Genomic DNA, 72,089 nt, shown 5'->3' on the forward strand with positions numbered 1-72,089 from the left:
AATATGTTTTTTTTGTGGTGTGTTTTTTCCACCTCGACATTTCAAATGTGTCGTTGTTAGACAGAATTGCACTGAAGTTATGATGCTTTGTACATAAAGTTGCATGAAAAATATATTTGAAGGGCTACGTTAGTACAGTGTGCAGAGATGTATGAATGGGCGTACACTCCCACATACACTGCTGGAAATATGTAAATGTTTTGCAAATATGAGTTTAGGAATTGGGAAGGGTTGGCAAATGTTGAGGCCATTGTTTTCTGTTAAAAATAGACATGGGTTCTGTGGAATTGTGCTCTCATTGACTGTTGTCCTTTGTGCTTTATTGTTCCTTTGCCCTTGAATTGTCTCCTATTATTAATCTCAAATGGGAATCATGTTATTATTTTGGTTAGGCCTACATGATGAAGTTCAGCTCTTGGTACACGTTTCTAAACTTTTCATTTTGTTTTGTCAGCATAGAAATGTGACTATGTAAATTATTTTGGAATATAACGTAGTGTGAGTGTCCTCTTGTAAAGGCAGCTATGTAATCAGAGCGATTACTGTCGAATAATGTACATTCTCTTTTTTTCAAGATGAAAGGTTTATGTTACATGCATTGATCTCATTCTTGCCTAGTACGGTTTATCTGTTGATTGAGTACGGTTGCATGCACACAATAATGCCATTATTGTTGATAGTCAGATTGATATAATAGTTCGATTAAAACGTTTACATGCTTTGCAAGAATTACGATTTCCCTAATAATCCTGTTTACATTGACACATCTGAAATCAGGCTACCAGATGGCACTCTGATAAATGCAGAACATGTCAATCAAAATAAACGATCTAACATATCGATCGTGTTATTTTTGGGAAGCTTATATGATTCTGAGTTCGGACATATAAAATGTGTATGTGAAAACTACTTCTAAAACGCATATATTCAGTTGTTCCGAACTCACTTCACCCGTGCTAAAGAGGGAGGCTCGCTCGGGTGGTGCTAGCACATGCGGAGATCAAATGCACAGCTGGAACGCCGATTAAGGTGTTTATGTGTCCTAATAATTCGCTCTAGCCAACAGCTAGCAGATACAGTGCGGGTAGGCTACCTACATTATGAGATGAATATGGATAAGAGCGATATTATTTGAATTTGTCAAACTGCAGCCAAGCATCGATCATCATGTAACCAGAATAAGACCCTCGATATTTATTGGAAAGGAGCATCAAGCTCATTACTTCGCACATTCACCACCCTGTGAATGTAACAGTGTTGCTTCCGTCCCTCTCCTCGCCCGAAACTGGGTTTGAACCAGGGACCCAATGCACACATCGACAACAGTCACCCTCGAAGCATCAGAGCAAGGGAAACAACTACTTCAAGGTCTCAGAGCGAGTGACGTTACCGATTGAAACGCTGCTAGCGCGCACCGCTAACTAGCTAGCCATTTCACACCGGTTACATGAAGTTCATAACTAATTTAATCTGTAGCCAAATACAGGGTTTCCCAAACTCGGTGCTGGGGCCCCCACACAGGTGATTCAAATAAAGCTTTGATTATTTGAATCCACTGTATAGTGCTAGAGCAAAAACCAAAACATGCACCATGTCTACCGAACAAATTGTCGGCATTTATAAAATTGTTCCAGCATTTCATGTTTCCATCAGCCCGGTCGTGACTTTTTTCATGCATCAGGTAATTCATCAGCATGAAACGGTTAGATGGAAATGTGGTTACTGGTGGGAAAATGTGTATATTTTCTTTATGGGGATTTTAGAATATTCGCATGAAAATCTGTCGCCAATTGGATGGAAACCTAGCTATTGATAGACACTATATATACAAAAGTATGTGGACACCCCTTCAAATCCACACCCGTTGGTGACAGCTGTATAAAATCGAGCACAGCCATGCAATCTACATCGACAAACATTGGCAGTAGAATGGCCTTACTGAGCTCAGTGGCTTTCAACGTGGCACTGTCATAGGATGCCACCTTTCCAACAAGTCAGTTTGTCAAATTTCTGCCCTAGAGATTCCCCAGTCAACTGTAAGTGATGTTATTGTAAAGTGGAAACGTCTAGGAGCAACAATTGCTCAGCCGATAAGTGGTAAACCACACAAACTCACAGAACGGGAGTGCCGAGTGCTGTAGCACATAAAAATCGTCTGTCTTCGGTTGCAACACTCACTACTGATTTCCAAACTGCCTCTGGAAGCAACGTCAGCACAAGAACTGTTCGTCGGGAGCTTCATGAAATGGGTTTCGAGCAGGTGTCCACATACTTTTGGTAATCTAGTGCACTCTAGATGTAAAGGGTTGTAGTAATCAGTATCTCCCACAAGAGGTAATCATTTATCATCTTCCCTTCATATTGGAATGGTTGAAATATCGTTCGAAAGTGGCTGGAGAAATCTGCAGGTGAAGAACCTCCTAAATGAATCCTGTATGGAACGCCATTTGGGTCTGCGTGTCAAAAAAGATACATGTCAAATAAGCTTTTAATTTCACACGTCAAATAACAAAATTATATTATAGAATGTTGTGTGTGCTGAATTTGCACTTTGTGTTTACAATACCGCGTTGGTAATAAGGCATTATTTGTTCGACCGAATGGGAAAACGTCTGTGTGATCATTTGAAATAAGAGCAGGATCAAAAATGTTTGCAAATATCTTTGATACAGATGTTATTAGAAACTTTAGCTTGGTACCATCCTAGGCCAACTGCGTATGGAACGCCGTTTGGGTCTTTGCGTGTCAAAAACGATACTGTCAAATAACAGTATTTGACGCATCAAAGAAGCTTTTTATTTGACAGGTCAAATAACACAACTCTATTATAGAATGTTGTGTGTGCTGAATTTGCACGTGCAAGCCAAGCTCCACCACTACGATCAGTAGCACTGTCAAAGCTGTACAACAAATAAAAGTCTGCAAACAAGCACACACCGGGTACGAACGATGTGTTTACAATACCGCGTTGGCGTTATTTGTTCGATCGAATGGGAAAACGTCTGTGTGAGCATTTTAAATAAGATCAGGTTCAAAAATGTTTGTAAATATCTTTGACACAGATGTTATTAGCAACTTCTGCGGTAGTTAGCTAGCTTTAGCTTGGTAACGTTACCTAGCTAGCACCAATGCAACCAGCCAGAAAACAATGACCAGTAGAAACTGCAGTCATTTTCAATATTCTTAGCAATGATTTAGGAATCCATGTGAGTAAGTATTAGCTTGTTGTTGAACTTCAGTTCATGAAAATAACTAGCTAGCTACGTAACCCTGTTGCCCAAAGCTAACGTTATAAGCAGCCAGCTCCCTTCATCTGGCTAGTGAGGCTTGACCAGCCTGGGTTATGTGTTGTGAAGCTAGCCATAATAAAGGTTATCAACAATAGTGGAATTTGCGGTTGGCCTTCAGAATAAAAGTCCCTATTTGAAAGTGGCGCAGGCTGTTAAAATTGGTGGACTCGTGCCATATTTAGACTAGATAATGTTAAACAAGGTTGGAGTGTTGTAATGTGGAGCAATGACATTGGGTATCAGTCTACTCTGTGACACCCACAGAACACAACTGTGAAGAGTTTACGCTAATATTAGCGTCGTAGCTCTTATCAGGGACTTTGACTGTGGGAAATCACCTCCCCAGTCAGCCTATTGTGCGTACTGACAATCAAATTGCACTGTACAGCCTTACCTAAGGATTGGGGATCAAGGAAATGGGGTATCAGTCTATTCAGTACCCAAGTGCTTTTTTCCCCAAAGTCCTCCTCAGAGTTATCAGACTCCAAAACATCCACGTTGTATTGTTTTTCCTCTGGATTGTGTTCAATACACATAGTAGGTTGACTGGTACAATAAATGTGGCTCAATTCTGTGGTTTCAGAGTCCCGCAATAAGAGCTACGATGCTAATGTTCTCTGGGTGTCAATGAGTAGACTGATACCCCATGTCATTGATCCACAATCCATAAGTAAGACTGTACAGTGAAATAAGTATGCCCCCAATGCAATTCTAAAGTGTAATACATCCAGTGTGATTTCAACTAGATTTTTGTCAAATTAACAAATATTGTCTTTTGTTGAATTTATATAACAACATTCCAAGCTCGTTTAGCATGATCTATTCAATTATGGCATAATTCCACTATTTGTATTCATTTGCGTCACTGTCAATGACAGACTTTTATATTGAAGGCGAACCGTAAATTCCACTATTGTGGCAAATCCTCATTGTGGCTAGCTTCACATAGGTGGGTCCGACCACCATTAATCAAATAACTGTCTTATAAATATGGGGTCTTTTAGATGATGACACCTAGCTAGATAGTTAGCTAGCTAACTATAGCTACTGAAACAGATGATGTCGTTTTGCTATGTTTTTGGGGAAGAACATTGTTTGCATCCATCCGCTAGCTAGCCTTTTTTATGACCAGCAATGTCTAGAGCTTGGGGAAGTGTGTCTGCGCTCGTGCGGCAGTAGCAGGTGCGCGAGACAAAACTTAACCAGCATCGTAGCATATGTATCGGTGAATCGTTGTGACGTATGAAATACGAGTTATAGTGTAATCAATGTGTAATAACTACGTAAAAAATTGATGAACGTGTTAAATTATTATGTGATGTGCAGTCATATTCAGGTCCTGATTGGTCAACAAGCTTATTTGAAGCGTCAAATAGTGTTATGACACACAAAGACCCAAATGGCGTTCCATAGTTCATCCCCCAAAACATAGCGAAACGACATATGTTTCAGTAGCTATAGTTAGCTAGCTAACTATCTAGCTAGGTGTCATAATCTAAAATACCCCTAATTTATAAGACAGTTATTTGATTAATGATGGTCGGACCCACCTATGTGAAACTAGACACAATAAGGATTAGCCACAATAGTTGAATTTGCGGTTCGCCTTCAAAATAAAAGTATCTAATTGAAAGTGATGCAAATACTGCCTAAATAGAATAGGTCATGCTAAACGAGGTTGGAATGTTGTAATATAATTGCATTGGGGGCATACTTGTTTCACTGTACAGCCTTACCTATGGATTGTGGATCAATGATATGGGGTATCAGTCTACTCAGAGAACATTAGCGTCGTAGCTCTTATTGCGGGACTCTGAAACCACTGTGAAATGAGCCACATTTATTGTACCAGTCGACCTGCTCTGCGTATTGAACACTTCCAGAGAAAAAACAATATAACGTGGATGTTTTGGAGTCAGATAACTCTGAGGAGGACTTTGGGGGGAAAAGCACTTGGGTGAGCAGACTGATACCCCATTTCATTGATCCCAAATCCTTAGATAAGACTGTATAGTGCAATATGAATGTCAATACGCACAATAGGCTGACTGGGGTGGTGATTTCTCACAGCCAAAGTCCTGCAATAAAAGCTACCACGCTAATTTTTGCGTAAACTCTTCACAGTTGTGTTCTGTGGGTCTAACCGAGTAGACTGATAACCAGTGGCGGCTCCTGAAAAAAATTCTCAGGGGGGGCAATTTTTCTGATGATTTAGGTGACCTACACACATTTTAAAAAAGATATGTCCAGCAACAACATGAAGACAGGGGCAGCATATAAGTCAATACCAGAAGCATTTATTGACTGATCTCAAAAGTGTTGGCTTACAAAAGCAAAATAAGTTATCACAGTAAAAATAATCAAGGGTGTTCTTTCACATTCCTCAACACTGCATAAACAATATGCATTTCCATAAAACACCTCATCTAATTGTGCCACAAAGTTGACAAGTCCAAGAAAAATACCAGGGTTGGTGGAGCCCTCAGTTTCATCTTTGCCTCGCAAAGCTAACTCAAACACTCCGCAAAACTTCACACACTGGATTAGCCGGCTGAGGATGTGGCGGTTCTTGCTAACCTCATCGTTGTGGCGGCGGACAGCTAGCCTGTATCCCTCATCCAGTTGAGTGGCAATGTTCACTCTCCCCAAAGCAGACAATCTCAAACAGCTATCCATGTGGGTCTTTGACAGCTCATGTTTCTTAATCTTTTCTGAAAGATGGTGCATGTCCGTTACACCAGTCGCTGTCCAAGCAGTGCTGTCTGCCGTGCCGCCTTCAGGGTGAAAGAGTAAGCAGGGGTAGCAGAAGACTGCATTAGCTACATCGCAGCCTGCTAGCCAGGTTTTTCGTTCGTACCAATTTTTGGAAAATCCTCGGGTGTAGGACTTTCCCCCTTTAGTAGAAACCTGTTGAATTATTACATTTGGTCTGGGAGGTCCTAATTGTTTCATTGCCAATTTATCTTGATTTGTTCGCCGACAAAAAGGAACTTCTTTCAAAGAGACAATCGAGTTGCACTGAACGCTAGCCATCTTGACAGTAGTACGTGAATTGATTGACGCTGCTACCAGCTCTTTTCTTAGTTACGTTCATGGTTATGTTACGTATGACGAAAGCGCGTAAGTGCAAGCCCTCCCGGAACCCATAGAGATTGTATTGAAAGCTCTGATATTTGAAAAAAAAAGATTTTACATGAGAGTCTATGAGAGACTTCTGGGGCGATTTTCAACCTGACTGAAATCGCCCCAAAAGGGGCGGGGCCATTTGAAGCACGACTTTAGCCTGATTGGACATTTAGTGGCAGATCAGACGTCTAGATTAGAACACTGATAACTACTGTTGCCGTGATATAATTGATTATAAAAAAAATCCCTTCCTTTTCCCGTTTGGCAGTGCGTCGCCCATATCGCCCTAATGAACACACCGCCCCTGCTGATAACCCATTTCATTGCTCCACATTCCAACACTCCAACCTTGTTTAACATTATCTAGTCTAAATATGGCATGATTCCACCAATTGTAACCATTTGCGTCACTTTCAAAGAGGGAGTTTTATTTTGAAGGCGAACCGCAAATTCCACTATTGTGGCTAGTCCTTATTGTGGCTAGCTTCATAACACATAACCCGGTCCGGTCTAGGCTCACTAGCCAGATGAAGCTAGCTGGCTGCTTATAACGCTAGCTTTGGGCAACAGGGTTAAGTAGCTAGCTAGTTATTTTCATGAACTGAAGTTCGATTTCAATAGGAGAACAACAAGTGGCTACCTAGCTAATACTTACTCACGTGGATTCCTAAATAATTCCTAAGAATATTGAACATTACTGCAGTTTCTACTAGTCATTGTTTTCAGGCTGGTTGCATTAGTGCTAGTTAGGATGGTACCAAGCTAAAGTTTCTAATAACATCTGTATCAAAGATATTTGCAAACATTTTTGATCCTGCTCTTATTTCAAATGATCACACAGACGTTTCCCCATTCGGTCGAACAAATAATGCCTTATTACCAACGCGGTATTGTAAACACAACGTGCAAATTCAGCACACACAACATTCCATAATATAATTTTGTTATTTGACGTGTCAAATTAAAAGCTTATTTGACGCGTCAAATAGTGTTTTTTGACGTGTATCTTTTTTGAGACGCAAAGACCCAAACGGCGTTCCCTAAAGAACATTGTTTGCATCCATCAGTTAGCTAGCTTTTTTTATGACCAGCACTGCCAGAGCTTGGGGAAGTGTGTCTGCGTTCAAGTGCAGCAGCCGCAAGTGCGCGAGACAAACCTTTACCAGCATCATAGCATAGGTATCGGTGAATCGCTGTGACATGAAATACGAGTGATGGTGTAATCAATGTATAATAACTAAGTAAAATATTAATGAACGTGTTAAAGTATTAAGTGATGTGCAAAGACCCAATGATACACACTATTCTAAAAAACAAGGTGTCACAAAATGTTAGACCATGAGTCCAAACGACGACGTCGAAATGTTTGCATTACGCAACGTGCCTACATGGCAACGCTCGACCCCGCCCATGTGAAATTGTTGGAAGAATTGACCAACCAAATTCTACTTTATCCATAACAACCAATAGCAAGATACCAGGGCGTGCCTCATTCCGTGTGGAAACTTTACCGGCTCGGGTGCAAAGTTTCAGCCGTCTGCAAATCAAAGTCTACGGCTAACGTTTCTGAAATATACCCTCGTCTTCTAATTTGCCCAGTTGACCGCTTTTGAGAAACCAACATCTGTCTTTGCTGCATCTGGAATTGGAGTCGGTTGTAATCGTACGATAATGACGAATTTTTAGCGAGCATATACATATTTACAATACGTGGTGGAATCCCATCATATGCTTCCAGTCTCGATTGGCTCGCTACAGATAGCATATTGTAAGCTAACTAGCTAGCTAACTCAGTTATCTAAATAAGTGACCAGCGGATAAAAATGGCTTGTGAGCCTAATCGTGTGCGGCTACTATGCATGCTTTCATTGACATTTGGCTTTTTTATCGTGGAGGTAGTCGTCAGTCGGATCACGGCATCTTTGGCAATGCTGTCGGACTCCTTTCATATGCTATCGGATGTCATAGCGCTGGTTGTGGCTTTGGTGGCGGTGCGCTTCGCTGAGAAAACGCAATCGACTAATAAAAACACCTTCGGATGGATCCGGGCGGAGGTGATGGGGGCTCTGGTAAACGCAGTGTTCCTCACAGCTCTCTGTTTCACCATTATCTTGGAGGCCGTCGAGCGATTCACCAACCCACATGAAATCGAGAAACCCCATGTAGTCATCGGTGTGGGGGCCGCCGGGCTCCTGGTCAACCTCCTCGGGCTGTGCTTGTTCCACGGACACGCAGGTGGTGGACACGGGCACTCTCACGGAGGAGGCCATTCTCATGGAAATAAGAAAAACAAGAGGGGTAAAATATGCAAGTCAGAAAGACCGAATGGATCATCAGGAGAGGAGTCCAACAACCTGGTGGGAAGCCACAACAGCCCCCCTAATGGCGTGAACACCGAGAGACATAGACATGGTAAGTTATGTCATTCATTTGTCTATTACATTAAGTAGCTATACTGTCAACACACTGTATAGATGTAGCTACTGTACTTGGCTAGCTACAATCTTTTCACTGAGAATTTGACAATTTGGCCCCCAATGATACTGTTATGTTTTTCACCTCGGGTTCATTGTACTACTATGAATCATATCAAGACAGCTCTTCATTATGATATCATAACCACACTAGCCTGTCTCAGGTTTTATGCTGTTTCATCGATGGAAATAAGATCATATATTATTGGGGAGTGGGGGCAAACAGAGCACACACTCGCATAATCTCACACAGACAGGAATTGTATTCAAAGAACTGAAATTGGAAGGCCTACTCAATATGGAGCTGTCTTTAGTCCAAAGCCATCTCTGTGGTTTTCGTTAACCCTTTCATATGTTTGCCTTTGAGGGTTAGACAATCAACACAGCCAGTGTCACATGGTCTTGGCTGGGTTTCTTCTGCATTGTAGATGGATCAATATCCATTACAATCTCAAAGGTGTAACTGAGCTGATGTGGGTCTCTTGGCTTGGGCATCATCAGTATATCTATCAAATGTTGCCATATACAGTACCAGTCAAAAGTTTGGACACACGTACTCATTCAAGGGGTTTTCTTCTACATTGTAGAATAATAGTGAAGACATCAAAACTATGAAATAACACTTATGGAATCATGTAGTAACCAAAAAAGTTGTATATATTTCACATTTGAGATTCTTCAAATAGCCACCCTTTGACTTGATGACATCTTTGCACACTCTTAGCATTCTCTCAACCAGCTTCACCTGGAATGCTTTTCCAACAGTCTTGAAGGAGTTCCCACATATGCTGAGCACTTGTTGGCTGCTTTTCCTTCACTCTGCCGTCCGACTCATCCAAAACCATCTCAATTGGGAGGCCAGGTCATCTGATGCAGCACTCTATCACTCTCCTTCTTGGTAAAATAGCCCTTACAGAGACTGGAGTTGTGTTGGGTCATTGTCCTGTTGAAAAACAAATGATAGTCCCACTAAGCCCAAACCAGATGGGATGGCGTATTGTTGCAGAATGCTGTGGTAGCCATGCTAATAAAGTGTGCCTTGAATTATAAATAAATCACGGACAGTGTCACCAGCAAAACACCCCCACCCCATAACACCTCCTCCTCCATGCTTTATGGTGGGAACTACACATGCAGAGATAATCCGTTCACCCACACCGCATTTCACAAAGACACGGCGGCTGTTACCAAAAATCTCAAATTTGGACTCCAGACCAAAAGGACACATTTCCACCTGTCTAATGTCCATTGCTCGTGTTTCTTGGCCCAAGGAAGTCTCCTCTTCTTATTGGTGTCCTTTAGTAGTGGTTTCTTTGCAGCAATTCGACCATGAAGGCCTGATTCACACAGTCCCCTCTGAACAGTTGATGTTGAGATGTGTCTGTTACTTGAACTCTGTGAAGCATTTATTTGGGCTGCAATTTCTGAGGCTGGTAACTAATTAATTTATCCTCTGCAGCAGAGGTAACTCTGGGTCTTCCATTCGTGTGGCAGTCCTCATGAGAGCCAGTTTCATCATAGCGCTTGATGGTTTTTGCGACTGCACTTGAAGAAACTTTCAAAGTTCTTGAAATGTTCAGTATTGACTGACCTTCATGTCTTAAAGTAATGATGGACTGTCGTTTCTCTTTGCTTATTTGAGCTGTTCTTGCCGTAATATGGACTTGGTCTTTTACCAAATAGGGCTATCTTCTGTATACCCCCACCTACCTTGTCACAACACAACTGATTGGCTCAAACGCATTAATTTGTGGAATTTCTTTCCTTCTTAACTTTTAAGAGTTAATTTAAATGCATTCCAGGTGACTACCTCATGAAGCTGGTTGAGAGAATGCCAAGAGTGTGCAAAGCTGTCATCAAGGCAAAGGGTGGCTATTTGAAGAATCTCAAATATAAAATATATATTGATTTGTTTAACACTTTTTTGGTTACTACATGATTCCATATGTGTTATTTCATAGTTTTGATGTCTTCACTATTATTCTACAATGTAAAAAATAAAGAAAAACCCTTGAATGAGTAGGTGTGTCCAAACTTTTGACTGGTAGTTAAGGCCTAAGCTATATGAGCCCATTTACCAGACAGACCAGTGGCTCACAAAGAGTAATGGTTGGGCAGAGGCACAATTACATCTGTAGTTTTCAGTTTTTAACAGAAACAGTGATAGGGCTATATTCTTTGTAATATTCGTAGATGTCAGCGACTGGTATCAGCAGTGACTTGATACAGAACAATGTGGCCCATGACTGCCTATTCTGCGCACACCATTTTGAAATAATGCCTTTTGCGGAGGCCATGAGAGTGCACGACAGACCCTTGTAATTGAATCTATTATCTCAAGGGACTGCCATCATTATTTTTGCCACTTCAGGAAACACAATTATTCCCATTTCTGGAGAAATATGACCAGGTTCTGCCTCTAAGCTTGTCTGTAAAATACACTGCTTCATAAACCTGTGCCCCCTTTGCATGCTCACTGTAACATTACAAATAACTTTAATCAAACTTATCTGGAGAATCTGACCTAGGGTCAGCCTGCAGATGTTTTACATGGTGGCGGACGTGTCATGACTTGTTTCAAAACCAAAATGGTGAAAGTCCCAGCCATCCAGATTTTGTCCCTCAAGTTACATTGAGTATTTGAAGAGAACAGTCCAGGCTTTCAAATCGTGACCTTATCAGAAGACATTTCATCCGTATTATCCGTAAATTGTCTTCCTTCACAAAACCCACGTGTTATAAGCAGTTGTTTTATCATATTAACAGGATATCATGGTGTAAACATGGCAATCCACCAGATTCAGAACATGACCATGATCTCCTTACTGATACTAGGGTCAGGGAGCTGAGAGCTGCCCTCTGCCTCCTGTTTGGACAGAAAATGGTTAAACCAGGAGACCGTAAGTTTCCCCTCTACACTGGGCCTGTCCGGCTCTGCCAGTTTCAGTAAATGGAGCCCATTTCTCCCTCCTCCATGCACTGATCGCAGCAACCCGGCCATACATCATCCCAAGCAGTGACACGACCGAAAGCCCCTTACTCAGCCACACCATTAGGCCCTGAGGAATTACCCCTACGTCACTGAGTGCCGGGACAGAGGCTATTAACCTAGCGCTAGTTCTGGTGCCATTGGCCATTATGTAGCCGTATGAGTCGTAGCGTAGTGCTAGGCCATCACACTGTCTGCTGACATGAATGGAATTTCCTCAAGGTGTTAAGCAGGGGCAGTCTGTTGTGGTTGGTTAATTTACTGGCTTCTACCACCATGCCGGTTGTAGTGCACGTCCAGAACGGGAACTGGGAAGGCCTGCCTCAGGTGATGTACTACGGCCTACATTCTTTACATTTACATTTACATTTTAGTCATTTAGCAGACGCTCTTATCCAGAGCGACTTACAGGAGCAATTCTTCCCTACGTGGAAGTAAATTGTTTTATTTAATGTCGAACATGTCTTAGCTTCTTATCAAGGTGTTTATCACCTCGGGCAGCCGTAACTTACGGCACATCAACCATGTCCTCCAAAAACTCTGATGCATTCATAAATCATTATGGTTTGTTTGGGTCAGTAGTTGGACGAGGTAGCTAATAAATCGCAGCTGGATGTAAGTCATTCATGATTAAGATTTCCAGTCATTCCTCATCTTTGTAAACATCAGCATTTCCTTTTCTCCATCCCTTTGATGCAAGAGTCTCTGCCATTCTTCCTATCATCCTCTCAAATATGTTGTCTCTGTTCAAATACTAGAAATGCATCCTTCGTACCTTCCTTGAAGTAATCTTGGATCTGAATTGGTTCTCATTGGGGATGGTGGTCACTTGCTTTCACTTATCCAATCACTTATAGATCAATGGTTATCTCAAGAAAACTAGGAAGGATGCATTTCTAACAGGGCTGTTCTTTTGCACAACCGCCCCCCCCCCGGACCTCTTTAACCCCTTGTCCCCCTGTCTTCTTCCTTCAGAGATCGTTCGCAACGACAGCGAGGTGCATATGAACGGCAGCGTCGTCTACGAGGACATGGACCACAGCCACGACGAGGCCTCGCTCAACATGCGTGGAGTCTTCCTGCACGTGCTGGGCGACGCCCTGGGCTCGGTCATTGTGGTGGTCAACGCCCTCATCTTCACCTTTGTGTGGCGGCCGTGCCCGCCTGGCGAGACCTGCTTCAATCCCTGCCACTCGACCGACCACCAGCATGTCAACCACACCCTGGTGGACCTGTTTGTGGACAGCAACGGTTCTAGCTTTCAGCGGACCATGGTGGGGCCCTGCTGGGTGCTCTACCTGGACCCCACGCTGTGCATCATCATGGTGGGCATCCTGCTCTACACCACCTACCCGCTGCTCAAGGAGTCTGCGCTGATCCTCCTGCAGACGGTGCCCAAGCAGATCGACATGCACCGCCTTAACGAGCGGCTGCTCTTGCTGGACGGTGTGCTGGCCATTCATGAGCTGCACATCTGGCAGCTGGCGGGCTCGCGCATCATCGCCACAGCGCACATCAAGTGCCATGACCCCACATCCTACATGGACGTGGCCAAGCGCATCAAGGACTTCTTCCACAACGAGGGCATCCACGCCACCACCATCCAGCCCGAGTTTGTCACGGTCAACTCCGAATCAAGTGCCTCTCTATGCGAGCTCTCCTGCCGGACGCAGTGCGCGCCCAAGTTGTGCTGTGGCGCCACAGACAAGCCGGGTGTTGCCGGCACTGGTCCGGCAGGCACGGAGAAGGGGCCGAGCGGCGAGGGGAAGGCGCTGGCGGCCTCAGCAATGGAGGTGATCAGCGAGACCCCAGAGGGAGCAGCTGGAGCCGGAGCTTCAGTTCTGGAGCAGGCGGCCGCTGCAGTCATCCAGGTGGTCCCCCGGATCCCAGAGCCCGAGGTCATTATCACTCGAGAGGTGGAGTCTTCTCTGTGAGACAGACCAGACCAGAGACAGTCGGAGGAGGGATAGAATCACTACTGAAGTGGACGGAAGTTTTTAAAGTGCAGGCCAAAGTCAACAGTGGGTTGTCGTGTGTACAGCGCTATCTGATTCTGGAGACACTGGTAGGAAAATGGCTCCACTACCGCGCTCTTGTTTGAAGACGCCCTTTGTTCCCAGCCCTTAACCCTCCCACTGCCTACCCCCCTCCATGGCCAACCCCTCGCCACCTCCTCACCTCTGACCCCCTCACCCACCGGGGGCGCGGCCTGGTCTGGCCTGCTGCATGTGTGTCCTTCCCCTCGTTAGCACCGTGTTGTGATGCGTCACTGTCGTCCCGTCCCACCATGGTGTGTCTGTGCCAAAGCTTCTCAATGTAGGACAGAAGGGAGACTCCCCTCCAACAAGGACCAAGAGCAAACAGGACACATTCAAGGCCAAGCGCACCTGTCTACTCCGCAGGTCTTTTTGTTGATCTATGGACCTTTTCATTTATGCTTTTATTTTTAATTTTTTTGGGATAGGCTTTGAACAACTATTTTCTTAGCCTCGGCCCCACAATGGAAAATTGTTATATTACAAACTTTTTTTTAATGTATTTAAGTTATTAGTAATGATCCATAATTTTCTCTGTAGATGCTTTTATAATATTTAGTTTGGATGATAGATTTAATTTGTGAAAATTTTCTGAATATTTGACAAACCATCTATGCTGTAGACTTGTTTTTTAAAATGTGATGTTTTTTTAAATGAATTTTTCTCAGACTTTTTCTGGCCTTGACTCTGTTTTAATGGCAGTAGTTAGTTGAATGCATAGTGAAAACACCTCTCACCTCGCCTATACTTCAAACTGCTTTGAAATAGCACTGAGTACTGTTCAAGTTAAGTACTGTAGGTTATCTTTTATCAGCAAACTTCAACAACATTTTTATTCAACAACAACAAAAAATCGGATGCCTTGCAAGCCTGGGGGTCTATCACTGAAGAAAATGAGCACTACAAAATGTCGAAAACAATATTTTTGTTATTTTTTTTGTCATTTAGCAGACGCTCTTATCCAGAGCGACTTACAGTTAATGAGTGCATAGAATTTCATACTGGCCCCCCGTGGGAAATGAACCCACAACCCTGGCGTTGCAAGCGCCATGCTCTACCAACTGAGCTACAGGGGACCCAATATTCTGTTTTAAATCTCTGCTGGAGGGCCATCGGATGGGTTGTTGAAATTCATACTAATATTCCTCATGAATGTGTTGGGGAAGGGACCTAGTCAAAATCCATGCTGAATGTTTTAACATTTTCCAGAGTCCTTCTGCCACAACTTTGCATGACCAAACGGAAGTGTGTTATTTCAATCACAGAGCTTCAAAACGAGCTAACACTGCTGCAAAACAGTAGCCTACTTCCTTGTTTTCTCAGATAGCGAGAATAATTTTTATAGATTAAAGGAAATGTCACTTAATCTTTTCCATTCTTTCTCGTGAATGGATTTGTTAGGGTTTATGTGCCGATTTACAGTAATCTTAGTGGCCTTTTAAATGGAAGGAAATCTGATAATTCCCTCATTCATTATTAATATTATTATCAACAACACAAAGATATTATTTATATGTTGATTCAAGGATGCATTTCAGATTTCCACTCAAAGTAAATGTGTATGCAATATAGAATAATTGTATTGGGAAATGTATTTTGACACGTTCCTTTGTTTTGAAAATGTCTGGTTACTTCTGTGTCTTTTGAGACTCTAGCTCTTTGTGCAAATTGAGGTATGTGTCATTTGTTCTTCAGATTTTAGATATGACATGTCTGCCGATGTGTTTTTGATATATTACAGTACCTGTCGAAATGTGTCATTGTGAACATTTTAAAATGGCTGTTTGGTACAGTTGTTAAACTGTTGTTTTGTGTGATTTTTAATTTTTTGGGATGCGGTTTCTTTGGACATTAGGTCTACCCTTAATCTCATTCCTAGAAACTTCTGCCCAAATGCGCGTCAAACTTGGCCTTGGTTAGCCAAGACTGGGAGAAACTCCCGGCGCATAGGCATCGCTTAATCCACCAACCAATCATCTCCCACAACACCTTCCCCCGTATGCTAGCACGCCACAGTCGTGTGAGTCGCTAAAATTAAATGATGACAAGTAAGGTCACTCCCATAGAATTCTATGGTCACTCCCACTAAGGCCAGCTTTGAATTGTTTATGGAAGGGAATGCATTCAACTGAAATGTCTTCCGCACTTATTGTTTATGTATCAGACGTGCACAATAGCCTGGGGACGAGGTTAGTTCTACCCTTAGAGCGACTGCCCCTAAAAAGCAATTTCTCCTTTTGAAAACGGCATATGTGGCATCGATACAGTGGGGGGAAAAGGTATTTAGTCAGCCACCAATTGTGCAAGTTCTCCCACTTAAAAAGATGAGAGAGGCCTGTACTTTTCAGCATAGGTACACGTCAACTATGACAGACAAATTGAGAAAAGAAAATCCAGAAAATCACATTGTAGGATTTTTAATGAATTTATTTGCAAATTATGGTGGAAAATAAGTATTTGGTCACCTACAAACAAGCAAGATTTCTGGCTCTCACAGACCTGTAACTTCTTCTTTAAGAGGCTCCTCTGTCCTCCACTCGTTACCTGTATTAATGGCACCTGTTTGAACTTGTTATCAGTATAAAAGACACCTGTCCACAACCTCAAACAGTCACACTCCAAACTCCACTAAGGCCAAGACCAAAGAGCTGTCAAAGGACACCAGAAACAAAATTGTAGACCTGCACCAGGCTGGGAAGACTGAATCTGCAATAGGTAAGCAGCTTGGTTTGAAGAAATCAACTGTGGGAGCAATTATTAGGAAATGGAAGACATACAAGACCACTGATAATCTCCCTCGATCTGGGGCTCCACTCAAGATCTCACCCCGTGGGGTCAAAATGATCACAAGAACGGTGAGCAAAAATCCCAGAACCACACGGGGGGACCTAGTGAATGACCTGCAGAGAGCTGGGACCAAAGTAACAAAGCCTACCATCAGTAACACACTACGCCGCCAGGGACTCAAATCCTGCAGTGCCAGACGTGTCCCCCTGCTTAAGCCAGTACATGTCCAGGCCCGTCTGAAGTTTGCTAGAGTGCATTTGGATGATCCAGAAGAGGTTTGGGAGAATGTCATATGGTCAGATGAAACCAAAATATAACTTTTTGATAAAAACTCAACTCGTCGTGTTTGGAGGACAAAGAATGCTGAGTTGCATCCAAAGAACACCATACCTACTGTGAAGCATGGGGGTGGAAACATCATGCTTTGGGGCTGTTTTTCTGCAAAGGGACCAGGACGACTGATCCGTGTAAAGGAAAGAATGAATGGGGCCATGTATCGTGAGATTTTGAGTGAAAACCTCCTTCCATCAGCAAGGGCATTGAAGATGAAACGTGGCTGGGTCTTTCAGCATGACAATGATCCCAAACACACCGCCCGGGCAACGAAGGAGTGGCTTCGTAAGAAGCATTTCAAGGTCCTGGAGTGGCCTAGCCAGTCTCCAGATCTCAACCCCATAGAAAATCTTTGGAGGGAGTTGAAAGTCCGTGTTGCCCAGCGACAGCCCCAAAACATCTGCTCTAGAGGAGATCTGCATGGAGGAATGGGCCAAAATACCAGCAACAGTGTGTGAAAACCGTGTGAAGACTTACAGAAAACGTTTGACCTGTGTCATTGCCAACAAAGGGTATATAACAAAGTATTGAGAAACTTTTGTTATTGACCAAATACTTATTTTCCACCATAATTTGCAAATAAATTCATGAAAAATCCTACAATGTGATTTTCTGGATTTTTTTTCCTCATTTTGTCTGTCATAGTTGACGTGTACCTATGATGAAAATTACAGGCCGCTCTCATCTTTTTAAGTGGGAGAACTTGCACAATTGGTGGCTGACTAAATACTTTTTTTCCCCACTGTATGAGTCAGAAACATTTATTGTAGTGTCAAAATTGACTTACAAAAGTGTTAATAGGATACATCTGGTCATAAAGTCAGTATTGTCCAAAAGAGATTTGCGAGATGATAAGAGAAAATGGTATGTTATGGAATGATGGGTACTGTAACAGTTTTCCTTGGGTTTGGTTTATTTCAATCCTGCCCACAGCTGGCAGCACCCAAGTAAATTGACGGTAAGGCCTGTTGTATTCGGCGCATGTGACAAATAAGATTTGATTTGATTAATCATCAATTCGGAGCGCAGCTGCACGCAACCCGATCATAATGCCCATGGTCAATTTGATTTGACATTCAATATCCCTATGGGGCTAGTTAGGGACAATCAGTAAATTACACAATGTACACGGGCTATCCAATAGCAAACCAACTTTGCCATGGTCTCACACCAGCCGGCTGAAGCTAATTGGCAAGTTTCTCTAGCGCTAGCCTATGCGACTTCAAGACACAAGACCTGGTTAGACTTTGAAGTTATCTTGAAGGGTGAGTGACTAACTGTACTGTTTTGGTAGAGTGAATGTAGAAATGCTTGCCACGTGCACACACACAAGACACCCACATTAACCCCTCCCCCCAAGACAACTCTTGTTTGGCTTCAGTCATGGCCGCTACATTTCTAAATGACCAAGGCGAGAAAACTAGGCCAAATCAGGAAGTTGGTCCCCCATTTAATACATTGAAACTCATTTAACATGAATGTCAACGTGAGATATTTCACAATGATTATGAATAGTTGAATAGCACCACTGGATGGCCGTAGAAACTACATGTAACCATAATGCTTAAAATGCCATCTACATTGAAAGTTAATCTACAGTACATTTGAAAAGGAATCTACTTTTGAAAGTCAATCTACAGTGGGAACAAACGTTGTCAGTGGTTGAGAGTTGACCGAGCGGTAGTTAGCAGCCAGGCAGGGCAGTAAGCCATTAGCCCCTGGCCTATCTCTGTAGCCCAGTGAATAGCCCTGAGCCAGTGAGCCTTGCCTCCAGTAAGAGGCCCCTTGGGGAGCATTCCCCACAGCCACACGGCTCTAGTAGTCGACAGACTGAACGCTGCACTCACCATTGTTTCACTTCACCTACGTTTGGGTGCCAGGCTACAGCCCATAGTAGTAAAGAAGATCATAGTAGTGATTTTCTAAGGGTGCAGAGAGGTGGGGGTTGGCATGTGGTAGGTCCCTATTGTCTGTGTTTATGAAAAGTTTTTTTCTGTTGCACCTTCACAATGGGGTATTGTATGCATTGAAATAGAATCTCTAGAAAGGACAAGGCCGCTCAGACGGCAATTTGACAGAACTCATTGTCGGAACATTGACTTGAATGGGGATGCCGGTTCTATAGATTCTATTTCTACGATTGTATGTTCACTCTGGCCATCAGTATAGGTGAAAGCTTACCTAGCATTAATGCTGCTGACTTGCTGGTTTAATCTGTTCAGACACCTTTCAGAGGATGGTTCCCTGATCTCCTTTTGAATAGCTATAGTTACCTATTGACTAGCCTACCTATTAGTTTAGCTTTTGTTGGTAACATTGACGATGTAGCCTGTGCTTACAAATGTTGTGCTGGCTAGGATGAATCCTTTTAGCTTCAGCTTGACCGTTTCTAACCCCTGTGAACTTCGGTCCACCTGCTCTATCCTTTTTTACAGAGCATTCAATTCAGTCCTGGATGATGCCTCATGTGTTCCCCCTCACCCCTCACCCCTCACCAAACCCCCTTTTCCACCAACCCTCACCACACCCACCCACCCCTCACCCAACCTAGCTGTAATCCAGTGAACAAAGCCAGCGAGACAGATGGTCTACTCTGATCCTCCACGGACACAATGACCAGTCGTCCCATCCTCCCCTCATAGACTGCTGGGTGGAGCGACCCAGTGCTGCAGTGACCCAGTGCTGCAGTGAGGCAGAGCCCAGTGTCAGTCAGTGCAGTGGTGGAAAAAGTACCCAATAGTCATACTTGAGTAAAAGTAGAGATACCTTAATAGAAAATGACTCAAGTGAAAGTCACCCAGTAAAATACTACTTGAGTAAAAGTGTTAAAGTATTTGGTTTTAAGTATACTTAAGTATCAAAAGTAAAAGTATAAATCATTTCAAATTCCTTATATTAAGCAAATCAGACGGCACAATTTTCATGTTTTAATTTACAGGTAGCCAGGGGCACGCTCCAACACTCAGACATACTTAACAGATGAAGCGTTTGTGTTTAGTGAGTCTGCCAGATCAGAGGCAGGAGGGATGTCCAGGGATGTTCTCTTGATAAGTATGTGGATTGGACCATTTTCCAGTCCTGATAAGCATTAGAAATGTAACTATTATTTTTGGGTGTCAGGGAAAATGTATGGAGTAAAAAGTACATTATTTTCTTTAGGAACGTAGTAAAATAAAAGTTCTCCAAAATATAAATAGTAAAGTACAGATACCCCCAAAAACTACTTAAGTAAAAATACTTTAAAGTACTACTTAAGTACTTTACACCACTGGCAGCGTGTCTCCACTGTTGTTCCAGAGAGCTAGCTGTCATCACTGTCCCCTAACCCCTAGTCTTGCGTAGCCATACCTCCAAATTACGTTGTTGTCACGCCTCCTTTGGAGGTCTGGAGAATTTTGTATTTGTCGAAACAGCTTGAATGGTCCGCTGGAAGCTACATTATTATTGGACGTTACATTTCAAGAACCCTCCCCCACGTTCCCGTAGAAGGGGTGCTGTGTGTTATGTTTGTCACTATTTTCCGACTGGGTAGGACCCATTTTGCAGAGTTGTTGCGTATGCTAGTCTGCAACATTGCAGAAAATTGAAGAAAACCTGTAGGAAACACTGAATTCTGTTTTGCCAGAAGTGTGATCTAGTCTATACACAAAATTGAGTCGATGAAGGAATTACAACTCCTCTGCTTGGGGTTTTAATCACGATTTCACGGCCATCCTCATACAATGTTGTTCATACGGCACTAATCTCTTGGGCACCTTCTGGAGCTCCGTCCAAGCAAGGCATTTGATTGGTTTGACGTGTTATGAGGTGTCACTGATTTACACCGGGTTTCCACCTCGTTGGAGCTACTTTCTGCCATTGACTTCACCATGCTTTCCGATTAGGGTAGCCTGGTTCTCGACAAGAATACCTAACCCTCCAGAGAGCAGATTAACTCTACAGTGGTTTGAATGGGCCTGGCAGAATCCGGCTTTAAGTTGAAGAGATGGTTAGGATAAGTGGCTAGCTAGCACACTGCTGACTGGACAGTTTTAGGTGTGCTTTCTCCATAGAAAAACAAAATAAGAAGGGAACAGACATTTCCATGTTGAAGTCATTGAAAGTTGGTTCTGAATTGTACACTGAGTGTACAAAACATTGAGGACACCTGCTCTTTCCATGACAGACTGACCAGGTGAATCCAGGTGAAAGCTATGATCTCTTATTGATGTCACCTGTTTAAATCCACTTCAGTCAGTGTAGATGAAGGGGAGGAGACAGGTTAAAGAAGGATTTTTAAGCCTTGAGACAATTGAGACATGGATTCTGTGTGTGGCATTCAGATGGTGACTGGGCAAGACAAAATATTTAAGTGCCTTTGAACGGGGTATTGTAGTAGGTGCTAGGCGCACCGGTTTGTGCCAAAGCAACGATGCTGGGGTTTTCATGATCAACAGTTTCCCGTGTTATCAAGAATGGTCCACCGCGCAAAGGACGTCCAGCCAATTTGACTGTGGGAAGCATTGGAGTCAACATGGGCCAGCAACCCTGTGGAACACTTTCGACATCTTATAGAGTCCATGCTCTGACGAATTGAGGTTGTTCCTATAAATAGATTAGCCTAAATCTAATTTATTGAATTACTTTCTGCATTTGTAATAATAATGTCCACAGTGTGAACCCTTGGTGTATGACACTGCTGCATCTGGGTGAGGGATTGTGTGAGATGATTGCAGCAAGTCGGAGTGATGATTCAGTCAGTTTGAAAGGGGGATGCTTGGGAATGAGGATGAACCATTGAATATCCTAGAGTGTCAGTGATATTGTCCAGCTAGTAAGAATAATATGTGTTGGGAATGATCTAGGCTGGGAGGATATAGAATGAAAGATGGGTAGAGATAAAGGCCTAGTGGGAAACTCGATTTCATATAGGCGGGTCAACACCAAAGGATTAGAAAGAAAAAACAACTGCCCCATTAAACTGGATTATACCACAATGCAACCTGGTCTCAGAGCATTTCGTATTATTCTGTATGTAAATCCGAGACACTCCATTTAGCATTATATGTTACCTTTCGTATGGTATGTATTAATTTGTGGATGTCCTTCACACATTTCGTATGATATGTTATGAATTACAATTTGTATTATATGTTACGAATTTGCAAAATGTACTATAGGTTACGAATTTGCTAAATGTAAAATATGTTACGAATTTGCAAACTTACTATATGTTATGAATTTGCGAAACGTATGATATGTTACAAATTCTAGATAGGTGCCTAACTTTGGCTAGCTGGCTAAAGTTAGCTAGGCTAGGGGTAAGTTTAGGAGTTAGGTTAAAGGGTTACGGTTAGGGGAAGGGTTTGGTTAGGGGAAGTGTTAGCTAACATGCTAAGTAGTTGCAAAGTAGCTAAGGTGTCTGATGAAATTCGAACTCGCAACCTTTGGGTTGCTAGATGTTCGTGTTATATCCCTACCCATCCACCCCGACCAACCACCCTACTTTAGTTTTTACCTTAAGTAACCATCTATCTTATGATACCATATCAAACGTAACATATCACACCCGGATTTACATTCACTATGTTACGTCTAGTCTATGAGACCAGTCTGTATAATGCCCCACACACTTCCCACAACCCCTTCCTCAAAGTCCGATCACATGACAACTGTGTAGGCCGCACACTTGTACTGAGAAGAGTGCTGTCCCATCCATGGGAGATTAGGGAATGTTACATGTCTGATGATGCTGCTCACCCTGGAAGGCTCACATGGTGGCCAACTGTGACACAACACAGAGTTGACACTCTTAGCTCAAATCTCTGTCACACGTTTGATGTTTTGTCTCACTTTATGAGATGAAAATGGTTGGGTAGTATATGGGCATTTTCATCTAAAAGGACCAATGTGACAAGTGAAGTTCATAGGAGCATGTCGAATTTGGTGTCAAATGAAAGCTAAGAGTCTATATTTTTGAGAAATTAAGGCATATATACATTAACTATTTTCCATCCTATGAATTTTGAATAGGCAAAGGCTTTGATTTCTGGTCAAACAGCTGGAAAAGGGGTCATAGACAACATCTACCAGAAAAGGTGTTGAAAGGTTTTAGAGATGCATCACAACACAATGTTTACTAATATCAACAGTCAACACTTACAGTGCATTCGGAAAGTATTCAGACTCATTCACTTATTCCACATTTTGTTAAGTTACAGCCTTATTCTAAAATTGATTAAAAAAATAAATAATAATAATCAACATCAATCTACACACAATACCCCATAATGACAAAGTGAAAACAGGTTTTTAGACATAATTGCAAATGTATAAAAAAAATAAACGGATACCTTATTTATATAAGTATTCAGACCCTTTGCTATGAGACTTGAAATTGAGCTCAGGTGCATCCTGTTTCCATTGATCATCCATGAGATGTTTCTACAACTTGATTGGAGTCCACCTGTGGTAAATTAAATTGATTGGACATGATTTGGAAAGGCACACACCTGTCTATATAAGGTCCCACAGTTGACAGTGCAAGTCAGAGCAAAACACCAAGCCATGAGGTTGATGGAATTGTACCAAAATATTTCTACAGCATTGAAGGTCCCCAAGAACACAGTGGCCTCCATCATTCTTAAATGGAAGAAGTTTGGAACCACCAAGACTCTTCCTAAAGCTGGTCGCCCAGCCAAACTGATAAATCGGGGGAGAAGGGCCTCATGGAGGTGACCTAGAACCCGATGTTCACTCTGACAGAGCTCTAGAGTTCGTCTGTGGAGATGGGAGAACCTTCCAGAAGGACAACCATCTCTGCAGCACTCCACCAATCAGGCCTTTATGGTAGAGTGGCCAGACGGAAGCCACTCCTCAGTAAAAGGCACATGACTGCCCGCTTGGAGTTTGCCAAAAGGCACCTAAAGGACTCTCAGACCATGAGACACAAGATTCTCTGGTCTGATGAAACCAAGATTGAACTCTTTGGCCTGAATGCCAAGCGTCACGTCTGGAGGAAACCAGGCACCGCTCATCACCTGGCCAATACCATCCCTACGGTAAAGAATGGTGGTAGCAGCATCATACTGTGGGGATGTTTTTCAGCGGCAGGGACTGGGAGACTAGTCAGGATCAAGGGAAAGATTAACGGAGCAAAGTACAAAGAGATCCTTGATGAAAACCTGCTCCAAAGCGCTCAGGACTTCAGACTGTGACAAAGGTTAATCTTCCAACAGGACAATGACCCTAAGCACACAGCCAAGACAACGCAGGAGTGACTTCGGAACAAGTCTCTGAATGTCCTTGAGTGGCCCAGCCAGAGCCCGGACTTGAACCCGATTTAACATCTCTGGAGAGACCTGAAAATAGCTGTGCAGCGACGCTCCCCATCCAACATGACAGAGCTTGAGAGGATCTGCAGAGAAGAATGGGAGAAACTCCCCAAATACAGATGTGCCAAGCTTGTAGCGTCATACCCAAGAAGACTCAAGGCTGTAATCGCTGCCGAAGGTCCTTCAACAAAGTGCTGAGTAAAGGGTCTGAATACTTATGTAAATGTAATATTTCAGTTATTTTTTTTATACATTTGCAAAAATTTCTAAAAACCTGTTTTTGCTTTGTCATTATGGGGTATTGTGTGTAGATTGATGAGGGGAAAAAAACGATTTAATCAATTTTAGAATAAGACTGTAACGTAACAAAATGTGGAAAAAGGGTCTGAATACTTTCCGAATGCACTGTATATTTAGTTTTGGATAAATTATTTGCCTTCTGTAAGTTTAAGAAACATTGCCTTGTGCCTTGTAATTCCGTTACCAAAAACCCACGTCTTTTAAGATAGTTAATATTTTTTCCTAAATTATCACAGATGTAGCAAGGTAGACCTACCAATTAGTTTGTCTTTTTATGAATTATTAAGTGATTAACTTGTAATTCTTCTACCAATCGGTAACAGAATTACTGCAATTGAATTGGCTACATTGGGAAATCATAGTAGTCACAAACCACAGTTGAGTCACCTGCTACTGTCCTCCTTTCCAGGCATACTGTTCTGTTTAGCTCATAACTGTATTTTCTTTTTTTGCGTTCTGTAGTCTGGTGGTCAAAGCAAGACTGTGAAAACAGTCTGGACAACCTCTCACTCTCTCTGCAGCTCTCTCTCTCCAGTTAATGTCACCTCTCCCAGGTCTTACAGACACCTACATTGAAACCTACCCTCTTTCCATTCACTTTAACAAGAATCCTCACACACTGAGAATCTGACATCAATGGACGTTGAAAAGTAGTTGAAATTTGGTCAGTCTGCCATGGCCAGAAATAATCTAAACCAATCACAGATGTCTATGTTTCACAACTTTGGACAGCACAGTACAGTAGAGCTCAGTAGAGAACAGTACAGTAAAGAAAAGTAGTGTACAGTAGAGCACACTAGATTAGAGTACAGTATAATGCACTGTATTGTGCTATGCTGTGCTGTACTCTACTGTGTTTTACTGTGCTGTACTGTGATATCCAAACTTGTTAAACAGACGTCTATGATTGTTTCAGATTTGGTCTGGTCTAGATCAACAAATGTGGTCTTGTTTGGGGGTGGAGCACATTACAATAATAGCCAGTCAGTAGAATAATACCCAAATATGTAAAAGAAGGATATTACATATTTCTACCTTTTGTGTACCTATTCAGGATACATCACCATGATTAGAATTATATTCATATCCATAATTATGCATTTCTGTATAGTACAGATCAGGGACCCATGATGTAATTCCGTTACTGTAATTCCGTTACCGGATGTAAATCCATATCACCTACTGTAGTTCAGTAACCAAAATACTTTTTCAAATGCAAGGTGTCATGTCATAGCTGACACTCCATTCTTTCTGCAGACATCTTTGAATCTTAATTCGGAGCAGATATTGTTTTACCGTAATTCTGTTACCAAACTTTGCACCTGCACAGTTCTTCCAGTAAATGTCTTTTTGTGAAATTTCCAGTTCAAATTGTTCAAAGTAGTCATTGTGCATAGAGTTGTGTATGTTAAACTTTTAAATCAATGTTTTTGTTTGGCATACATTTTAATGTGAGAAATCTGAGTCAAAGCATAATTCCTTTATCATGGAATTGCCCATATAAAAAGGAAGAAACTCCAATACACCGGTGAACTCCACAAAATATGTAATACACTTGGAAATATGATAGGTGTGCAAACTATACTTTATTCAATTGGTTACATGTAACAGACCCATACAGTTGATTCAATGCAAATCATTTTATTTTACTCAAGACAGGTATTTTCTACTGCTTCAAAGAAAGGACACCATTTTGAAGGGAGGATACCGAGAACAAACAGGGAAGTAATGGGTTAATGTTCCCCCCCAGGCTGAGTATACTGTATGCCTCATGCTTCACTCACCAATCTCTCAGACTTTGATCACAGTTGAGTTGAGTGGGGTCAACCTGCAATAATGAATGCCTCACTGATAAACCAACTGCCAACGAGACTGAAAGAGAAAAGGAGAAAGATCAACATGACACAGGCGTGGTCAGCGTGATACTCTCCCTCCTTGTGTAATGAATAGATAAAGCTATAGTGATGGCATAACATCTTCAAATAACATCTTAAGGCTCTTGATCAATTGGCCCATGTGAAAGACATGCACATTTATCAACTACATCAACATTTGTTACAGTACCAGTCAAAAGTTTGGACACACCTACTCATTAAAGCGTTTTTTATTTTTACTATTTTCTACATTGTAGAATAATAGTGAAGACATCAAAACTATGAAATAAGATGGAATCATGTAGTAACCAAACAAGTGTTAAACAAATCAAAATATGTTTTATATTTGAGATTCTTCAAAGTAGCTACCCTTTGACAGCTTTGCACACTCTTGGGATTCTCTCAACCAGCTTCATGAGGAATGCGTTTCCAACAGTCTTGAAGGAGTTCCCACATATGCTGAGCACTTGTTGGCTGCTTTTCCTTCACTCTGCGGTCCAACTCATCCCAAACCATCTCAATTGGGTTGAGGTCGGGTGATTGTGGAGGCCAGGTCATCTGATGCAGCACTCCATCACTCTCCTTCTTGGTCAAATAGCCCTTACACAGCCTGGAGGTGTGTTGGGTCATTGTCCTGATGAATAAAAAAATGATAGTCCCACTAAGCGCAAACCAGATGGGATGGCGTATCGCTGCAGAATGCTGTGGTAGCCATGCTGGTTAAGTGTGCCTTGAATTCTAAATGAATCACCGACAGTGTCACCAGCAAAGCACCCCCACACCATCACACCTCCTCCTCCATGCTTCACGGTGGGAACCACACATGCGGAGATCATCCGTTCACCTACTCTGCGTCTCACAAAGACACGGCGGTTGGAACCAAAAATCTCAAATTTGGACTCATCAGACCAAAGGACAGATTTCCATCGGACTACCGGTCTAATGTCCATTGCTCGTGTTTCTTGGCCCAAGGAAGTCTCCTCTTCTTATTGGTGTCCTTTAGTAGTGGTTTCTTTGCAGCAATTCGACCATGAAGGCCTGATTCACGCAGTCTACTCTGAACAGTTGATGTTGATGTGTATGTTACTTGAACTGTGTATGTTAACTCTAATGAACTTATCCTCTGCAGCAGAGGTAACTCTGGGTCTTCCATTCCTGTGGCGGTCCTCATGAGAGCCAGCTTCATCATAGCGCTTGATGGTTTTTGTGACTGCACTTGAAGAAACTTTCAAAGTTCTTGACATTTTCCGGATTGACTGACCTTCATGTCTTAAAGTAATAGACTGTCGTTTCTCTTTGCTTATTTGAGCTGTTCTTGCCGTAATATGGACTTTTTTTACCAAATAGGGCTGTATTCTATATACCCCCCCCTACCTTGTCACAACATTGAAATGCATTCCAGGTGACTACCTCATGAAGCTGGTTGAGAGAATGCCAAGAGTGTGCAAAGCTGTCATCAAGGCAAAGGGTGGCTATTTGAAGAATCTCAAATATAAAATATACTACATATGTGTTATTTCATAGTCTTCACTATTATTCTACAATGTAAAAAAAGTCAAAATAAAGACAAACCCTTGAATGAGTTGGTGTGTCCAAACTTTTGACTGGTACTGTATACTGAACAAAAATATAAATGCAACATGTAAAGTGTTGGTCCCATCTTTCATGAGCATAAATAAAAGATCCCTGAAATGTTCCATACGCACAAAAAGCTTATTTCTCTAAAATGTTGAGCACAAATTTGTTGACATCCCTGTTAGTGAGCATTTCTCCTTTGCCAAGATAATCCATCCACCTGACAGACATTTTACATTACATTTTAGTCATTTAGCAGACGCTCTTATCCAGAGCGACTTACAGAAGCAATTAGGGTTAAGTGCCTTGCTCAAGGGCACATCGACAGATTTTTCACCTAGTCGGCTCGGGGATTAGAACCAGCGACCTTTCGGTTACTGGCACAACGCTCTTACCCACTAAGCTACCTGCCGCACCTATGACAGGTGTGGCATATCAAGAAGCTGATTAAACAGTATGATCATTGCACAGGTGAAACCTTGTGCTGGGGACTATAAAAGGCCACTCTAAAATGTGCTGTTTTGTCACACAACACAATGCCACAGATGTCTCAAGTTTTGTGGGAGCGTGCAATTGGCATGCTGAGTGCAGGAATTTCCAACAGAGCTGTTGCCAGAGAACTGAATGAAAAGTCATTTTAGAGAATTTGGCAGTACGTCCAACTGGCCTCACAACCGCAGACCACGTGTAATCATGCCAGCCCAGGACCTCCACATCCGGCTTTTTCACCTGCGGGATCATCTGAGACCAGCCACCCGGACAGCTGATGAAACTGTGGGTTTGCACAACTGAAGAATTTCTGGGAAGCTCATCTGCATGCTCGTCGTCTTCACCAGGGTCTTGACCTGACTGCAGTTCGGCGTCTTAACCGAATTCAGTGGGCAAATGCTCACCTTCAATGGCCGGTGTGCTCTTCATGGATGAATCCCGGTTTTAACTGTACTGGGCAGATGGCTCGTGTGGGTGAGCGGTTTGCTGATGTCAAGGTTGTGAATAGAGTGCCCCATGGTGGCGGTGGGGTTATGGTATGGACAAGCATAAGCTACGGACAACGAACACAATTGCATTTTATCGATTGCAATTTGAATGCACAGACATACCGTGACGAGATCCTGAGGCCCATTGTCATGCCATTCATCCGCCGCCATCAACTCATGTTTCAGCATGATAATGCACGGCACCATGTGGCAAGGATCTGTACATAATTCCTGGAAGCTGAAAATGTCCCAGTTCTTCATGGCCTGCATACTCACCAGACATGTCACCCATTGAGCATGTTTGGGATGCTCCTGATCGACGTGTTCCAGTTCCGGCCAATATCCAGCAACTTCGCACAGCCATTGAAGAGGAGTGGGACGACATTCCACAGGCCACAATCAACAGCCTAATCAACTCTATGCGAAGGAGATGTTTCACACTGCATGAGGCAAATGGTGGTCACACCAGATACTGTCTGGTTTTCTGATTCACACCCATACTTTTTTAAGGTATCTGTGACCAACAGATGCATATCTGTATTCCCGTCATGTGAAATCCATAGATTAGGTCCTAATGAATTTAAATTGACTCTTTTCCTTATATGAACTGTAACAGTAAAATCTTTGTAATTGTTGCATATTGCGTTCATATTTTTGTTCAGTATATAACTGTGCACTGTTATACAGTATCTTCAATTGACTTTAGTGAGTTCTGGCCCCAATTTATGATCAAAAGTAGGCTATGTGTGGGACCCGACACGTTGGGCAAAACTACATTTCAATAAATTAGCGAAGTTAGTAAATCTGAAGGATAATTTTCAACATAATTGTAACAAGGAAATAATCAGGACATTTTTAGATGGGACGGTAGACTCTAAGAAGAAGAGGTTACAGTGGGGAAAAAAAGTATTTAGTCAGCCACCAATTGTGCAAGTTCTCCCACTTAAAAAGATGAGAGAGGCCTGTAATTTTCATCATAGGTACATGTCAACTATGACAGACAAAATGAGGGAAAAAAATCAAGAAAATCACATTGTAGGATTTTTAATGAATTTATTTGCAAATTATGGTGGAAAATAAGTATTTGGTCAATAACAAACGTTTCTCAATACTTTGTTATATACCCTTTGTTGGCAATGACACAGGTCAAACGTTTTCTGTAAGTCTTCACAAGGTTTTCACACACTGTTGCTGGTATTTTGGCCCATTCCTCCATGCAGATCTCCTCTAGAGCAGTGATGTTTTGGGGCTGTCACTGGGCAACACAGACTTTCAACTCCCTCCAAAGATTTTCTATGGGGTTGAGATCTGGAGACTGGCTAGGCCACTCCAGGACCTTGAAATGCTTCTTACGAAGCCACTCCTTCATTGCCCGGGCGGTGTGTTTGGGATCATTGTCATGCTGAAAGACCCAGCCACGTTTCATCTTCAATGCCCTTGCTGATGGAAGGAGGTTTTCACTCAAAATCTCACGATACATGGCCCCATTCATTCTTTCCTTTACACGGATCAGTCGTCCTGGTCCCTTTGCAGAAAAACAGCCCCAAAGCATGATGTTTCCACCCCCATGCTTCACAGTAGGTATGGTGTTCTTTGGATGCAACTCAGCATTCTTTGTCCTCCAAACACGACGAGTTGAGTTTTTACCAAAAAGTTATATTTTGGTTTCATCTGACCATATGACATTCTCCCAATCCTCTTCTGGATCATCCAAATGCACTCTAGCAAACTTCAGACGGGACTGGACATGTACTGGCTTAAGGAGGGGGACACGTCTGGCACTGCAGGATTTGAGTCCCTGGCGGCGTAGTGTGTTACTGATGGTAGGCTTTGTTACTTTGGTCCCAGCTCTCTGCAGGTCATTCACTAGGTCCCCCCGTGTGGTTCTGGGATTTTTGCTCACCGTTCTTGTGATAATTTTGACCCCACGGGGTGAGATCTTGGGTGAAGCCCCAGATCGAGGGAGATTATCAGTGGTCTTGTATGTCTTCCATTTCCTAATAATTGCTCCCACAGTTGATTTCTTCAAACCAAGCTGCTTACCTATTGCAGATTCAGTCTTCCCAGCCTGGTGCAGGTCTACAATTTTGTTTCTGGTGTCCTTTGACAGCTCTTTGGTCTTGGCCATAGTGGAGTTTGGAGTGTGACTGTTTGAGGTTGTGGACAGGTGTCTTTTATACTGATAACAAGTTCAAACAGGTGCCATTAATACAGGTAACGAGTGGAGGACAGAGGAGCCTCTTAAAGAAGAAGTTACAGGTCTGTGAGAGCCAGAAATCTTGCTTGTTTGTAGGTGACCAAATACTTATTTTCCACCATAATTTGCAAATAAATTCATTTAAAATCCTACAATGTGATTTTCTGGAGAAAAAAATTCTCTATTTGTCTGTCATAGTTGACGTGTACCTATGATGAAAATGACAGGCCTCTCTCATCTTTTTAAGTGGGAGAACTTGCACAATTGGTGGCTGATTAAATACTTTTTTTCCCCACTGTATATCTAGAACCTAAAAGCATTATTCATTTGTCCCTGTGGGAGAACCCTTTTAAGAACCCTTTTGGATTCCAGGTAGAACCCTTTTTTGGGTTCCATGTAGAACTCATTCCACAGAAAGGGTCCACCGTTTGGAACCTTTTTTTCTAAGAGTGTACAGTAGCTGGAAGAGCATGCTTCTATCAGAGGAACTTCTGTCAGTCAACATAAAGAACTCAATATTATAAGGAGCTATATCATGCACAATAAAGATGTATTGATTGACAGGGATTGCAAAACGAATGACTCTGACAGGAAATGTAGACAGAGTACTGTTTGGGCAAGACTGTTTACCTCAGTACGTAGAATTCTATTAGGTAACCTTCAGGAGTTACATTTTCTGAGTCTCGCTAATCTTTCTATAGATAAACGGAAGTATTGGGTTACTTATTTTATTGGAGACGGGACACCATAGTGTAAACACCTTTAAGTTAAAACCGAATACAAGGCACAGAGCATTATGGGCACTGTAGTACATCATTCTACACTTGTAACACCAAACTCTGCTTAGTGTATTGAGCATCACACATGTAATGTAGTACCCTACTTAACAATATAGGCACTATAATTCTGATGAGTACAACATGGAATATTAAAAGACCAAAAACACTCAATGCTTTCCTCATACAGATAAGGGATCTTAATTTGATCTGTTTCACACAGCAGAAAAATAATCATGCACAGGTTAGCATTTATTGGGATGACTCAGCTCTGCAGAGTGGTCAATAGTTGGCACAGCCACAAAGTCATACAATCTGATTTTAAACCTAACCCAAACCTTAACCACACTGGTAACCCTAATGCATAACCCTAACCTTAAATTAAGACCAAAAAGCACATTTTTGTTTTCATGAATATTTACAATATAGTCAATTTTGACTTTGCAGCTGGCATTTCTAGTGGATTTGCTCAGTTCTGCATATCCCAATAAATGCCAACCTGCTAATCCTGCAGCAACAGGAAATGTGAATTATGTGGATAATAATTAATGGCAATTTTTGTAGGGGGTGATACAATTTTCGTTAGGTGGAAATTACAAACTTTGGAAGCCTTTTTAAAGGTTGTCACTAGCTTCTATAGCCACAGTCATAAACCCTGCCCCTTTCTACAATTTATCTTCTTAACATTTTTATTTTAAACCTAACCTTAACCCTAACCTTAAAGTGGAACTGACAGCGTTTTAACTACTTTGCAGATACAGTATGAAACAAACAGACAATCCAGTTTATGCTACAAAACCAACTTCATAAGAGGTTTTAAAAATACACTACATGACCAAATGTATGTGGACACCTGCTCGTCGAACGTTCCAAAATCATGGGCATTAATATGGAGTTGGTCCCTCCTTTGATCCAATAACAGCCTCCACTCTTCTGGGAAGGCTTTCCATTCAGCCACAAGAGCATTAGTGATGTTGGGCGATTAGGCCTGGCTCTCAGTCGGCGTTACAATTCATCCCAAAATTGTTCGATGGGGTTGAGGTCAGGGCTCTGTGCAGGCCAGTCAAGTTCTTCAACACCGATCTCAACAAACCATTTCTGTATGGACCTTGCTTTGTGCACAGGGGCATTGTAATGCTGAAACAGGAAAGGGCCTTCCCCAAACTGTTGCCACAAAGTTGGAAGCACAGAATCGTCTAGAATGTAATTGTATGCTGTAGCGTTAAGCTTTCCCTTCACTGGAACTAAGGGGCCTAGACCAAACCATGAAAAACAGCCCCAGACCATTATTCCTCCTCCACCAAACTTTACAGTTGGCACTATGCATTCGGGCAGGTACTGTAGCGTTCTCCTGGTATCCGCTAAACCCAGATTTGTCTGTCGGACTGCCAGATGGTGAAACATGATTCATCACTCCAGAGAAAGTGTTTCCACTGCTCCAGAGTCCAATGGCGGTGAGCTTTACACCTCTCCAGCCGACGCTTGGCATTGCGCATGGTGATCTTAGGCTTGTGTGTGGCTGCTCAGCCATGGAAACCCATTTCATGAAGCTCCCTACGAATAGTTATTGTGCTGACGTTGCTTCCAGAGGCAGTTTGGAACTCGGGAGTGAGTGTTGCAAACGAGGATAGACGATTTTTACGTGCTACGCGCTTCAGCACTTGGCGGTCCCGTTCTGTGAGCTTGTGTGGCCTACCACTTAGCGGCTGAGCCATTGTTGCTCCTAGAAGTTTCCAGTTCATAATAACAGCACTTACAGTTGACCAGGGCAGCTCTAGCAGGGCAGAAATTTGACGAACTGACTTGTTGGAAAGGTGGCATCCTATGACGGCGCCACATTGAATGTCACTGAGCTCTTCAGTAAGGCCATTCTACTGCCAATGTTTGTCTATAGAGAATGCATGGCTGTGTGCTCGATGTTATACACCTGTCAGCAATGGGTGTGGCTGAAATAGCCGAATCCATAAATTTGAAGGGGTGTTCACATACTTTTGTGTATATATAGTGAAGGTTCTATTTGACTCAACATTCCATGCCGTACACTAAGGCATCGTTGGCAGAATAGATGGATGCAGTTCAATGCGTGATTAATATAATTCACCGCTACATTTCTTGGTAGTTCAAAAAATATTGCTGGCCTGGGACATTGTTTGCTGCCTCCATTCGGGATGCACTGTTTCAGTTTCAATGACTCAATAATTTGGACAAAAACGGACGAATGTAACTAAGGCTGGGAATGTCAATACAATCAAGGGCAATGATCACAAGTAAGTCATAACGTGGCTAATAGGCTAGCATATCTATTTATGTAGCAAGCTAACGTTAGCTAGATGCTAGGAGGATGTCATGTCATTGGAGGAGTGACTGACATTTTCCCCTCATATTGTTTTTCGGTGGCTATAAGCAGCTAGAGATGCAGGTGTCATTTGGTTAGATAGCAAGAACTTAGCATATCTCTTGCGTTCTCAAATTCACTCTGGCTATCTACTCCGATTTCAGAGCACTTTCGTCTGTGTGCCAGAGCGCTGAATAACTGAATTCATGAATATGTCAGTAAACATAGGCAAAAAAAGTAATAGTTAGCCACGAATGCTCTAGATAACATGTAAACAGCCTAAACAGCTCTGCTAGGGTGAGTAAAATGGTCAGAGTGAGGTGTTCTCTCATTTGTGTCTAGAAGTAGCAAGCTAGCCAACGTTAGCCAGATGGCTTGGGTGCTTGGTTGGGACAATTCCCAGTGCAATTTTGTCGGCCAACTAGCTGAACAAGTTTGAGAGGGTTTATCTAATGTTCCTTCATTACATTTTGATCTTGTTGTTGTTGATGTGCATAACTGAGGGAGAGCGAGCCTACCTTTTTTTATTTGATCAATAGGACTGTAAAGTTCCCAAATGTAAGAGGACTCCTGTGGTATTGACATATTTGCAGAAATCCATTCAGGTGTATTTTGTGTCTTTTTGGCGAATGCTTTCTAATGATCTAAAGTCGCGCTGTTGTAACTGCCTGTAAACAGGCTTGTTTGCATAAAGGCCTACTGTAGCTCTGATTGGCTTTGGCGCACCAGTCTGCGTAGACGCCGGTCCTGGACGAGACAGATGTCTTTATGCATGTCTATTAATTGTCCAAACGCACGGCAGCTTTCCCACTCTATATTGCTGTAGAATTTTCACAATTGCCTTAGTATAAGTAATTCCCAAACATTCTAAGAATGTATGAAAATGTGAAAATGACCATATCAAAGTGCTCGTTTGTCAGATAATTTTTATATATATATATATATATATATATATATATATATATATATATATATATATATATATATACACACACACACGCACACACAGTGGGGAGAACACGTATTTGATACACTACCGATTTTGCAGGTTTTCCTACTTACAAAGCATGTAGAGGTCTGTAATTTTTATCATAGGTACACTTCTACTGTGAGAGACGAAATCTAAAACAAAAATCCAGAAAATCACATTGTATGATTTTTAAGTAACTAATTTGCATTTTATTGCATGACATAAGTATTTGATACATCAGAAAAGCAGAATTTAATATTTGGTACAGAAACCTTTGTTTGCAATTACAGAGATCATACGTTTTCTGTAGGTCTTGACCAGGTTTGCACACACTGCAGCAGGGATTTTGGCCCACTCCTCCATACAGACCTTCTCCAGATCCTTCAGGTTTCGGGGCTGTCGCTGGGCAATATGGACTTTCAGCTCCCTCCAAAGATTTTCTATTGGGTTCAGGTCTGGAGACTGGCTAGGCCACTCCAGGACCTTGAGATGCTTCTTACGGAGCCACTCCTTAGTTGCCCTGGCTGTGTGTTTCGGGTCGTTGTCATGCTGGAAGACCCAGCCACGATCTTCAATGCTCTTACTGAGGGAAGGAGGTTGTTGGCCAAGATCTCGCGATACATGGCCCCATCCATCCTCCCCTCAATACGGTGCAGTCGTCCTGTCTCCTTTGCAGAAAAGCATCCCCAAAGAATGATGTTTCCACCTCCATGCTTCACGGTTGGGATGGTGTTCTTGGGGTTGTACTCATCCTTCTTCTTCCTCCAAACACGGCGAGTGGAGTTTAGACCAAAAAGCTATATTTTTGTCTCATCAGACCACATGACCTTCTCCCATTCCTCCTCTGGATCATCCAGATGGTCATTGGCAAACTTCAGACTGGCCTGGACATGCGGTGGCTTGAGCAGAGGGACCTTGCGTGTGCTGCAGGATTTTAATCCATGACGGCGTAGTGTTGTTACTAATGGTTTTCTTTGAGTGTGGTTCCAGCTCTCTTCAGGTCATTGACCAGGTCCTGCCGTGTAGTTCTGGGCTGATCCCTCACCTTCCTCATGATCATTCATGCCCCACGAGGTGAGATCTTGCATGGAGCCCCAGACCGAGGGTGATTGACCGTCATCTTGAACTTCTTCCATTTTCTAATAATTGCGCCAACAGTTGTTGCCTTCTCACCAAGCTGCTTGCCTATTGTCCTGTAGCCCATCCCAGCCTTGTGCAGGTCTACAATTTTATCCCTGATGTCCTTACACAGTTCTCTGGTCTTGGCCATTGTGGAGAGGTTGGAGTCTGTTTGATTGAGTGTGTGGACAGGTGTCTTTTATACAGGTAACGAGTTCAAACAGGTGCAGTTAATACAGGTAATGAGTGGAGAACAGGAGGACTTCTTAAAGCAAAACTAACAGGTCTGTGAGAGCCGGAATTCTTACTGGTTGGTAGGTGATCAAATACTCATGTCATGCAATAAAATGCTAATTAATTACTTAAAAATCATACAATGTGATTTTCTGGATTTTTGTTTTAGATTCCGTCTCTCACAGTTGAAGTGTACCTATGATAAAAAATTACAGACCTCTACATGCTTTGTAATTAGGAAAACCTGCAAAGTCGGCGGTGTATCAAATACTTGTTCTCCCCACTGTATATATACAGTGGCTTGCGAAAGTATTCACCCCCCTTGGCATTTTTCCTATTTTGTTGCCTTACAACCTGGAATTAAAATTGATTTTTGGGGGGTATGTATCATTAGATTTACACAACATGCCTACCACTTTGAAGATGCAAAATACTTTTTTTGTATAAGAAATAAGACAAAAGAACTTGAGCGTGCATAACTATTCATTGTCCTGCTGGAAGGTGAACCTCTGTCTCAGTCTCAAATCTCTGGAAGACTGAAACAGGTTTCCTCAAGAATTTCCCTGTATTTTGCATCCATCACTCCATCAATTCTGACCAGTTTCCCAGTTCCTGCCGATGAAAAACATCCCCACAGCATGATGCTGCCACCACCATGCTTCACTGTGGGGATGGTGTTCTCTGGGTGATGAGAGGTGTTGGGTTTGCGCCAGACATAGAATTTTCCTTGATGACCAGAGTACCTTCTTCCATATGTTTGGGGAGTCTCCCACATGGCTTTTGGCGAACACCAAATGTGTTTGCTTCTTTTTTTCTTTAAGCAATGGCTTTTTTCTGCCCATTCTTCCGTAAAGCACAGCTCTGTGGAGTGTACGGCTTAAAGTGGTCCTATGGACAGATACTCCAATCTCCGCTGTGGAGCTTTGCAGCTCCTTCAGGGTTATCTTTGGTCTCTTTGTTGCCTCTCTGATTAATGCCCTCCTTGCCTGGTCCGTGGGTTTTGGTGGGCGGCCCTCTCTTGGCAGGTTTGTTGTGGTGCCATATTCTTTCCATTTTCTAATAGTGGATTTAATGGTGCTCCGTGGAATTTTCAAAGTTTCAGATATTTGATATGTTTTTCTCCACAACTTTGTCCCTGACCTGTTTGGAGAGCTCCTTAGTCTTCATGGTGCCGCTTGCTTGGTGGTGCCCCTTGCTTAGTGGTGTTTCATACTCTGGGGCCTTTCAGAACAGGTGTATATATACTGAGATCATGTGACAGATCACATGACACTTAGATTGCACACAGGTGGACTTTATTTAACTAATTATGTGACTTCTGAAGGTAATTGGTTGCACCTGATCTTATTTAGGGGCTCCATAGCAAAGGGGGTGTATACATATGCACGCACCACTTTTCCGTTATTTATTTTTTGAAATAAGTTATTTTTTTCATTTCACTTCACCAATTTTGACTATTTTGTGTATGTCCATTACAAGAAATCCAAATAAAAATCCATTTAAATTACAGGTTGTAATGCAACAAAATAGGAAAAACGCCAAGGGGGATGAATACTTTTGGACCAGCGTCGCCCGGGTTAGGGGAGGGTTTGGCCAGCCGGGATGTCCTTGTCCCTCACGCTCTAGCAACTCCTTGTGGCGGGCCGGGCGCATGCACGCTGACACAGTCGCCAGCTGTACAGTGTTTCCTCCGACACATTGGTGCGGCTGGCTTCAGGTTAAGCGAGCAGTGTGTCAAGAAGCAGTGCGGCTTGGCAGGGTCGTGTACCAGTCAAAAGTGTGGACACACCTACACATTCAAGGGTTTTTCTTTATTTTTTACTATTTTTTACATTGTAGAATAATAGTGAAGACATCAAAACTATGAAATAACACATATGGAATCATGTAGTAACCAAAAAAGTGTTAAAACAAATCAAAATATATTTTATGTTTGAGATTCTTCAAATAGCCACCCTTTGCCTTGATGACAGCTTTGCAAATCCCATCACATCGTTAAAGACTCCAGCCATCCAAGCCATAGACTGTTCTCTCTGCTTCCGCACGGCAAGCGGTACCGTTGCATCAAGTCTATATACAGTATCTCACAAAAGTGTAGTTTGTTAACAAGAAATGTGTGGAGTGGTTGAAAAACGAGTTTTAATGACTTCATCCTAAGTGTATGTAAACTTCCGACTTCAACTGTATAAACAGTATCTCACAAAAGTGAGTACACCCCTCACATTTTTGTAAATATTTGAGTATATCTTTTCATGTGACAACACTGAAGAAATGACACTTTGCTACAATGTAAAGTAGTGAGTGTACAGCTTGTATAACAGTGAAATTGAAATACATCCACAGGTACACCTCCAGTTGACTCAAATGATGTCAATTAGCCTATCAGAAGCTTCTAAAGCCATGACATCATTTGAATCAACTGGAGGTGTATTTCAATTTCACTGTATAACAGTGAAATTGAAATACATCCACAGGTACACCTCCAGTTGACTCAAATGATGTCAATTAGCCTATCAGAAGCTTCTAAAGCCATGACATCATTTGAATCAACTGGAGGTGTATTTCAATTTCACTGTATAACAGTGAAATTGAAATACATCCACAGGTACACCTCCAGTTGACTCAAATGATGTCAATTAGCCTATCAGAAGCTTCTAAAGCCATGACATCATTTGAATCAACTGGAGGTGTACCTGTGGATGTATTTCAAGGCCTACCTTCAAACTCAGTGCCTCTTTGCTTGACATCATGGGAAAATCAAAAGAAATCAGCCAAGACCTCAGAAAAAAAATTGTAGACCTCCACATGTCTGGTTCCTCCTTGGGAGCAATTTCCAAACGCCTGAAGGTACCACGTTCATCTGTACAAACAATAGTACGCAAGTATAAACACCATGGGACCACGCAGCCGTCATACCGCTCAGGAAGGAGACACGTTCTGTCTCCTAGAGATGAATGTACTTTGGTGCGAAAAGTGCAAATCAATCCCAGAACAACAGCAAAGGACCTTGTGAAGATGCTGTAGGAAACAGGTACAAAATATCCTCTATATCCACAGTAAAACGAGTCCTATATCGACATAACCTGAAAGGCCGCTCAGCAAGGAAGAAGCCACTGCTCCAAAACCGCCATAAAAAAGCCTGACTATGGTTTGCAACTGCACATGGGGACAAAGATAGTACTTTTTGGAGAAATATCCTCGTCTGATGAAACAATAATAGAACTGTTTGGCCATAATGACCATCGTTATGTTTGGAGGAAAAAGTTTGCAGCTTGCAAGCCGAAGAACACCATCCCAACCGTGAAGCACGGGGTGGCAGCATCATGCTGTGGGAGTGCTTTGCTGCAGGAGGGACTGGTGCACTACACAAAATAGATGGCATCATGAGGAAGGAAAATTATGTGGATATATTGAAGCAACATCAAGACATCAGTCAGGAAGTTAAAGCTTGGTCGCAAATGGGTCTTCCAAATGGAAAATGACCCCAAGCATACTTCCAAAGTTGTGGCAAAATGGCTTAAGGACAACAAAGTCAAGGTATTGGAGTGGCCATTACAAAGCCCTGACCTCAATCCTATAGAAAATGTGTGGACAGAACAGAAAAAAATGTGTGCGAGCAAGGAGGCCTACAAACCTGACTCAGTTACACCAGCTCTGTCAGGAGGAATGGGCCAAAATTCACCCAACTTATTGTGGGAAGCTTGTGGAAGGCTACCCGAAACGTTTGACCCAAGTTAAACAATGTAAAGGCAATGCTACCAAATCCTAATTGAGTGTATGTAAACTTTTGACCCACTGGGAATGTGATAAAAGAAATAAAAGCTGAAATAAATCATTCTCTCTACTATTATTCTGACATTTCACATTCTTAAAATAAAGTTGTGATCCTAACTGACCTAAGACAGGGAATATTTACTAGGATTAAATGTCAGGAATTGTGAAAAACTGAGTTTAAATGTATTTGGCTAAGGTGTATGTAAACTTCCGACTTCAACTGTGTATATATATATACAGTGCATTCGGAAAGTATTCAGGCCCCTTGACTTTTTCAACATTTTGTTACATTACAGCCTTATACTAAAATTGATTAAATTGTAGTTTTTTTCTCTCATCAATCTACACACAATACCCCATAATGACAAAGCACAAACAGGTTTTTTAGAAATGTTTGCAAATCGATTAATTTAAAAAAGATATCACATTTACATAAGTATTCAGACCCTTTACTCAGTACTTTGTTGAAGCATCTTTGGCAGCGATTACAGCCTTGAGTCTTTTTGGGAATGACGCTACAAGCTTGGCACACATTTATTTGGGGAGTTTCTCCCATTTTTCTCTGCAGATCCTCTCAAACTCTGTCAGGTTGGATTGGGAGCGTCGCTGCACAGCTATTTTCAGGTCTCTCCAGAGATGTTCGATCGGGTTCAAGTCCGGGCTCTGCCTTGGCCACTCAAGGACATTCAAAGACTTGTCCTGAAGCCATTCCTGTGTTGTCTTGGCTGTGTGCTTAGGGTCGTTGTCCTGCTGTTGGAAGGTTAACCTTCGCCCCAGTCTGAGGTCCTGAGCGCCCTGGAGCAGGTTTTCATCAAGGATCTCCCAGTACTTTGCTCCGTTCATCTTTCTCTTTAACCTGACTAGTCTTCCAGTCCCTGCCGCTGAAAAACATCCCCACAGCATGATGCTGCCATAACCATGCTTCACCGTAGGGATGGTGCCAGGTTTCCTCCAGATGTGACACTTGGCATTCAGGCCATAGAGTTCAATCTTGGTTTCATCAGCCCAGAGATCTTGTTTCTCATGGTCAGAGGCCTTTAGGTGCCTTTTGGAAAATTCCTTCGACCTCATGGCTTGGTTTTTGCGCTAACATGCACTGTCAACTGTGGGACCTTATATAGACAGGTGTGTGCCTTTCCAAATCATGTCCAATCAATTGGATTTACCACAGGTGGACTCCAATCAAGTTGTAGAAACATCTCACGGATGATCAATGGAAACAGGATGTACCTGAGCTCAATTTTGAGTCTCATAGCAAAGGGTCTGAATACTTATGTAAATAAGGTATCTGTTTTTTATTTTTAATACATTTGCTAAAATTGCTTTGTTATAATGGAGTATTGTGTGTAGATTGATGAGGGGAAAAAATAATTTAATCAATTTTAGAATAAGGCTGTAACCTAAATGTGGAAAAAGTCAAGGGGTCTGAATACTTTCCGAATGCACTGCATGCCGTTTTCAATCAGAGAAGTTGTTTGTTGCCTACAGTTGCTCTTTAAACCTTGAATACACTACAAGTTCTCACACAACAAGGTGATCAAATTAAGAACCTACACTTGTATGTTGCCATATTCCACAGCTGCTGTGTTGTATATTCTGCACGGATGGCAGACTGCTTGGCTGGTGTATTATGGACCACATTCCATACCCCTCAACCCCCCATGACCTCACTGGGTTTTTGATAGACCCGCTAAGCCCTAGCTGAATAGAGCTGGCAGCAGGCTGGCTGGAGGGAGCAGGCAGACTATGGGTACCATGGCACATTCTCTACCTCATTGCTTCCAATGGAGAGGCAGCTTGGATACAGGCCTACAGGACAATAGCAGAAACAAAGGAGGTAAGAAACCAAGGAAGCGAAACTTGAACTGACTGATCATCTTCTGACTGATTTGTGTAAATATCTGTGCGAAATTTGCACCACTTTTCCCCAGAGGCCTATAAAAAGACAACAGGCTATTTCATTTTACTTTATTTTTAAAAAAATTTGGAGCAAAGATGAAAAGGTTAAGTTAGTGCATCAGGCCCAATAACTTATACAACCTTTGACCAAAGCTATAATGTTGGAATGCTGAGATGAGACAAGCATCTTCCCTTATACAATCATATTACTACAGTAAATCCATTATAATGTACAGTTGATAAATGAGTTATTGTTTTAATCATTCATTTTATTTGAATTGCGCTTTAAGAAACCATCATAGGTAATGTCATTTATAATCTCACCTTCGCTCTCTTCTCCCTTGTTCAAAAGAGCCTTGGGGAGATATTCAGTGGCTCCTTTCTCTGAGGAAAGCAAGGACGAAGCCATTCCAGAAAACACACACGCATGTACACACACACACAAATACACACAAACACATATGCACAAACACTCTTTGTCACGGGGATGTGCAGGAGAGAAACTCTGAGGAGATACAGACAACACACTGCGTATCAAATGGCCTCTCAATCACTTTGCCACAATTTACCGGAAGCTCTCACAACAAAACAAACATCCATACGCAGTTGTAAAATATGTCCCATTATTGGGCAACAATGGACATATTTTCTGGACACACACACACACGACGTAATACTTCATAATTGATTGTGATGACTGATTAAGTGTTCCATTAGCTAACACAATGTTCACTTCAACAATCCGCATTACTATTACTTCATGCCTCTAAAACTATAGGCTGTGTGACTAATCTCGGTAATGCTCTCCTAATATTTTCCACTGCTAAAACTTGAGATATAGCCTAATAAGCCTGTACAACACACACTCAGCTCAACAGCTGAGAGACCAAAGCTCTGTTGGTTAAATGCGCTTTTGGACAAAGCTAATTACCCTGGTGGCTTAACTCCTTCAGCTTCAGCTAATCCAAGGCCTATTTACACTTTTGGCTATGGAAAGGAGGTTGTAGGTTATGAAAGGTTGGCTGAAAGTAACCTTTCATGGAGAAAAAAAAAGGGGGAAAAAGGCAGATTACCAGGTCAGTGAGTAAACTATACTCCCGAGTGGCGCAGTGGTCTAAGGCACTGCATCGCAGTGCTAGCTGTGCCACTAGAGATCCTGGTTCGTATCCAGGCTCTGTCGTAGCCGGCCGCGACCGGGAGACCCATGGGGCGGCGCACAATTGGCACAGCGTCGTCCAGGGTAGGGGAGGGAATGGCCGGCAGGGATGTAGCTCAGTTGGTAGAGCATGGCGTTTACAACGCCAGGGTTGTGGGTTCGATTCCCACGGGGGGCCAGTATGAAAAATAAAATAAAAATAATGTCAAGAGCGTCTGCTAAATGACTAAAATGTAAACAACTGGAGGTTTGTAAGCAATTGTAGGTTTGTACTGTATCTACAAGAGAAACACCCTGGAGGGGTAAAATAAGCACGAGCCAGTGCTCAATATTAGGAAGGTGTTCCTAATGTTTTGTATACTCAGTGTATGAATATCTATGCTCATAAACAGCTGCTCTGCAGGAATTCAAAGAGGAAAGACATGCAGTTAAGTAGAACGGTGGGATGGATTTCCACGTTGGGTCACAAAGTATTCACGTGTCTATATGATTAGGCTAACAAAACATTATTGTGCTCTTTGGGATGTATCTATTGTCCGTGGGAAAATACAGTTCTCAAAACCAACCTAGATTCAAGGTGCAGCCGAAATCTAGACTTCCCACATCAAATAGAGGGTGCTTATATTTGTCCAACCTGTATGAGTGTGAGGTATGAAATGGAAATGTGTAAAACTATTTATTGTAAGGTGAGCTTTCTTGTGTCAGTCATCAAATCAGATTAGTTTACAAAGCACTTTTTCCATCAGCAGATGTCACAATATGCTTATACAGAAACCCAGCCTAAAACCCCAAACAGAAAGCAATGCAGATGTAGAAGCACAGTAGTTAGGAAAAACTCCCTAGAAAGGAAGGAACCTAGGAAGAAACCTAGAGAGGAACCAGGCTCTGAGGGGTGGCCAGTCCTTTTCTGGCTGTGCCGGGTGGAGATTATAAGGCCAGATCATTCTTCAAGATGTTCAAATGTTCATAGATGACCAGCAGGGTCAAATAATAATCACAGTGGTTGTAGAGGGTACAAAAGGTCAGCACCTCAGGAGTAAATGTCAGTTGGCTTTTCATAGTCGAACATTCAGAGGTCGAGACAGCAGTTGCAGTAGAAAGAGAGAGCGATGGGGAGAGAGAGATGGAGAGGGAGAGAGAGGGTCGAAAATAGCAGGTAGCACGTCTGGTGAACAGGTCAGGGTTCCATAGTCACAGGCAAAACAGCAAAAACTGGTGGGGGAGAGCATACTTAAGTTCACACAGGACACCAGATAAGACAGGAGAATTTCACCAGAAAAGACAGACTGACCCTAGCCCCTCAGCACATAGACTATTGCAGCATAGATACTGGAGGCTGAGACAGGGGGGGGTTGGGGGACACTGTGGCTGTGTCCGATGATACCCCCGGACAGGGCCAACCAGTCAGGATATAACCCCACCCACTTTGCCAAAGCACAGCCCCCACACCACTAGAGGGATATCAACAGACCACCAACTTACTACCCTGAGACGAGGCTGAGTATAGCACACGAAGATCTCCACCCCACTCAAGTTGAGTATAGTGAAAAAAGCCTGGCACAACGTGAAGCACCCCTCCTAGGGACGGTATGGAAGAGCACTAGTAAGCCAGTGACTCAGCCCCCCGTAATAGGGTCAGAGGCAGAGAATCCCAGTTGATAGAGGGGAACCGGCCAGGCAAAGACAGTAAGGGCGGTTCGTCACTCCAGTGCCTTGCCATTCACCTTCACACCCCTAGGCCAGACTACACTCAATCATAGGACCTACTGAAGAGATGAGTCTTCAGTAAAGACTTAAAGTTCGAGACCGAGTCTGCGTCTCTAACGTGGATAGGCAGACCATTTCGTTAAAATGTTGCTCTATAGGAGAAAGCCCTGCCTCCATCTGTTTGCTTAGATATTCTAGGGACAATAAGGCCTGCGTCTTCTGAACATGGCGTACGTGTAGGTATGTACGGCAGGACCAAATCGGAGAGATAGGTTGGAGCAAGTCCATTTAATGCTTTGTAGGTTAGCAGTAAAACCTTGAAATCAGCTCTATCCTGAACAGAAAGCCAGTGTAGAGAGGCTAGCACTGGAGTAATTATTTTGGTTCTAGTCAAGATTCTAGCAGCCGTATTTAGCGCCAGCTGAAGTTTATTTAGTGCTTTATCCGGGTAGCCGGAGAGTAGATCATTGCAGTAGTCTAATGTAGAAGTGAAAAAAGCATGGATTAGCTTTTCTTCATAATTTTTGGACAAAAAGTTTCAGATCTTTGCAACGTTACGAAGATGGAAAAAAAGCTGCCCATTAAATATTCTTGATATGTTCGTCAAAAGAGAGATCAGGGTCCAGAGTAACGCCAAGATCCTACACAGTTCTATTTGAGACGCCTGTACAACCATCAAGATTAATTGTCAGATCAAACAGCAGATCTCTTTGTTTCTTGGGACCAAGAACTAGCATCTCTGTTTTGTCCAAGTTTAAAAGTAAAACATTTGCCGCCATTCCACTACCTTGTCTGAAACACAGGCATCCAGGGTAGGCATGTTTCATCGAAATGTACAGCTGTGCGTCATCCGCATAGCTGTGAAAGTTGACATTGTGTTTCCGAATGACATCACCAAGAGGTAGAATATAGTGTGTGGTTGTTTGTTTTTGTTGAAAAGTTTGTGGTCATACGCACATCCTTAAAAACGTAGGTTCTGGGCTAATAAAGAATACTTGTAAAGAACAGGAAGGCCCGCAGCACTGTTTATGTTCCCAATTCACTGCTTTATTGACAACGTGTCGATCCGAAACGGTTCTTCGTCAGGTCAAAACACATCCCAAAATATACGCATTTACCTCACATGACCATTACGCACATAATGCATGGTGGGTATGGAAACAATTCAATTCACTTTTGCACATAGTCAATCATAATTCATCACAGAGGTACATATGGTCATAAAGGATTATATACATACAAATCGGTCCGGTTTGTTTTTGTAACAGTGATTGACACTGTGCCTGCTTGGGAATCTTGGTCACCGCCCGTGGTCGCTCCATCCCTTGGTGACACACAATCGTGGACAACTATGCAGCCAAAGAATGGCTCCATATTAGGAATGTCCCCAACAGCTCCATCCCTTGGTGACAGACAATCTTGGGCAACCGTGCAGCCAAAGAATGGCTCCATATTAGGAATGTCCCCAACACAGTTCTCACCAGTCACTAAGGAGCCTATCGGTCTGTTGTTCATTCATAATAAGCCATCAAGTGTAAGCCATTGGCAAACCAAAAGCGGTTGTACAGCTCTAAATTGATGTGCGGGTTCGTTCAATATAGTCCAATGTTTTTGCAGGAAATTGAACAGAAAATTGAAGAGGTCAGAACATCACCCTGAGGTATTCCTCTTTAAAGAATCCCCAAAACCAAGGCACTTTGATGGAGTATTGGCTGCCACAAATCCACAGTCCTCCACTTGCCCCATCCCTCTCTAGTGTAATGGCTGTGCCCTCTATCACTGCAACAGCCTGAGGGAGGTCATCACCCCTATCACAAACACCAGGCTCTGAAGCACGGCAGTGAGACAGATTGTGCGAAAGGCCAGGAAAAAGACAAAGAGTAGTCAATTACACGGCGCAGCACCTTGTTATTGTGAAGCCTTCCTGAATCCACTTATCCAAGAGAGCGCAACGCTGCCATAGTTGGTTAACTGAAGGCTAACCTTCCGTGAAAGCAATGGTGAAATTTTTTTTTGTCTGACTATCCAATAATTCATCAGAACACAGCCATCAGAACTCAGACTCAATTGTTGATGATTATTTTAATTTGTTTATCTTACCAATACCACATCATTTACATGGTAGCTCATCCAAGTGACACATGAAACCACTTGAGCAATGTTTGTATTATGAATATTTCACATATTTTCATCCTCTTTCATTTGGACCCACTGGTGAGTCACCTGCGGTGTGTTGTCAGAAGCACTGCAATCCTCTGGTGTGAGAGGCTGTGTGGGCTGCTGCCATTCATTTGTCAGATGATGCTGGGATAAAAGAGACAGAAAAAAGGGCTAAGTGCAAAGGGACCTAACGGACCGACATAGCTCCTATGCAAGTGTGTGTGTGTGTTTGTGTCAGACAGATTGAATCAAAATAAAAAATATTAAAAAATCACCTTTATTTAACCAGGTAAGCCAGTTGAGAACAAGTTCTCATTTACAACTGCGACCTGGCCAAGATAAAGCAAAGCAGTGCGATAAAAACAACAACACAGAGTTACATATGGGGTAAACAAAACATAAAGTCACAAATACAACAGAAAATATATATACAGTGTGTGCAAATGTAGTAAGTTATGGAGGTAAGGCAATAAATAAATAGGCCATAGGGCAAAAATAGTTACAATTTCGTAATTAACACTGGAATGATAGATGTACAAAAGATGATGTGCAAATAGAGATACTGGGGTGCAAATTAGCAAAATAAATAACAATATGGGGATGAGGTAGTTGGGTGGGCTAATTTCAGAATGGCTGTGTACAGGTGCAGTGATCGGTAAGCTGCTCTGACAACTGACGCTTAAAGTTAGTGAGGGAGATAAGAGTCTCCAGCTTCAGAGATTTTTGCAGTTCATTCCAGTCATTGGCAGCAGAGAACTGGAAGGAATGGCGGCCAAAGGAGGTGTTGGCTTTGGGGATGACCAGTGAGATATACCTGCTGGAGCGCAGACTACGGGTGGGTGGATGGTGACCAGTGAGCTAAGATAAGACAGTGATTTGCCTAGCAGTGATTTATAGATGACCTGGAGCCAGTGGGTTTGGCGACGAATATGTAGTGAGGGCCAGCCAACAAGAGCGTACAGGTCACAATGGTGGGTAGTACAGTGGAGAGAACAAGTATTTGATACACTGCCGATTTTGCAGGTTTCCTACTTACGAAGCATGTAGAGGTCTGTAATTTTTATCATAGGTACACTTCAACTGTGAGAGACGGAATCTAAAACAAAAATCCAGAAAATCACATTGTATGATTTTTAAGTAATTAATTTGCATTTTATTGCATGACATAAGTATTTGATCACCTACCAACCAGTAAGAATTCCGGCTCTCACAGACCTGTTAGTTTTTCTTTAAGAAGCCCTCCTGTTCTCCACTCATTACCTGTATTAACTGCACCTGTTTGAACTCATTACCTGTATAAAAGACACCTGTCCACACACTCAATCAAACAGACTCCAACCTCTCCACAATGGCCAAGACCAGAGAGCTGTGTAAGGACATCAGGGATAAAATTGTAGACCTGCACAAGGCTGGGATGGGCTACAGGACAATAGGCAAGCAGCTTGGTGAGAAGGCAACAACTGTTGGCGCAATTATTAGAAAATGGAAGAAGTTCAAGATGACTGTCAATCACCCTCGGTCTGGGGCTCCATGCAAGATCTCACCTCGTGGGGCATCAATGATCATGAGGAAGGTGAGGGATCAGCACTACACGGCAGGACCTGGTCAATGACCTGAAGAGAACTGGAACCACAGTCTCAAAGAAAACCATTAGTAACACACTACGCCGTCATGGATTAAAATCCTGCAGCGCATGCAAGGTCCCCCTGCTCAAGCCAGCACATGTCCAGGCCCGTCTGAAGTTTACCAATGACCATCTGGATGATCCAGAGGAGGAATGGGAGAAGGTAATGTGGTCTGATGAGACAAAAATAGAGCTTTTTGGTCTAAACTCTACTTGCCGTGTTTTGAGGAAGAAGAAGGATGAGTACCACCCAAAGAACACCATCCCATCCGTGAAGCATGGAGGTGGAAACATCATTCTTTGGGGATGCTTTTCTGCAAAGGGGACAGGACGACTGCACCGTATTGAGGGGGGGATGGATGGGGCCATGTATCACGAGATCTTGGCCAACAACCTCCTTCCCTCAGTAAGAGCATTGAAGATGGGTCGTGGCTGGGTCTTCCAGCATGACAACGACCCGAAACACACAGCCAGGGCAACTAAGGAGTGGCTCCGTAAGAGGCATCTCAAGGTCCTGGAGTGGCCTAGCCAGTCTCCAGACCTGAACCCAATAGAAAATCTTTGGAGGGAGCTGAAAGTCCGTATTGCCCAGCGACAGCCCCGAAACCTGAAGGATCTGGAGAAGGTCTGTATGGAGGAGTGGGCCAAAATCCCTGCTGCAGTGTGTGCAAACCTGGTCAAGACCTACAGGAAATGTATGATCTCTGTAATTGCAAACAAAGGTTTCTGTACCAAATATTAAGTTCTGCTTTTCTGATGTATCAAATACGTATGTCATGCAATAAAATGCAAATTAATTACTTAAAAATCATACAATTTGATTTTCTTGATTTTTGTTTTAGATTCCGTCTCTCACAGTTGAAGTGTACCTATGATAAAAATTACAGACCTCTACATGCTTTGTAAGTAGGAAAACCTGCAAAATCGGTAGTGTATCAAATACTTGTTCTCCCCACTGTATATGGGGCTTTGGTGACAAAACAGATGGCACTGTGATAGACTACATCCAATTTGCTGAGTAGAGTGTTGGAGGCTATTTTGTAAATGACATCGCCGAAGTCAAGGATCGGTAGGATAGTCAGTTTTACAAGGGCATGTTTGGCAGCATGAGTGAAGGAGGCTTTGTTGCGAAATAGGAAGCCGATTCTAGATCTAACTTTTGATTGGAGATGCTTAATGTGAGTCTGGAAGGAGAGTTTACAGTCTAACCAGACACCTAGGTATTTGTAGTTGTCCACATACTCTAGGTCAGACCCGCCGAGAGTAGTGATTCTAGTCGGGTGGGCGGGTGCAAGCAGCGTTCGGTTGAAGAGCATGCATTTAGTTTTACTAGTGTTTAAGAGCAGTTGGAGGCTACGGAAGGAGTGTTGTATGGCGTTGAAGCTCGTTTGGAGGTTTGTTAACACAGTGTCCAATGAAGGGCCAGATGTATACAAAATGGTGTCGTCCACATAGAGGTGGATCCGAGCGTCACCAGCAGCAAGAGCGAGGTAAACTGAAGTGACTAATGCAGCTCTTTACATTCAGTAGGTGGGCTTGTGCCAAAGCCTTAACAGTAGAACATTTGATGGATAGATCATTTACATTTACATGACAAATTATTTACACTGACAAAACAACAACAACTGATCTGATTGTAAATCTTGCCACCACACCGGGAACTTTGGATGGGTGTCACAATTGAGTATCTATCCAACAATTAGCCATAAACATTAGGCCCATTATCTTTAACTTTGCAGGTCAGCGAGATAATACTGCATCCGGCAGCAGGGAAAACATAGTGTGTATATGCTGAGATACTTGTTATCGGTGAATTGATGACTTAATTTCAGTACATTTCCAGCCATCTGTTCTTATCTGTGTTCGCTCATGTAACAGGCTGTGATATGGGCCTTGGGGACTCCATCATAAACAGATTCACTGACTAGGGCAAGCTGGCCTGGCACACTGTTCTCCACTCAGAATAAATGGCCTATTTGCAAAACAAACTAACGGAGCAAGATATTTTGCATGAATCATCAATTTTGTACATGCCAGATACAGTAGTTAACTTTTTTGATGATTTAGCAGATTTGACTTCACTACAGGGACGGACTGGGACCGTCATTTCTAACACACCGGCCCATTTCCCCTTCGAGGGCCCCATTATTAGACAAATAATTATAAATATGTGCAACACCAATTTAGACAGAACATTTAGGACCAGCCCATCTGGCTCTTGCCTGATCTGCCCTATTGCCAGTCCATTTCTGCTTCCCTATAGTGTGTTGTGTTTCAATTTGTTCGCTGAAAATAAGCTAAAACTTCAAAAAAAGTGAAAGGATTTACAAATTGGTTTGAGAATACAACAAATAGCACATGCTGTCTCTGTCTCAGTCTGACACTCACTTAGGTTCCTGTTGTCCTCATAAATTCATAGGAAAAGTTAATAAGCTACCTATTACTTCCATCCATAAAGGCCTTTCTTGCTGCTGTTTTATGTAATGCTGACATTTGGAATAACCTTGGCTTTACAGTTGCTTACTACTGTGTATCTTATCTAGTTGCGTGGACAGTGATAAGCTGTGTGTTACCATAGCAATACTACATACTAGTTAACACAGAGCAGCAGAGAGAGAAACTGACCCCAGTGCATAATCCAGGGAGGCCCGTGCTTTCGAAACAGGACCTTGGGCAAAAGCCAATGAAAAAAGGGGATGTCAGCAAATCCAGGGTTTTTACACAGCAGTGCTCGTCATGTGATCGGCACTGAACTTCCTTCCGATAGCATAGCTACAGGAACAGGACAAATCACATGTTTTGCCATCTTACGTTATGGTAATTTGATTATGAATCTAGTATGGATAGTTGTGCGTGTAATTCTTTCGGTCAGTAGGTGTTCCAGTCACAGTAATATTGAATCTGAACCCAGTTATGCTAAAAGTTCACAACAATAAAAGTTCACAACAACAGAGACACTTTTTTATGTTGTTGATTTATTTGACCATTTAAAAACACAATACAACCACACATGTGGATCAGTGGAGGCTGGTGACTTGAACAATTGAGGAGGATGGGAGACCCACAGTATAGGCGCGGACTGCATGGAGACGACAAAGCGTGTTTCAAAAATCGTCAAAGACTAATTATTTTAACCTAAAGCATTTAATAAAGACATTTATAGTACAATATTATAGGGAATGTGAATGACAGGGCTACTTACACTGTTTTGGGAAGGGATCACAGCAGTGATTGAATGAAGGTATGAGGCATGAGTTGAGGTTTTCAGAGGCTTGACTTCAGTGCAGGACAGGGGTAGAGGTGTTCATAGGCTTTAGTGCAGGACAGGCTCATCATGGATGGATGGTGTTGGAGAAGAGCTCAACTCTTCCACTGAGGGCAGGACAGGATTTGACTGGGAAGACAAAAAACAATAACACAACACACTACAAAGTTAGACAAAAGAGCTAAGAATGAGTTAGTCCTAGCAAGGAGTAAAATCATTGATGTGTAATAATGTGATTATGTATGTGTATGTGATTGACTGTACATACAGAAATGAGTGAAAATTGACAGGTCTACTCACAGTGCTTGGAGAGGAAACATTCAATGGGCCAGTGGATGAGAGGGCACATGAGACATGGCTTCAGTTCATGTCAGGAGAGAGTTGACAATGGTAGTGGAGTGGTCATCACCTCTTAAATCAGGGAACAGGAGGGGACTTAGCTGTAAATACATATAGCAGATACGTTCCATTACAGCAGCGCCATCATAGCTTTAGGCAACAAGTTTCTCCATGAAGTTAAACTCAAACATCTCAGAATTCACATAGTCAAACACAGACTGCGCATTTTGCCCAGTTGACATATCAAAGTAGCCCAAGAAACGTTCCTGAATAAAGCCCTGATCGTCCACATACCTGATGATAACTAACTGAACACTACAGCACACTGGTGGCACCATAGGTCCCAGAGTGGTGGGGCAATTTTTTCCACCTGGGGCCCGGAGTTTTTCCTTATCTGGTAACCTAACCAGGAAAACTCTGGACCCTATAGGGCTATGATGGGACCAGTTTTTCTAATCAGGTCACATGGTTTAAAAAAACTCCTGTAAAAAAACTCCTGGCCCTGGGAAGGATGAAAACCCCCACTTGTTTATATGAATTATATTTAGACTAGACAAACAGGGGTTTCCTCTACCCACACACAGAGACAACAACTGATGGACAATAGAACTCACAGGGCTGAGTTTGCTTTATGCATGTTTGCATCATGCAGGCCTATGCAACTGTAGGCCTAATTAAACATTTACTCACAGTCTTTGTCATCACTATTATATTGATTGATTAATTCCAGTTAATAATTTTGGATTGAAAAGGTATAGGCAGCCTAGCCAGCCCAAGTTTGAATATAAACCAAATTTGATCACATTCACATTTTCTCCTGACAAACAAATTGACTATATATACACATAACATTACTAATTTGTTTACCCTGACCAGATGGACAGGGCACATAGGCTGTGTGCAGCTGCTATTATTAGTAGCCTGCAGTTGATCAGACTGAAGAATTGTCTCGTTTTCATCCCATACAACATGTCAGGTCCCTAATATTTAGGTGTAGCCTAGGCTGCTGTAACATTTATGTAAATACTTTTTGCTTGTGTTTGTCCGAAGTGATTGTGTTATCACCTTTGCAAAATAAATACTGGAAGAAACTGGAAAGCCTAATTGAGCACACACGAAACAATGCGCTGCGTCAACCTCTCTTTTTACTCTCACTTTTAACGGATGATGTGATGGAAGCGATCAAATCATTCTGAATTGATTTCGACATCTGAGAAGACAGTTGGAACTTCCATATGCTCAGCAAGTAAAGCATCGTAACGCGCAATTACCTTTGCAAGCTCCTTGTAGTTGCCCTTGTTAGCTGAACATTCCCTCTCATCGTGCCCCTAAGTAAAAGCCAACTCGTGCGGATAAACTGCTTGTGACCCTGTTTAATCTTACCTTCTCGTTGTGTTGCCCAGTTAAAATACTCAGACGTTCGTCCGTTACATGATCGATGCGGAAGCTTGAATTTGATGTGGGCAATGAAAGGGGTTCTTCAACAAAAAATCCACTACATTGTTTTTAGCATTAGCTAGCCATTCTGGTGGAGAAAACTGCACTCTGGTAGCTAGCTTCTTGCTACTAAAGTTAGCAAGGCAAATTGAAATACATTGCACTAATTCCACACAAAAGTAAAGTTCTAAAACCAAGAAAACTATATACACTACCGGTCAAAAGCTTTAGAACACCTACTCATTCAAGGGTTTCTCTTATTTTTTAAAAACTATTTTCTACATTGTAGAATAATAGTGAAGATATCAAAACAATGAAATAACACATATGGAATCATGTAGTAACCAAAAAAGTGTTAAACAAATCAAAATATATTTTATATTTGAGATTCTTCAAATAGCCACCATTTGCCTTGACAAAGGGGGGGTATGCAGAAGACAGCCCTATTTGGTAAAAGACCAAGTCCATATTATGGCAAGAACAGCTCAAATAAGCAAAGAGAAATGACAGTCCATCATTACTTTAAGACATGAAGGTCAGTCAATCCAGAAAATTTCAAGAACTTTGAAAGTTTCTTCAAGTGCAGTCGCAAAAACCATCAAGCACTATGGTGAAACTGTCTCTCATGAGGACCGCCAAAGGAATGGAAAACCCAGAGTTACCTCTGCTGCAGAGGATAAGTTCATTCGAGTTGCCAGCCTCAGAAATTGCAGCCCAAATAAATGCTTCACAGAGTTCAAGTAACAGACACATCTCAACATCAACTGTTCAGAGGAGACTGTGTGAATCAGGCCTTCATTGTCTAATTGCTGCAAAGAAACCACTACTAAAGGACACCAATAAGAAGACTTGCTTGGGCCAAGAAACATGAGCAATGGACATTAGACTGGTGGAAATGTGTCCAAATTTGAGATTTTTGGTTCCAACCGCTGTGTCTTTGTGAGACGCGGTGTGGGTGAACGGATGATCTCCGCATGTGTATTTCCCACTGTAAAGCATGGAGGAGGAGGTGTTATGGTGTGGGGGTGCTTTGCTGGTGACACTGTCTGTGATTGATTTAGAATTCAAGGCAAGTGGGACTATCATTTGTTTTTCAACAGGACAATGACCCAACACACCTCCAGGCTGTGTAAGGCCTATTTTACCAAGAAGGAGAGTGATGGAGTGCTGCATCAGATGACCTGGCCTCCACAATCCCCCGACCTCAACCAAATTGAGATGGTTTGGGATGAGTCAGACTGCAGAGTGAAGGAGAAGCAGCCAACAAGTGCTCAGCATATGTGGGAACTCCTTCAAGACTGTTGGAAAAGCATTACAGGTGAAGCTGGTTGAGAGAATGCCAAGAGTGTGCAAAGCTGTCATCAAGGCAAAGGCTGGCAATTTGAAGAATCTCAAATTATTTAATATATTTATATTTGTTTAACACCTTTTTGGTTACTACATGATTCCATATGTGTTATTTCATAGTTGTGATGTCTTCACTATTATTCTACAATGTAGAAAATATTAAAAATAAAGAAAAACCCTTGAATGAATAGGTGTTCTAAAACTTTTGACCGGTAGTGTATAATCTACCTCCTCCATCTCCTGTAGTTTGAAGAAACTAATTTGAATGGAATAATATCCTAAAAATGCTCAACTATCACTATTCACTCTCAATCTCTATCCAATATGTCACCAACACACCAAGCTTCTCAACACATAGAACCCCCATAATGGTCTGTGGCACAACCCCATTACACCACACTCGGTTCGTTCTCTGATCCTAATCCTATGATTGGATGGACAAAATGTCAGTTCATATTGCAAAAGCTTTGATTGGTTGGAGGACGTCCCCCGGAAGTGGTCATAATTACCATGTAGGTCTATGGAAGGGGGTAAGGCCTACGAGCCTCGTAGGTTTTTGTATTGAAGTCAATGTAGCCAGAGGAAGACGGGAAATGGCTGTCTTCTGGATACATCATGGTGCTAGCCTAGAGTGTGTTGTTGAGACTACTGTAGACCTTCACTGCAAAACAGTGTGTTTTAATCAGGTACTTGGTGACGTGAATATATTTAGTATAGTTTTATCTGAAAAGGATAACTTTTTTAATGTTTCATTATTTTACATTTTTCTGAAATTCACTGAGTAGGATGGTCCTCCCCTTCATCCTCTCAGGAGCCTCCACTAATGTGGATACAAGGAATTTAAAATCATGGAGGACAACACAAAAAAGTTTTAAAACGTATTTCCATTGTGGTCCTTTATGTTCTGGAGAAGGGTGATAAACATTTGATGTGTCGTAAAAACATATACAATTAACTGTAGGCCTAATAAAAAAAAATCTAAGTTAACAATATAACTTATTAAACAACTCACACCACTGTAATTCCAATGTCTCCATGACCAATGTCTCCTTCAGTTTTCTACAACTCATAGAATTATGGCCCCTTTCTCAGCAGGGAAGTCCTTACAGCATTACAAGTCTGTGTGTCAACTGCGATTAGGAACGTGGTTTTGACCGATGCGTGCACTTATTGCACCCATTTCCCTTTCACTCAGTCAGACTGCACAAACTGTACAAACCGCACACATGCCTTCTGTACACTAGGTCAGATTTGCCTGGCCTGCCTCTGATTCTCCCACGTCTCCCCCTCTCTCACCCTCTCTCTGTATCTCCCTCTCCTCCCCTCTCTGGTCGAAGACTTCCTCCTCCCTTCTCCCCTCGCCTCACCCAATGTCTCCCACTCTACCCTCTTGTCTTGTCTACTGCTTCCTCTCCTCCTTATCCCCCTTCTCCCCTCCTCTCCCCAGTTTCCCATAATATGCCTTTCCCGCCTTCCCTCCTTCATTCCTTCCCTTCTCACTCTCTCTCTCTCCCTCCACAAAGTGGGCAGAGTCTGGGCAGAACTAATGGCTCAATGGAGACCAGGCAATGTCTGAATCATCATGGTGTCAATATATCGACTCCACAAGTGATTCTCCTGTTCACTTGTCCTCAGTTCAGTACAGTACAATGTGCAAGCAGCCACACTCAACCTGATGCAATGACAGATGCGCGTGCAGGGGCCCAATGTGGACTAGACTGACAATAGAACAATGCTTTTATTCTGCTTGGCTGTGTCCACAGTCCTCTACTGCTTAGCCCCATTTATCTCTTTCTCTTGCTCTCCCTTGCTCCATCCCTCTCTTTGTCTCTCTCAATCTCGCTCTCTCTCTTGTTATCTCTCTCTCACCCCTTTCTCCCTCTCTCTCCCGCTCTCTCTCTTGCTCTCTCTCTCTCTCTCTAGGAGGGTCAGTGTGTTACTTTGTCTAATCATTGGAGGAGTGAAAAGGCCTGATAGTTTTATAATGTGCTACTTGTAGTCCTCCTTTTCAGGAGGGAGGGAGGACAAAAGTGCATGTGGGATTGACATACATTCAATGGCAGTTAACTGTAAGCAATGAGTTATTCATAACTTAGATGGTTGCCTTTGTGTGCTGGTTGAATACAGGCTGGGGGCAATTGTACCATCCCATACGGAAAAGTAATATATGGTAATATACTGTACCAGACAAAAGTTTGTACACACCTATTCATTCAAGGGTTTTTCTTTATTTTTTACTATTTTCTACCTTGTAGAATAATAGTGAAGACATCAAAACTATGAAATAACACATATGGAATTATTTAGTAACCATAAAAGTGTTAAACAAATCAAAATATATTTTAGAATTTAGATTCTTCAAAGTAGCCACCCTTTGCCTTGATGACAGCTTTGCACACTCTTGGCATTCTCTCAAACAGCTTCACCTGGAATGGGTTATATTATTATATATTTATTATTACCTGGAATGCTTTTCCAACAGTCTTGAAGGAGTTCCCACATATGCTGAGCACTTGTTGGCTTCTTTTCCTTCACTCTGAGGTCCAACTCATCCCAAACCATCTCAATTGGTTAGAGGTCTGGTGATTTTGGAGGCCAGGTCATCTGATGCTGCACTCCATCACTCTCCTTGGTACAATAGCCCTGACACAGCCTGGAGGTGTGTTGGGTCATTGTCCTGTTGAAAAACAAATAATAGTCCCACTAAGCCCAAACTAGATAGGATGGTGTATCGCTGCAGAATGTTGTGGTAGCCATGCTGGTTAAGTGTGCCTTGAATTCTAAATGAATCACCGACAGTGTCACCAGCAAAGCACCATCACACCTCCTCCTCCATGCTTCACGGTGGGAACTACACATGCAGAGCTCATCCTTTCACCTACACAGCGTCTCACAAAGACACAGCGGTTGGAACCAAAAATCTCCAATTTGGACTCCAGACCAAAGGACACATTTCCACTGGTGTAATGTCCATTGCTCGTGTTTCTTGGCCCAAGCAAGTCTCTTCTTCTTATTGGTGTCCTTTAGTAGTGGTTTCTTTGCAGCAATTCGACCATGAAGGCCTGTTTCACGCAGTCTCCTCTGAACATTTGATGTTGAGATGTGTCTGTTACTTGAACTCTGTGAAGTATTTATTTGGGTTGCAATTTCTGAGGCTGGTAACTCTAATGAACTTATCCTCTGCAGCAGAGGTAACGCTGGATCTTCCTTTCCTGTGCGGGTCCTCATGAGAGCCAGTTTCATCGTAGCGCTTGATGGTCTCTTTGCTAATTTGAGCTGTTCTTGCCATAATATGGACTTGGTCTTTTACCAAATAGGGCTATCTTTTGTATACCACCCCTACCTTGTCACACCACAATTGATTGGCTCAAACACATTAAGAAGGAAAGACATTCCACAAATGAACTTTTAACAAGAAACACCTGTTTATTGAAATGCATTCCAGGTGACTACCTCATGAAGCTGGTTGAGAGAATGCCAAGAGTGTGCAAAGCTGTCATCAAGGCAAAGGGTGGTTACTTTGAAGAAACTCAAATATAAAATATATTTTGATTTTGTTTAATACTTTTTTGGTTACTACATGATTCCATATGATGTCTTCACTACTATTCTACAATGTAGAAAATAGTAAAAATTAAGAAAAACCCTTGAATGAGTAGGTGTTCTAAAAATCTTGACCAGTAGTGTATGTGTGACACATAGTATTCAAATGTTGTTAACATATATGTTACTGGAGAATTATTTCAGTGATACTTGTAGTCATGGTAATAAAACAGATCAAACAACACAAAAACATTTATTTAATCCTATTCATTTTCTTTTTCTCTCATCGCTTCTCAATTCAGTCATTTTACTGTTTTAAGCCGTTTTCACTTGTCCCTTTGTTGCACCCGGGAAGCGCTTCATGACAGCATCTGTGGAGGGAAAGCAACAAATATAAGATAAAAAGCACATAGTACAGTCAGGGGTTGGGTTTGGGGTCATGAATAAAACTAATAAAAAAGGAAAAACCTTTATGTAAAAATCTGATTCAGTTTAATAAGAAATCCTTGACCATTAATGCCCTATTTGCAATTATTGATTTGTAAATTCAATTAAGGGATAGTTCACGTTTTAACACCTTATAGTCAGTCAGATGGTTCCTTACCCTGAAAGTAGTCCATGGGCCAGGAGAAACTGTCATCCATGATTCAGAGTTGATTAAATAGCCACTATTAACTTGACAGGATTTGGCCACAAACATTTGACTAATTGCCCCCATCACCCCCATAGTTTTTTGTTATCCATCTGACTATAAGGTGTAAAAAAGTGAACTATCCCTTTAAAAATTAATTTAATTGAAATTGACCCCAACCCTATTATGGTGTATAAATGTTTTATGGGATACTGCGAGATTTCGAGATTCAGGTTGTTTTTCTACTTAACCAGAGTTCGATGAACACATGAATACCATTTTTGTCTCTGCGTGCAGTTGGGAGATTATTGAAGTTAGCTTAGCACAATTGCTGGAAGTCTCCCGGTATAGTAGCCAGCAGATCGCAACATTGTATCTGTCTCAATGGCACTGCCCATGTACTCACGGACGCCATAATGACACAGATACAACATTGCGATCTCTATACGACAACGGGACAGAGAATGAGGAAGTGGATAGAATGTCGTTTCTTATGGCTATCAGTAAAATGTATGAATTGATAAAATATTGATTACTAGTATGTATAGCTTTGTAAGACTATAAATGACCAACCATCCAGCTTTGGAGCAGTTAGGTTTATTTCCCTGTTTTTGAGAGGAGCTAGCTACTGTGGGAGACTTCCAGTAGGCTAATTGCGCTAAGCTAACTTCAATAATCTACAAACTGCACGCAGAGACATAAAAATGGTTTCCATGAGTTCCTCTGACTCTGGGTAACAAGAAAAACAACCAAAATCTCGAAATCCCGTAGTATCCCTTAAGCCATGTCAGTGTCTGGAATAAGATTCACCAAGTCATATTCTTTAAAAATATATAATAATAATAATAATATGCCATTTAGCATATCATTACGATACCCGCAGACTGTCAAATGCTCATTTGCAATCGATGAACAAAAACCTACTCACCAATTTTTGCGGTCACTTTTTCAGGATCCAATCTGTCTTTTCTTCTTCCATTTTAGCTTTGCCACCTACAATTGTTCAAATTAAATAAGTTCGATGTGTCAATTAATTATCCAAAGTCATAATGACACAGACAGATATTTAAATTTGAGTTAGGTATGAAGATGACTATGGCTTAGCAGTACAACGCTACAAATAATACATAAATACAGTGCATTCGGAAAGTAGTCAGACCCCTTCTCTTTTTCCACATTTTGTTACGTTACAGCCTTATTCTAAAATTGATTAAATAAAACATTTTCCTCATCAATCTACACACAATACCCCATAATGACAAAGCAAAAACAAGCAGACCCTTTGCTATGAGACTCGAAATTGAGCTCAGGTGCTTCCTGTTTCCATTGATCATCCCTGAGTGGCGCAGTGGTCTAAGGCACTGCATCGCAGTGCTAACTGTGCCACTAGAGATCCTGGTTCGAATCCAGGCTCTGTCGCAGCCGGCCGCGACCGGGAGACTCATGGGCGGCGCACAATTGGCCCAGCGTCGTCCAGGGTAGGGGAGGGAATGGCCGGCAGGGATGTTGATAGAGCATGGCGTTTGCAACGCCAGGGTTGTGGGTTCGATTCCCACGGGGGGCCAGTATAAAAAAAAAAAGATATGTATTCACTAACTGTAACTCGCTCTGGATAAGAGCGTCTGCTAAATGACTAAAATGTAAATGTAATGTAAAATGAGATGTTTCTACAACTTGATTGGAGTCCACCTGTGGTAAATTCAATTGATTGGTCATGATTTGGAAAGGCACACACCTGTCTATATAAGGTCCCACAGTTGACAGTGCATGTCAGAGCAAAAACCATGCCATGAGGTCAAAGGAATTGTCCGTAGAGCACCGAGATGGGATTGTGTCGAGGCACAGATCTGGAGAAGGGTACCAAAACATTTCTGCAACATTGAAGGTCCCCAAGAACACAGTGGCCTCCATCATTCTTAAATGGAAGAAGTTTGGAACCACCAAGACTCTTCCTAGAGCTGGCCGCCTGGCCAAACTGAGCAATCGGGGGTGAAGGGCCTTGGTCAGGGAGGTGACCAAGAACCCGATGGTCACTCTGACAAAGCTGCAGAGTTCCTCTGTGGAGATGGGAGAACCTTCCAGAAGGACAACCATCTCTGCAGCACTCCACCAATCAGGCCTTTATGGAGAGTGGCCAGACGGAAGCCACTCCTCAGTAAAAGGCACGACAGCCTGCTTGGAGTTTGCCAAAAGGCACTTAAAGGACAAGATTCTCTGGTCTGATGAAACAAAGATTGAACTCTTTCTAAAAATCTGTTTTTGCTTTGTCATTATGGGGTATTGTGTGTAGAATGATGAGGGATACATTTTTTTTTACATCCATTTTAGAATAAGGCTATAAAGTCACAAAATGTGGAAAAAGTCAAGGGGTCTGTATACTTTCCGAATTTTTAAAAACATTTTAGTCATTTAGCAGACGCTCTTATCCAGAGCGACTTACAGTTTAGTGAGTGCATACATCTTTCATACTGGCCCCCCGTGGGAATCAAACGCACAACCCTGCCGTTGCAAGCACCATGCTCTACCAACTGACCTACAGGAGGCCTAAATGCAATGTATAGCGATTGTTCCATAGAATTAGAATGAGTAGAATGGACGTTTCCATCCAAAACAGTGTTGGTTTAAGTGAACAGCATGTAGCCTCTTTTCGCAGGTGATGTATCGCCGACAACACCTGTTATCCTTGTATGTGAAATCTGAGTTGGAGACCCCCCAAGAATGATCCAATATGATTAGATCTTCTTCAAATTTGGAGAAAAAATTGTATTGAGCCTAAGGAAGCTACTCCCTCACCCCCAAGGCCGAGCCCCTCCTAGCCATGATCTAGAAAAAAAAACTGAGCTGCTCTTCTTCCCGGGGAAGGCCTGCCCACTCAAAGACCTCCAGACATTCTTTGAGACAGTAACGTTCGAGCCTGGGTGAATTTCGATCTGCAGAACATAAATGATTCACTCAGATGCTGTAAAAAACTAGAAAGTACTGTTAGGACAGTAACATAATACAGCCTTTGTATTTAAAAAAAAGTCATACTAGCTAATACATTGACTTGTATTTAAAAATATACATTCTCAGTATTTATCTTAACCTCAGATGATATAAAAATCAACAATCATGTACTGTTTCAATAAAAAGGAATACACATGAGGAAGTCTGTGTTAACCTTTAAATAGCTAAATTATCATAAACCAGTACAGCAGGGTTCTTCAATTCTGGTCCTGGAGGGCCGAAACACTTCTGTTTTTTATTTCTACCTGGTAGTTAATTGCACTCACCTGGTGTCCCAGGTCTGAATTAGCCCCTGATTAGAAGGAGAGGATGAAAAACAGAGGTGTTTCGGCCCTCCAGGACCGGAATTGAAGAACCCTGCAGTACAGCCATCGCAATTGAGTACCACAGTATGAGTCATAATACCCATAAAACCTAGCAGTAAAACCCGGAAATGGTTCCAATAGTTTTTTTCACCATACATTTTTCCGTTGGGGATTTTAGAACTACTTCATATAAGGTCTGTGTTTTGTGTAGGCTTACCCTGGCGTGACATTTTGATAACCGCGCAAATCTCTCTCGGACAAGATAACTTTTATCAATTTATTTGAATGTAATTACCCCCCAAAAATGAAATGCTAATTAGCCGCTAATGTGGCTAACATACAGAACTGCACATTCTGTTGCAAGCTTTGAAGTCATCCCCCAAGGCACATTTCTTCATGCAAACTCTCATCGATAAATAAGCAAGTAACCTAGCAAGTAAATATTATAGCCTTTTTAGTTCCTTGTATAAATAATTGATATTGTGTATTTCTCGTGTGTATTCTTGTTTAGCATTTTTAAAATTACCTAGCTAGCTACCGTAGCATTTTTTATTACTATAATTGTTTTAATTACCCTCTGACCTTTAGTAGCGAACTAGCTAACCTTAGGTCTCTCTGTCGATCAGAACCAAGGATGGTTCTGTTCTATGTACCGGATTGTAACCGATGACGTGCATTTTATCGTTTTCCAACCTTTGTAATCGAGAGGCGTTGCTGGAGCCCTGTTTACTAGCTGCTAGCATGCTATTTTGGTTAGGTCAAAGATCTGTGGTTAGCTAGATGCTTATGAAAATTAGCAAGATAACCACCAACTGTAATTATGTGTACAACCAGTGGTGGAAAAAGTACCTAGTTGTCATACTTGAGTAAAAATAAAGATACCTTAATAGAAAATGACTCAAGTAAAAGTGAAAGTCACCCAGTAAAATACTACTTGAGTAAAAGTCTAAAAGTATTTGGTCTTAAATTTACTTAAGTATCAAAAGTAAATAGAATTGCTCAAATATACTTAAGTACCAAAAGTAAAAGTACAATTATAAATCATTTCAAATTCCTTATTAAGCTAACCAGATGGAACGATTTTCTTGTTTTTTAAATTTACAGATAGCCAGGGGCACACTCCAGCATTTGTGTTTAGTGAATCTGCCAGATCAGATGCAGTAGGGATGACCATGGATGTTCTCTTGATAAGTTCGTGAATTTGACAATTGTTCTGTACTGCTAAGCATTCAAAATGTAATGAGTACTTTTGGGTGTCAGGGAAAATGTATGGAGTAAAAAGTCCATAATTTTCTTTAGGAATGTAGTGGAGTAAAAGTAAAAGTTGTCCAAAATATAAATAGTAAAGTAAAGTACAGATACCCCCAAAAAACGACTTAAGTAGTACTTTAAAGTATTTTTACCGAAGTACTTCACACCACTGTGTACAATAATATAATATAATAATACAACGCATGTTACCTTCCTTACAAGTAAAAAGAAAACCATTATAGGCTAGCATAATGACTGTTGTGACCTTTAGTGAGCTAGCCAGCTAGTTAACGTTAGCTCGCGGTTTGTGTAGTCATACTTTTTCACGTGTTGACATTCTAGCTAGTGTTAGCCCACCATGGAAGGGATATTTAGGTTAGGTTAAGGTTAAGGTTAGTTAATTAACGTTAACTCACCGTTCATGTAGAGAGACTTGCTAGCTAACGTTAGGCCGGCACCATGGCAAGGATTGTTGGTTAGTTAGCATGTCACCACTTATAAAAAGTCTGACTACACGAACGGTGAGCTAATGTTAACTAGCTAGTTAAATATTGCCTGGTGGGCTAGCTAGTTAGGCACCTTGGTTGGCTAGTTAGCTACCTTAGCTAAAGTTGGCTAGCTAGCTCACAAAGGACTTGTGGGCTCAATGTTTTCCCCATACAAAACACAGAAACGGTTTTGATCCACGAGTGCATCTGTACATGACTAATCAAATGACCTGTGAAGTCAGTTAGAAATGTCAGCATGGATGGAAATTAAGCTAGCCCGAGGCTAGTACTTTTCAGACTGGGCTAGTAGACAATGTGCCAAACTAGCCTGACAGCAGTGAAATGGCTAGTAGAAAATGTGCCAAACTAGCCTGACACAGCAGTGAAATATTGCCTTTACAAAAATTGCATGCCACAGATTTAGGACCTGAATGTTACCCAGGCTAGTGGAAATCATGGTCTGCTGGCAAGTGCCCAAAATCCTTATGTTAATATGCCATTTAGCAGACGCTTTTATCCAAAGCGACTTACAGTCATGTGTGCATAATTTTTTTTTGTGTATGGGTGGTCCCGGGGATCGAACCCACTACCTTGGCGTTACAAGCGCCGTGCTCTACCAGCTGAGCTACAGAGGACCACATGTTCCAGATGTTCCATCCTTGCATGTCAGTCCCTTTCAGACGATTCCCCTACCACTGTTTGTCCTCCTCAGTGACCTCACGGCTGAGGGTTTTAACTTTCCTCTTGAGAATTAGAATCATAAGTACAGCCGTATTGCGATGAGCTATACTTCCCCTCTTTGGGCAAATAGTACCCTAGACTGTCTCACATAGTGGGATTTTAGATGTGCAGATAGACCAAAGCCCAGTCTAGTTTACCGTTACTATAGTCAAGTCTGTGGGTTATGGTATTTAAATATAAATGTTACAATTTTAGTAATTAACCTAGCTAGCTAGTAAAATGTACTTATTTTTTTGTCTTTCAGATGGGCGGACCGTAAACCCAGTGACAACACTCAGGTCTGCAGCTGCCATTTTCTGTTGGGAAAGAGAAATGGCCCTGCATTTACCAGAAAAGGTAGCTCATCCACCATGGCAGAAGAGGAAGATCCAGAATGTTGATTGGGAAACAAGAACAATGAGACATGAAGATTGGGTGTTGAGGGACCACTTGTCACATTATACAAGGTGGGTTTGTGTTAAGATAAACAATGCATTTTCTGTACAGGTAAAGATGGTGATACAGCATTGAAAAAGGCCTACCACTGACCAAATGTCTCTGTTTTCCATTCCAACAGGAGTGCATCCTTCAGACTATCCAGTGCATGAACATCCTGTGCCAGTGTGATCCGAGCGAGAGCGTCAAGTTGTGGAGACTACAGCACATCGAGCCTGTGGACGGACAGGTCAGTAACTCAACAAATACTGTACGATACAATATTGTGTAAAACATTGAATTTGTAGATGCATAGACATTGACTTTATGTCTCCTTTTCCCCATGTTTTAGACATGAGGCGTGACATGTAGAACATCAGCTCACCCCACGAGAAGCAGTGCATGATCAACGCCACCCTCAGCAAGGATATCCGCTGGATGTGAAGTACTCTCTCACTCTTGGGGTAAGACATAATTTAAACATCACAGATATAAATTCCCACAGTGCCCATGATAAAATGCAATGTGAATTGTGTTGTACTACTGAATGAAACTGAGGAGATGAACTCAGACCAGCCTTTGTGATTGAACTTGTGTTAACTACTGTCATGTCCACTCCCGCTCCCCTGCTCCGGCACTCGACGTCACCGGTCTACTAACCACCGGTCCTGGCAACCCATCTTTACGCACACCTGGCAACCATCATTACGCACACCTGCGTCTCATTATCAGTCACACCTGGACTTCATTACTCCTTTGATTACTTACCCTTTATATAGCACTCTTTTGTTATCAGTCATCAGGTAGTATTGTTTATGTTTCTATGTCAGACGCAATGATTGTTTTGTATTGCTCCGTGTTCGTTATTATTAAACTCACTAACTGCACCTATTTCCTGACTCCCTGCATCTACGTTACAGAATACTACCTCAACAAATGGAAGCAGCAGTTAACCAAGATATCTCCCAGATTATCAGCGAACAGGGACACCTACTTCGTCAACACCATGACCAGCTGACTCATTTGGGGACATTTACATTTATATTTACGTCATTTAGCAGACGCTCTTATCCAGAGCGACTTACAAATCGGTGCATTCACCCTATAGCCAGTGGGATAACCACCTCACAAATGTATTTTTTGATTTTTTTGATTATTATTTTATTTTATTTATTTTTGATTTTTTTTTGGGGGGGTAGAAGGATTACTTTATCCTATCCCAGGTATTCCTTAAAGAGGTGGGGTTTCAAATGTCTCCGGGAAGGTGGTGAGTGACTCCGCTGTCCTGGCGTCGTGAGGGAGCTTGTTCCACCATTGGGGTGCCAGAGCAGCGAACAGTTTTGACTGGGCTGAGCAGGAACTATGCTTCCGCAGAGGAAGGGGAGCCAGCAGGCCAGAGGTGGATGAACGCAATGCCCTCGTTTGGGTGTAGGGACTGATCAGAGCCTGAAAGTACGGAGGTGCCGTTCCCCTCACAGCTCTATAGGCAAGCACCATGGTCTTGTAACAGATGCGAGCTTCAACTGGAAGCCAGTGGAGTGTGCGGAGGAGCGGGGTGACGTGAGAGAACTTGGGAAGGTTGAACACCAGACGGGCTGCGGCATTCTGGATGAGTTGTAGGGGTTTAATGGGACAGGCAGGGAGCCCAGCCAACAGCGAGTTGCAGTAATCCAGACGGGAGATGACAAGTGCCTGGATTAGGACCTGTGCCGCTTCCTGTGTAAGGCAGGGTCGTACTCTCCGAATGTTGTAGAGCATGAACCTGCAGGATCGGGTCACCGCCTTGATGTTAGCGGAGAACGACAGGGTGTTGTCCAGGGTCACGCCAAGGCTCTTCGCACTCTGGGAGGAGGACACAACGGAGTTGTCAACCGTGATGGCGAGATCATGGAACGGGCAGTCCTTCCCCGGGAGGAAGAGCAGCTCCGTCTTGCCAAGGTTCAGCTTGAGGTGGTGATCCGTCATCCAAATACTGATATGTCTGCCAGACATGCAGAGATGCGATTCGCCACCTGGTTATCAGAAGGGGGAAAGGAGAAGATTAGTTGTGTATCGTCAGCGTAGCAATGATAGGAGAGGCCATGTGAGGATATGACAGAGCCAAGTGACTTGGTGTATAGGGAGAATAGGAGAGGGCCTAGAACTGAGCCCTGGGGGACACCAGTGGTGAGAGCACGTGGTGCGGAGACAGCTTCTCACCACGCCACTTGGTAGGAGCGACCGGTCAGGTAGGACGCAATCCAGGAGTGAGCCGCGCCGGAGATGCCCAGCTCGGAGAGGGTGGAGAGGAGGATCTGATGGTTCACAGTATCAAAGGCAGCAGACAGGTCTAGAAGGACAAGAGCAGAGGAGAGAGAGTTAGCTTTAGCAGTGCGGAGAGCCTCCGTGACACAGAGAAGAGCAGTCTCAGTTGAATGACCAGTCCTGAAACCTGACTGGTTTGGATCAAGAAGGTCATTCTGAGAGAGATAGCAAGAGAGTTGGCTAAAGACGGCACGCTCAATAGTTTTGGAAAGAAAAGAAAGAAGGGATACTGGTCTGTAGTTGTTGACATCAGTGGGATCGAGTGTTGGTTTTTTGAGAAGGGGTGCAACTCTCGCTCTCTTGAAGACGGAAGGGACATGGCCAGCGGTCAAGGATGAGTTGATCAGCGAGGTGAGGTAGGGGAGAAGGTAACCGGAGATGGTCTGGAGAAGAGAGGAGGGGATGGGGTCAAGCGGGCAGGTTGTTGGGCGGTCTGCAGTCACAAGTCGCAAGATTTCCTCTGGAGAGAGAGGGGAGAAAGAAGTCAAAGCATAGGGTAGGGCAGTGTGAGCAGGACCAGCAGTGTCATTAGACTTAACAAACGAGGATCGGATGTCGTCAACCTTCTTTTCAAAGAGGTTGACGAAGTCATCCACAGAGAGGGAGGAGGGGGGGGGGATTCAGCAGGGAGGAGAATGTGGCAAAGAGCTTCCTAGGGTTAGAGGCAGATGCTTGGAATTTAGAGTGGTAGAAAGTGGCCTTAGCAGCAGAAACAGATGAAGAAAATGTAGAGAGGAGGGAGTGAAAAGATGCCAGGTCGGCAGGGAGTTTAGTTTTCTTCCATTTCCGCTCCGCTGCCCGGAGCTCTGTTCTGTGAGCTCGCAATGAGTCATCAAGCCACGGAGCAGGAGGGGAGGACCGAGCCGGCCGGGAGGATAGGGGACACAGAGAGTCAAAGGATGCAGAAAGGGAGGAGAGGAGGGTTGAGGAGGCAGAATCAGGAGATTGGAGGGAGAAGGATTGAGCAGAGGGAAGAGATGATAGGATGGAAGAGGAGAGAGTAGTGGGAGAGAGAGAGCGAAGGTTGCGGCGGCGCATTACCATCTGTGTAGGGGCAGAGTGAGTAGTGTTGGAGGAGAGCGAGAGAGAAAAGGATACAAAGTAGTGGTCGGAGACATGGAGGGGAGTTGCAGTGAGATTAGTAGAAGAGCAGCATCTAGTAAAGATGAGGTCAAGCGTATTGCCTGCCTTGTGAGTAGGGGGGGACGGTGAGAGGGTGAGGTCAAAAGAGGAGAGGAGTGGAAAGAAGGAGGCAGAGAGAAATGAGTCAAATGTAGACGTAGGGAGGTTGAAATCCCCCAAAACTGTGAGGGGTGAGCCATCCTCAGGAAAGGAGCTTATCAAGGCGTCAAGCTCATTGATGAACTCTCCAAGGGAACCTGGAGGGCGATAGATGACAAGGATATTAAGCTTAAATGGGCTAGTGACTGTGACAGCATGGAATTCAAATGAGGAGATAGACAGATGGGTTAGGGTAAAAATTGAGAATGTCCACTTGGGAGATATGAGGATTCCTGTGCCACCACCCCGCTGACCAGATGCTCTCGGGGTATGCGAGAACACATGGTCAGACGAGGAGAGAGCAGTAGGAGTAGCAGTGTTTTCAGTGGTAATCCATGTTTCCGTGAGCGCCAAGAAGTCGAGGGATTGGAGGGTAGCATAGGCTGGGATGAAGTCTGCCTTGTTGGCAGCAGAACGGCAGTTCCAGAGGCTGCCTGAGACCTGGAACTCCAGGTGAGTGGTGTGTGCAGGGACCACCAGGTTAGAGAGGCAGCAGCCACGCGGTGTGAGGCGTTTGTGTAGCCTGTGCGGAGAGGAGAGAACAGGGATAGGCAGAGGCATAGTTGACAGGCTGCAGCAAATGGCTACAATAATGCAGAGGAGATCGGAATGAAATGAACTAAACATCTGGGAAAGGAGAGAGCGGGCCTCCCTCACCACAACTCCCAAATATAACTCTCCCAACTTCCACCTCAGAAACTATAATTGTTGTAAACTACAGCGGTTCAATGTTTCTATGAATAGACTAACTCAGCTAGCTAACTAGGTGCAGCACGAACGGCACGAACACACAGAGAGAGCCAAACTAACGTTAACTAGTCACCCATGTCCCGAATTCCATGAACGACTCGGGCTATCAATATGTAAAAAACAAAACACAAATGTAGGTTATGACTTACCCCTAGCAGCTACTGTTAGCTAGCCAAGTGCAAAGCTAGCCACTGAATTGACTCAGCCAGTTCGCGTCTGTTCGCTAGGTCGTTCCAGCTATTGTTTACTAGTAGCTATCCAGGTAGCAACAAGCTAGCTAAATTTCAAGCACAGTAGCCACTTGCTACCTAACGTTAACGGTTCAGACATAAGGTTAGAAAACAGCTGAATGGTAGGCAATTATTGTATGTAATCATTGTAGGCAGCCAGTTGGCGTAACCGCAGGCACTCCCAGGCGTGAAATAACTATACCGTTGCTAAGGATGAGGTCCTCCACGTTCTTCAACGAGTCGACATTTCTAAAGGGGCGTCATCTCCAAACAGTGGAGGATTCTCTACCACAAATCGAGCCAGCACCCCAGCCCATCCAGCAGTCCGTCCTGGTCAGCGATGCCCGAATGTCCCTCCCGGACATATATGCTGTGGCTTCCTACTCCAGTGCTCCCTCTATTTTGCCTATCAGATGGGATCCCCCACCACCGAGAGGTCCAAGGTTGCCACAGTTATTTCTCTGCTGACTGGATGAGCGTTGGAGTGGGCCACAGCCGTACTCCAACTACGGCAGGATGGTCAGACCACGGCGGAGTACACGCTCACCTTTCGGATAGTGGCATCCAGCGGATGGAATGAGCCGGCGCTTCACATCCTATTCAGAAGAGGATGGTGCGAAGAGGTCCAGACGGAGTTTGCATGCCGAGACGACAACCTATCCTTGGACGCGCCCATCACCTCTCTCCCTCCGTTGATCATTCTGAGTCAGAGCCTGAACCCATAGAGGTGGGGGCCACGCGTCTCTCCGTGGCTGAGCGATGCCGTCGTAGACAGCTGGGGCTCTGTCCTTATTGGGGACAGGAAGGGGCACCAGCTTCAACCGTGTCCGGTACGTTCTAACCGGGGGTCCACAGGAGCATAGGGACAGCCACGTGATCATCCATCTCCTGGGTTAGGCGTAAGTATTCCATCATCCTCACTTTCCGCCAAACCTTTCCTAGTAACAATTTCACTGGCTGGCTGTCCTTCATGTTTTGTTTCTACAGCTCTAGTGGACTCCGGTGCCGCAATGAATTTTATTGTCCAGGCTCTCGCCTCCACCCTTAACATCACCTCATACCCGCTCTCCTCTCCTTGTCCGGTTCAAGCACTGGATAGTCAACCAACGGGATCCAGGACAATCACACACATCACAGCACCACTCACCCTCACCGTGGAATCCATACATCAAGAAAGCCTTCCCTTCCTCATCACAGTGCACCCGTACACAAGATCATCCTCGGCTTCCCATGACTTCAATGTCATAACCCCACCATCTCATGGCCGATGATAAAAATCACCGACTTGGCACCTGAATGCCGGAAGACCTGCTTACCCTTTCCCTGTGGTTCCACGTCGGTTGAGAGTCCTGTGCTTGCCAGTCAGCCCAACATCCCGGAGGTATACCAAGATCTTCGGGAGGTTTTTTACAAGATCCGCGCCACTTGTCTCCCTCCTCATCGCCCCTGGGACTGTGCCATCGACCTGCTTGCAGGCTCTACACCTCCGCGCGGCCGCATCTACCCTCTGTCGGTGGCAAAAACCAAGGCTATGGAGGAGTACATCCAGGAGGCTCTCCAGCAGGGTTTCATTCGCACATCCACCTCCCCTGCGTCAGCAGGCTTCTTCTTCGTCGCCAAGAAGGACGGAGGTTTGCGCCCGTGCATCGATTACAGAAATCTGAATTCCATCACCACGAAGTACCGCTACCCTCTCCCGTTGGTGTCGGCCGCGATTAAACAACTCTGCAGG

At 42.9% G+C, this 72,089-nt stretch overlaps 2 protein-coding genes and 1 long non-coding RNA gene across 3 annotated transcripts in view; 2 read left to right on the forward strand and 1 right to left on the reverse strand.

Annotated features, from left to right (window-relative positions):
- LOC311107034 (serine/threonine-protein kinase Nek2-like) overlaps positions 1-837 on the forward strand; it is a 7,912-nt gene extending 7,075 nt beyond the window's left edge. The window contains exon 9 of the mRNA XM_084149488.1: positions 1-837. This exon is cut by the window's left edge and continues 442 nt beyond it. The gene's annotated coding sequence lies outside the window, so the exon portion shown is untranslated.
- Positions 838-7,933: 7,096 nt separating this feature from the next.
- LOC311106714 (proton-coupled zinc antiporter SLC30A1-like) lies at positions 7,934-15,721 on the forward strand. Its single transcript, XM_084149118.1, has 2 exons — positions 7,934-8,828; positions 12,855-15,721. The coding sequence occupies exons 1-2, from the start codon at positions 8,240-8,242 to the stop codon at positions 13,811-13,813; spliced, it is 1,548 nt and encodes a 515-aa protein (XP_084005244.1). The 5' UTR covers positions 7,934-8,239; the 3' UTR covers positions 13,814-15,721.
- A 31,721-nt stretch (positions 15,722-47,442) lies between these two features.
- Positions 47,443-54,093, reverse strand: LOC311106399. The gene is made up of 4 exons (XR_014610321.1): positions 54,013-54,093; positions 52,591-52,730; positions 52,228-52,419; positions 47,443-47,545 (listed from the first exon to the last, which is right to left on the reverse strand). It is a non-coding gene; the product is annotated as an uncharacterized lncRNA (long non-coding RNA).
- Positions 54,094-72,089: the final 17,996 nt, after the last annotated feature.

This window comes from Coregonus lavaretus (assembly GCF_964263955.1).
Source record: "Coregonus lavaretus genome assembly, chromosome: 31".
NCBI lineage: Eukaryota > Metazoa > Chordata > Actinopteri > Salmoniformes > Salmonidae > Coregonus > Coregonus lavaretus.

Excerpts from the sequence above, each read along its gene's own strand:
- LOC311106714 (XM_084149118.1), top strand. The coding sequence starts at position 8,240 with ATGGCTTGTGAGCCTAATCGTGTGCGGCTACTATGCATGCTTTCATTG. Across the intron at positions 8,829-12,854 it reads CACCGAGAGACATAGACATG|AGATCGTTCGCAACGACAGC; the intron begins GTAAGTTATGTC and ends TTCTTCCTTCAG.